We start from the raw sequence: 64,335 nt of genomic DNA, 5'->3' as shown, positions 1-64,335 counted from the left end.
GACATGGTCTGGTTGTGTTTCTGACATGGTCTGGTTGTGTTTCTGACATGGTCTGGTTGTGTTTCTGACATGGTCTGGTTGTGATACATCATTGAATGTGTTGACCTGCTGTGATGTGTTGACCACCATCACTCTCCATCATCATCCATCATGTGTCTATGAAATAGATAGTTACTGTACTACTGACTGCAGCATTCATCTCTGCTCATTGATGTAGCCATGTCACACAGACACATAGTACACATATTCATCTGCTACCTTTATTAACCTGAGTGTAGCTGTGAGGCCTGTACTAGCCTTGTTGACTAGACTTCCTCCTTGTCTGACACTGGGTATTGGACCGTACCGACGTCCATAGACCGGTCACTCTTCCACCTCAGTGTCTGTAGTTGACAGGGTAACTTCTCCATGGCCCACACGGTCATTTTAAGGGTGAAAGTTGAAATTATACAGTGGTTGTAATGCCAGTGCGTGTTTTATGCGCGTGCACGCGAAAAAATTTCGCGCCCCGCCACACTGCTGTGCCCCACCCAAAATTTGGGGCACCAGCCGCCACTGCTACTCACCGATCCGATCATTCATGTGCCCAGATTGTAGAGCACATTGCACAAGAGATGAAAAACAAATTCATTTCTAATGTCAAATCACTTGATTCCCGTATTAGCGTAACATTAGATGAAAGCACAATTCATGGACGAGCAATCATACATGATTATTTATGTCAGGTGCGATGTCACTGAAAATGGAGACGGGGACAATGTGTCGTGCTTGTGTAGTACCCTCGAAAATAATAACCAATAATATGGTTATTATAACTATAACTATTAATTATAACATTTATTTTAATGCAAAGTTGCCAAATAATAATTATTTCTACAGCCAACTGTAAGGGGTTAAATGTAGATCAGGACTGAAGAAGGGAGCCAATGGCGTTGTGTTTAGTAGGTCAGGTGGTGTCTGCCCAGGGAGCCAATGGCGTTGTGTTTAGTAGGTCAGGTGGTGTCTGCCCAGGGAGCCAATGGCGTTGTGTTTAGTAGGTCAGGTGGTACTCTGCCCAGGTTCATATTCTAGACAGGAGCTCCCGCGCTGCCTTCTGAGCAAACTTGGGAAGAGAGAAGCTAGTCCGGTGTTTGCCAGGTTTGTTACAACTTGAAAAGCACACAAATTAACTTTTAACTGTTATTATATTAATGTAGAATACATCAGAGATATGTTTTGAGTAGACTTGAGTGTTTAGAATCCGACTTTTGAGTAACGTGAGAATTGTGCCCGTTGCCTTTCTGTGTTTCCATTGCTAGCTAGCTGGCACGTTAGAACGCGGTCAACACCGTGAGATGAAGTGATTTTCCTGAAGACACTTGACAGTCATTTTGATTAGTATTTCGAAAGTTTGTTGTTTATATTTGATGCCAATAGGCTAATATTACGTTTTGTGAATGTTTTAGTCTTAAAGTAAGACTGCAGTTTAAATGGTATTATATTGCTATATCCCAGTGTGTCGTGATGATAATTTGGAATAGCCAATTGAGAATGTTTTTGAGTGAGACACTCTTGCCACAGAATAGTAGGCTACTGTATGACTTGGTACCAGAATAAGTAGGTCTATTATATGTTTATTGAAAAGTGTGTGTTTATAGATTGGAGGAGAATGTGGATTTATTATTTTATTACAATTTCATTCAATTATACTATGAGTGTATTATGCAAGGTAATAGCATACACACCAGCATAAATGCTGCAACAAATGGACATTTTATTGAGTCTTGAAAGACATGGATATATTTCACACTGGCATTAGGGACATATTTGGAAAATGATTGTTTTATTAGTTGTTGTTCTAAGTCCCAACGCTGTGTGGGCATGATTCGCGCGGGTGCATGAGAACATTTCGCACTGTTATTTTGGAGACCCCCACAAAGCTCAGCTTATAACTCGAACCCTGGTTAAGTCTAAACGTGTGGTGGTTTATCTCCCCTGTGTGTTGTCGACTTGCTTTATGTGCTAGCACGTTAACACTGGCCGGCTTAACGGCGGCCTGTTGTTACCAGACACATTGTCCTACATTTGCCAAATTTGCCTTATGTTGTGATTTAGATTTTTCGTACTTCAGTCAATTGACGTATAAACTCATGGACCAATCCGACATGGAGAGCGAGAACAGTGAGTATTTTTCGTCGTCTCTACGTGAAGTTCTAAACATGTCAGATTAATGTTAAAGAGCATAATCTGTGTTCTTTCTTTTTTCATTTCATTTTAGTGGAGCTTGTTAGCGTTACCCACGTTGTGGATGCCATCACGTTCTGGGCTCAGGTACACGTGGCAGAGGTGTTAGTTTGCAACCTTTTTGAATATGCAGACACATGAACTCAATATACCACGTTGTGTCTCGTTTGTTATCGTAGAATGTCAGCGAAGACCAAGCAAATGAAAACATGAGCATAGCATTGGCAGACAAATGCCCCAAATCCCCAAAGGTATTTGGAATCCCCAGACCTCAGCAGGTAATGAAAAAGACAGATCGGGAGAGATGGAGAATATCTTCTTCCCTATATACTACTATATGGTTATGCATGTGTAATATGCTGATATGCTGATCTCTTAACCTCCTCCTCTTCGTATAGATGTATGGGGCAGTGTTCTCTGAGGATGGGTGTTGGTACAGGTGTAAAGTACAACACCAGACTGATGATAAGGTGAGTTATTGCCGGTTTTGAGTATGAGTGGTATCAAATCATGTTGATGCTTTTTTACACATCAAAAATGATAAGGAATCCACCTTAGGCTGTGCACTTAATAATCACTTTTCCTGGCTAGGAGATTAAATGTGCATTTTGACTGGAATTGATACACTCAGGCTCTTAGCAGGTAGCCCAGTTAATGAGAGATCAATGTTGTGCTGATTGCATTTTTTTTTAATGAAGGCTTTTTTTTTTTTATGAATGCCTTAAAATGAACAAGGCTCCATTCAATCTCTACCTTGTGTCCAGTTCCATGTGTGCTACGTCGACTATGGGAACACAGAGGATGTCAGTCGATCAGAGCTGGTTGAGCTTCCAGAAGATCTACAGTCACCTTGTTTGGCCAAGAGGTTCCAGTTCTGGGGCTCCCATGTGTCCACCAGTGATGAAGATTCCCATCAGGTAAGACCTAGTCTGAATCTCTGGCAGGGCTGTTGATCACGCCAATGAATTGTGAATATTTCTCATTCAGTTGTGAATGTGGATTAGGTTGAAACGTTGAAGAGACATTCCACACATCTTCCCAGCTTATTAAAACGTACGTTGTCGTCCCAGGGAAAGGCCTTCCTACAGAATCTGATTGTTGGGAAAAGAGTCTGTGTTCAGAGGATGTCAGTCTGCTTTGACGGCACCATCCTGGTCCAGGCCTTCCAGGGGGACTGGGACATCGGTGACGAGGTGATAAAGATGAAGTTTGCCACCACACTCAACCCCAGCCTCCCAGGGGGGAACCGCGAGAGCCCCGTGTTCGCACAGCCCTTCCACAACCTCTCCAGCCTGGCAGCCGAGTGGGTCCAGGAGAGGGGTCCCCAGGAGAAGGAGAGGGGTCCCCAGGAGAAGGAGAGGGGTCCCCAGGGGGATGGTCCCATGGTGGCCTTACCAGTGTGCATGCCTAAACTCTACCCAGCTTTACCTGACCAGAGGCCACAGTCAGTGAAGTATGACACCAGTCTATAGAAAAACACCAAACACTTTTGTCCCATTTTCTAACTCATTTTTCTCTCCACTCTTAATTCTGAAATACATTTTTTGCTGCTGTGTTTGTGTCGTCACTCATACAGATATGAATTCACATCTGTGAATGTCGTTGTGACACTCAGTGGTTTCAAACAGACAGAGAATATAGTCTGCTTAGCTCGGTACGGGATTTGGGAACTTTGCCTTATTGCCATCTCTGTCAGTGGTCCGGATTAGGTGCTAGGAGGGGCTGTGCTCCTACCAGTGAGCTGTCTCTGGTCTGTAGCTGATACGGCTCTCGGCTGTGTCGTGCAGAGAGAAATCCTCAGCTATCAGTGCTCTGCAGGTCATGTTTATGGAACGACTACCCCCATGTTTTGATCCTTTTTACTTTGACATTGGCTCTACTGTGGTGTGGTTGTACTGCTCTACTGTGGTGTGGTTGTATTGGTGCCAAGGAAGTCATTTGGTGATTTTAAAATGAAAAGCTGGTGGAGTGGGGATTTGGGTTTTTGTGTCTTCAGTATAATAGTTTTAATTGAGAATGATGGATCATCCAGCCATACTCGGTGTGGTTCAAATGTGTGTATTGTGAGGAGAGATATGAACCTTGGTCTGCATAGATGCTAAAGGTTAGCCAGAGATTTAGCGATGAAAACTAATGAACATTGCTGATTGGGGTCATGGCCTTCAGTAATGACTAACAGATGCCTCTCATCCTTTTGAGAGGTAAGATCAGTTCCACTGTCGTTGCCTCCAGCAGGGAGAGAAGCACCGCCACACCTGTGGACCAGGACCTTGTGGAGGAGAACGAGAGGCTGAAGGCAGCACTAGACACCCAGCAGCAGAGCACTCAAAGCGCAGAGAAAGAGCTGAGAGACACCTCCTTTAAGCTACAGGTTAAACATGCAGTCCCCCCCCCCCCGACACACACACACACACATACACTCAGCCGTATAGAGTACGAGCGTAGAAACCTGGCGTGACACATGTCGTGTGGTATCGTGTTCTCACAGGAGTTGAAAGAGGAGATGGTGGTCGTCACTAAAGAGGCAGAAGCTTGCAAGGCGGAGAGGAACGCACTTCAGAGCCAATCAGAGAAGCTGGAAAAGCACCTGCAAGGAGCTATGGTGGAGCTGCAGGTGAAGGCGCATGACCTGCTATGAGGGGACTTGCTAGGGACTCTTAATGACCTGCTATGAGGGGACATGCTAGGGACTCTTAATGACCTGCTATGAGGGGACATGCTAGGGACTCTCTTAATGCTTCATGGCTTGTTAAGATTAGGACTGGTCAGAGGAAAAAAAAAGACAAACAAACTTCTTCTAGCACGACGACTGCCAATGGCTCCAGGCTTGAGCATATATGACTTTTTTCCTGCTATGACTGACAGATGATTCACTTACTTAGTGAAATGTATTTGTTGCAAGTCACTTTGGATAGAGGTGTCTGCTAAATGCCGTAAATGTAAAGGAAACGGACACAGAAAGCTCACCCAAGTCAGAAAGAACAGGCACGTGAGAGAACCTGCGTCTCAACTTAATCACCAGTTTCAAACCTTCCTCAGAAGGTTGTTCACAGATTTATGTTTGTAAAAAGTAAGTTTGTGAATGTTTCCGCCATTGTGTTTTTGTTGTCATCAGTGTGGAAGGGGCCTGGTAGTGCAGCAGGTAGGCTATGGGCTTTTAAAAAAAAGCGGATTTTATCCCCTTTTTCACCCAATTTGGTAGCCAATTGAACCCAACCTAGCATCCAATTATGAATGAATGAATGAATGGACTTTATTGTCATTGCTACAGTACAGGTACCAAACAACGACATTTAGGAGGGGTGGCTCCCCTGGTGTTAGGAAAGGGAAAAAAAAACACTTAAAAAAAAAAAAAAATATCACAAGAAGGGAAGGAGCTGGTTTACATAAATAAAGGCTATGTACACTATCCACTGTACTATACTGTACAGATAGACGACTAGGGTTGTCATATTGCACAATAGTATTGTTTCACGTTATTTAAAGTGTCACAGTTTGCAGGCTTGAAATGTATTATCCCCTGCCTATTGCGTAGGATCCGCCGCACGACCCCGTGGCCGGCAGTCCCAGAGGAGGCCGCCAGGCAGACTAGCTGACTGGCTCCTCGAGCCCAGTACCGTTATTCCGGCACCCAGGGGGCGGTGTTGCGCGACGGATCCTTGTCCGGAACTATTCCTATACCGCCCTCGGGAGCGGCCGCTCAATATGCCGCTCCCTGTGTGTGCCCCGGTCATATCCGGATCTGGCGAGCTGGGATTCGATCCCAGTCTCCGGTGGGCAGCTTGCACTAGTGGCTAGTGCTTAGACCGCTACACCACCGCGGGGCACAGGCTATGGGCTTTTGAGGAATTAAGATTTAGATTCAACTTGACTGCAGAGTACACGTATCAGACGTACACGTATCAGACAACGAAATGCAGTTTAGCATCTAACCAGAAGTGCAAAATAGTGATATAAAAACTCGATAGGGATAAGCGATAGGTACAGTATTGCAAGTACAGTAGTTGGAGGTATACTTGTTTCTTCTTCTGTCGAGGATAAGATCACCCTGGAGGGGCCCACCAAAGACATGCAGATGGTGCAGAGTCAGATGGAGGCCATCGTCACCGATCTGGTAAGGATAAAATGAGGGGTAGTGGTGGTCTAGTGGATAGTGAGTTAGTGAGTGGATACTGCCAGTGTGCCCTTGAGTAAGGCACTTAGCCCTCAGTTACTCCAGGGGGAATGTCCCTGTAATTCGCAATTGTAAATTGCTTTGGATTAAAAGCGTCTGCTAAATGGCTAAATTAAATAAAAAATGAATCCCCTCCATTCAAAAAAACAGCCCATTAATTTATGTTCATTCTCTAAAGGAGGTTGTTACCCAAACCATTCAGCTTAATGTAACATTACGGTAACATTAGGCTCAATGTAGATGTAATCTTAAACATGTTTTGTCTTTCAGGTTAACCGTATGGATTATACCGAGATCAGTGTGGATCCCAAATTCCACAGACACCTTATTGGGAAAGGTGGTGCCAACAGTAAGTAGCTTTTGTTACTTTTTTGTTTACCAGTGTTTGATGTGTATGTACTGAATTGTGCACAAAACAAATCTGAATATAATTTCCCACCTATTCAGTAAACCGCATCGAAGATCTGCATAAGGTGTCTGTCTGCATACCCCCCGACAACGAGAAGAGCAACCTGATCCGCATCGAGGGGGATCCCCAGGGGGTGCAGGAGGCCAAGAAGGAGCTGCTTGAGCTGGCGTCGCGCATGGTCAGTACCAGCTCTCCTCAGCTCTCATCAGCTCTCACCAGGTTACATGTCGAGGTGGCTCAGTGGTGACTTGTCTGTAGGTAATGCTAATGCTACGGGTTTCATTCATCTATCTTGTAATCGCTTTTCAGGAGAATGAGCGTACAAAGGACCTGATCATTGAACAGCGTTTTCACAGAGCCATCATTGGCCAAAAAGGGGAGAACATCAAGGAAGTCCGTGACAAGTTCCCAGAGGTGAGTTGAGCAGCCAGGAAACAAAACCACACGATGTAACGATGTATCCCACGTACTGTTCAATAGGACCAGTTCAATATCCCCCTCAGCCCTTCAGCCCTGTATAGATCTGAGAGGGTTGGATCATCTGTGGCCACTTCAACTGGAGAGGCACAGTTGCACGTTGAAGGATTAGGTTCTGTTGAGTCTTTCAAGGCTGTTATACAGAGTATCCGCGGTGTCTTGAAAAGTATTAAAAGTTGATAAATAATTTTGGGGGAAATCAAGACCCTTAATAAGTATTAAAATGTCTTATCACGATTTTATGAGGTCTTGAATTTTGTAGGTATCTTTCTGAATTAGACTCTGTCCAAAGAGTTTGAGTCCTAAAAACTTTTAGTAAAAGTTCGTTAATTTATTAGTTTTATTAAAAAACTAAGATGAACCGGAAATTGTGTTGTATGATAGTGGTCTAGTCTATTGCAAACTAAACCTGTTAAGTTAAAGGTGTCACTGATGTAAACGGTTACAGCTTGAAGTGGCGGTGAGGTCTGGAAAAATATTGACAAGGTCTTTAAAAAGTCTTAGAAAGGTATTGAAATTAACCTCAAGATTCCTGTGTATACCCTAAGTAGGTAACATAGACACGGCTGTTCTAGTGTCAACTGTCACTTAGATCCAACTGTCACTTAGATCCAACTGTCACTTAGATCCAACTGTCACTTTCAAATTAACCTCAACATTCCTGTATATACCCTGAGGCTGTTCTAACACAATTATTATTATCTGGGTTAAAGGTCATCATCAACTTCCGTGACCCGGCCATGAAGAGCGACATCGTGCAGCTGCGTGGGCCGCGGACTGAGGTGGAGAAATGCGCCAAATTCATGCAGAAGATGGTGGCTGAGATGGTACATATCATATCTGTTTTATATTTAGACATTCTTATGCACACATCCAACAAAAACTCAGCGTAGCTGCTGGATCAAAGTGACAGTAGCAGAGAAAGGAGAGCGATCTGCAAGCAGTGCGTGAGATTAGAATGATAAGGTTCTATCTCCGTTTAGAATGATAAGGTTCTATCTCCGTTTAGAATGATAAGGTTCTATCTCCGTTTAGAATGATAAGGTTCTATCTCCGTTTAGAATGATAAGGTTCTATCTCCGTTTAGAATGATACGGTTCTATCTCCGTTTAGAATGATAAGGTTCTATCTCCGTTTAGAATTATAAGGTTCTATCTCCGTTTAGGGCAGTTCAGAGATATTGAGCGTCAACGTTTTTACATTCCATTATGTTTTGTGAGATGGAATCCTTTGGATTTTATTCAGGGTTCGAGTTATGTGGGAGCCAATGGGAGCTGAGCTCCCATAGAGATGGTCTGAGCTCCCATGAAGGCAGTAAAATCAAAAATCTGTGGGGGTCGCTAATAATACATTACCACAACTATTATTTGATCAAAATGTCAATGTAATGAATATTATTTAATTTATATTATAAATATTGTAAAATAAACACGTTTTCCAAAAGAACTACGCGCACCATTAATCTCCTGTGAATGACAGTATGCCTTTGACTGCCTGCACTTCACCACCAAGACACCATGGGGCGCAGTAGAATATTGAGCAACAGCAAAAGGTTGATTAATCAGCTGTGCGGTAAACCGTTGGAACACACAGTGCACAGCTGATTAATCAATTAAACCAATAGAGTGATACAGGATATGTTCATGCACTTTGTGTTGTGCCTCCTAATCTGACACGCCCCCGTGAGCCTCGTTCTGGCGCCCCCTCCCGGCCGGATTGAGTGGGCCGGATCTCTGGCTCTGTTTGCAGCAGGTGTGGGCTATTACCTTTCAGCCCAGCTGTCCCAATCACCACCTGGACAGCCGCCTACTTAACCCTGCTACAGACGGAGATCCAACGCTTGAACATAACTATCTGTATGGCTCGACCCCTGGACCCCCTCTGACTACTCTCTTCTGGATTTCCCTCCCTGGCTCGACCCCTGGACTCCCCTCTGGACTACTCTCTCCTGGATCACTCTCCCTGGCCCGACCCCTGGACATTCCCCTTGACTACCCCCTCTGGATCTCGGACTTTGCTCACTAGGGTAGTATCGCAGCACATAATACAACACCCCTGACCTCATACACGCACACACACATAGTATAATTACACACCCCATAACTATCGCCTGCATCACACCTTATGTTTGTTTTTCCACTAGTTAGTGTAGGGCCTATTTCTTTGTGTATATCATCCTTAATAAATCATTGTATATTCTCCTGGCCTCTGTCTCTGTTTCTCTGGGGTTCCACCACATTTGGCTTTTCCAGTTTTAAGGTGTGCATAACACTTTGGTCTATCTTGTCTCCGTAAAGGTAAGGTGGCTTTTACTTTTTACTAACCTAGTGTACATGTCTTTTTCGCTCCTTCTGTATAGCAAAAATAACACAATTATTGGCCGAGATACATGTGTGACTATCGCTTTTATAGCTGTTGTTTCATGTGGGGCTGTTGATGTGGTGAAATGAGTAGCCTGCAGCTGTGGCGTCAGGATATGTTGGTATTTGAGGAGGAGGATGAGGATGAGGATGTTTCGGTACCGGTACCGTTTTTAAAGTATCGATTTGTCACCGGTATCGAATAAAACCCAAACTGTACCCAACCCTAACTATATGTTTACATGCCAACTAATTAGCTAATTCATTTCTGTCATTTAGAGCTGAGGGGAGCAACAGAGAGACGGACAACAGGACAGCATGTTATTAGAACACAACAATGTGTTGAATAGCCAGGTTGTTATGCAGTACAATGACCTATAAGACCCTAAAGTAATACTTTCCCTTGCTTCTATCTCTTTCCTTTCTGCATCTACCTTTCTCTTTCTCTTTCTTTTCTTTATTAAAATTTTCATTATTTTATTTTATTTTATTTTTATTTTTATTTTATTTTTCTCATCAATGTATTAATCTGTTTATAGTTGTTTTATTTCTGTCTGTCTTGTCTGTATGTTGCAACAATGCACCTATATAGGAGCAATGATAATATTGTTGCTCACTGTCATATATTTTTGTTGTCATTGTCACGACATACATGACATGCACTATTGCTGGGTCGGTGACTGGGAGACCAAGGGGTTGGGTGGGTGGGGGGAGGGACCGTTGTTGGCTGTGTTTCTGTGGTGATTTGTGTGGACTGCCAAAATGCCAATAAAATGTTTACAAAAAAAAAAAAGAACACAACAATGGCTAGTTGTCCTGTTATCTCATTTGGGGGAATAGATTGATGCCGTTCTGCCAATATCATCATGATATTGACCCAGTTAAAATAACACGATTTGCAGGTAGAAGCACAAAATAAGAGAAAATATATGAATAAGCGAGGTGATATTGCCCACCACCACCAGCACCACCACTTGGCAGTATCAACTAGACAGTCTCTAACAAGAAACAAACAAAATATCAAACGTTGTTGTACAATACCATAAAAGGTCAAATTAAGGAAGTGGGTATACAATCTTTTTTAATACTGTATTTTATACTGTACTTACATGGTCTTTTGATTCACTTTCAAAACCTCAATGACTGTGATTCTCTCAGGATCATACACACAGTCTTCCTCCTGGTTACTTGTTACCATGCCAACACCAGGTGGAACCCAGGCAGTGTCGTACCCATGCTCTGTGTGCCAGGTCTTCTGCATGGGGTGGTCCTGCCTGTCTATGATCTTCACTCTCCCAAACTTCACTCTGACTACCAGTACTCTTCTCTGACATTCAGGAACAGAAGAGTCAAGAGGGTATTTGATCGCTTTCTCGATGTCTCGACTAACGTAAACCCCAGCGCCAAGCATACTGCCTTCTTCTCTTGATGGCTTGAATCCATCTCTCTTGATCAGTTCTGCACTCTTTTTGTCTGTACCATGGAACATCACATATTCCTTCTCACCCTCTGGGTGTGTACCGCTGTCAAGATAGTTCCCTAGGAAGTATGGTGACCGCGGACCTCTCTTCTTTCCCATTCTGACTCTTCTTAAAAGACAAACTGTTGCTAACAACCTGTAATAAAGTTAATCAACAGTTAATGATGCTATCCATCTTTTAAAAAAAGAAAAGAAAATAGCACTGTTCAAATCATCATTCAAAATATGCTGAATAACATAATGTTGTAACATAATAATGCTCATTCTTACCTACTGTTGTACCTAGAGACCTGAGATTCAACCTCTGGTCAGACGAACACAATAAAGCTGGATTATGTGCAGTAGGAGTGCTTAGGTTTCATGTCACCTAAGTTTCACTTCGAGCACAGTCCATCCCCTACAATTCTACATTTATGACCATGATATCTAATTTATGACACTGTATGTAGACGGTAAAACCATAAACGTTGTGAATAAATAGGGAGGCTAAATCCTTGGTACATAATTAGGAATATAACATAAGATAACATAACATAACATCATATTGCAAGACCTCAGAACCAAGCTGATAACGTCAAAGAAGGTCAAAACAGAGCACAATTCAACAACTGGCCTCTACGGACCAGTGATGATTATGCTGTCAGAATAATGTGAGACATAATTGTTGGTACCAGTTTGGAACCATTTATTACCAGTTAAACAACTCAAATATGACAATAGCAGTCCTTCCCATCCCCACTCCCAATACAAATCTATAGGCTGGTATATGGCCGGGTGTTCATCCTCAGATGGTTAGAAAACAGTTTGGTTTTGTGGGAATTTGGAAAGCCTTTTGATCATCATCAGAACACTTAAGTACCCAAGTATGTATACACATGAGTATATTCCACATATTCATACATATCCCATAAATCATTTACTCTTATAGTCTGAAACATTCATATTTCATATTCATATTTACCCCCCTTTTTCATATATCAGTGTACATCTCCAATTATGCATATCTATCCCCTTTTTCATGGATCAGTTTGCCTATCTAACTCATATTACTATCTGTGTGACTCATTGGGGTGTGGAAAGTACCTAGGGTATTGCTGGGACAGGTGATAGAAAGAAGTGACGGTATGAGTTAAGGAGCGCAGCAGCTGGTCCTTACAGTTAAGGGAGTGAGCTCCTCAGCGCATGCCATGTCTAGGGGAAAATGATGACTCTTATCTGATCTACCGAATAAGATGATGACTGTATGTTTCTAAAAATATCTACAATATTTCCCTATATAAAGTTTGTCATTTTGTACTCTGATTCAGCTGTGCTCCTAAACTGCTATCTTGACTGAAGCTTGGTGTATCCCGTGGTTATTGAAGCTGAATAACCTGTCTATACTTAATCGGAATTGATGTTAAATATCTAATACTTATTCTAAGATACTCTTTCCCACACATTGTACTTTCATGGTCTTTTGATTCACTTCCAAAACCTCAATGATTTAGATTCTGTAATGGCAAAATGTCTATGTGTAATACTAACTGTTTATCATTGTGTAATACTCTCACTAGAACGAGCCATTTAAGTGAATCCAAATGAAGGACTAACACATTCCGTGCCAGCAGATCACTCTCTCCCTGGCTGCCAGAACGGCATCAATCTGTTGCCAAAGAGATAACAGGACAACTAGCCATTGTACTCTAACAACGTCACCTCACCTAGTCAAGGCTAGTAACAGAACACTGTGTCTTGACCCCCCCACTGTGTCTTGTCCCCCTCCCCTCCACACTTTGCTCGGCTGCCCTCGGACAGGCGGTTCAGGACCATGTTCGCAAGGACAAACAGACTGAAGCTCAGCTTCTACCCCAGGGCCATTCAGGCCCTGAACACAGCAAAGACCTAGGTTCTAGGCCCTGGACAATCTAGACATTTGATGGCAGCTACTAGATTGAAATCAAGTGCAATACTGAAACACAACTGTGAACATTTCAAACCTGCAAACTGCAACACTTTAAATGAATGTGCAATAACACTATGTGCAATATGACAACCCTCGGGTACATAAGGTTCAGAGATAGGAAATGTTAGAATAGGTATAGCATAGCATAGAGTACAGCACAGTGTTTATTTGTATAGTATAGTATAGTGGACAGTGTACATAGCCTTTATTTATGTAAACCAGCTCTTTTCCCTTCTTGTTTTTAGTTTTCTTTCCTAGCACCAGGGGAGCCCCCCCTCCCAAATTTCGTTGTTTGGTACCTGTACTATATCAATGACAATAAAGACCATTCATTCATTCATTGAGCCTGTTTTACAGCTCTCTCTCCTGGAGAAACTGTCTGTCTGAACAATGATCAGGGCTTCTCTTCCTGATCCCCCTGACCCTATGCTATGCTAATGGAGAAGCCAGTACCAAAACTACTTTATTACATTCTGAAAAGGAACTAAGTATTGTGTTTGTGCTTTTTGTACCATGGCTGATGGCGAGAAGATTTTGTCTAGCTTCAGACCACCTTCCCCCCTGCTGCCTTGACTGCCCCCCACTGAGCCCTGGTAGCAGGATACGGTCCCCAAGGCCACACCAGTTAATGGTGGCTCTTCTCTAAGCGAGATGTCTGTTGGTGAGGTTGCTAGAACTACACTTCACCACCCATTCACCCACCCACTCCTCTAGTCATTTCTATAATGTTCTATAATGTGTAACTAATCCAAATACTTAGATAGTGACGTACACATACTTTTCTTTCTCTGTTTGATGACCACCTTTGACATAGCTTCATCCCTTGTAGGCAGTATGGGGGTCTGGTAGTCATGGGGGTCACTTCATTGCAGGGGGTCTCCTCTGTGTTAAGGGTCTCCTCTGTGTTAGGGGACTGTTGTCCCCACAACGGGTGTCCAACCTATGTATGGAGTTTCTAAAACAATAGACAATAAATAAACATTTGTTTTTTGTTTAATTCGAACATTTCATTTAAGTTTCTATTCTAATCTAAACCCCTCAAAAAAAGTTTGGAAACGTTATTTCAGTCGATTCTTCCTCCCCTTTAATAATACTAATTGGTATTGTATTTTATAGCGTTGGAAAGCCTGATTAGTCACCTTTACAACGAGGTACAACTTGTAAGGATCATGCATTCGTGGAATGAGTAACACAGCTAAACGTGTGGGTAGCGGCCCAATTTCTTTTGCCAAAATCCCCTGCAATATGCTTCTGTTGGTATTCACTCTCGTTTTGTCAATTTGTGCAACTTACCACCCCCTAGCGGCGCCCCAGTCTGTGTGCATGGGCAGAGCTGGTCTTAGGGCAGGGGTAGGTGAAAAGGCACATTTCCATTTTCCTGTGCAATGGACACTAAAGTGATCTCCTCCTTCTTCTTCTCATGAATTCTAATAGTTTGACACGACCAAAATAGTCTTCTAGGTGTTAGATAGTTGTGTTGTGTTTCTTCCTCAGCAAGGTTAGCAATGACATGAAATAAGGAGATCTGAAGGGCGATGTCTTTTGGAGAGGATAATTTATTCGATGTCACAAAGAAATTATGTTTCAGGCTAGCATCAGGCTAGTTATCTCTCTCTCTCTCTCTCTCTCTCTCTCTCTCTCTCTCTCTCTCTCTCTCTCTCTCTCTCTCTATCTCTATCTCCCAGATAATATATACACTTGCAATGGAATTCAACGTTGGAGGGCCACATGTCCTAGGCCCCTAGGTGTTGTTGTGTGAGGTGCCTAGCAGTTCCAGGCACCAGGTGAAAGGTCGGGAGGCACATAGAATATTGTACAATTCCAACATAGGTCAGATAAAACACAACCATTAAACTTACACAACCACACTAAACAAACTACTTACTAAGATATATATGACTTTATACACCTATGCCTACCAATGTAGCCTCCCCTAAAGCAGAACTTGGGTTATTATTTATTAAAATGTACTTCTTTTTTTAAGCATGGGTTTAGCTCAAATCATTCTTAAAAGTGTACAATGTGTTCGAGTGCATGTCATTTTTACCAAGCAATGGAAAGTATGACATAATCCTGAAAGGCCCGATTTCCAGACCGATTTGCTGGGAAAAAATGACATTCAAGATTCAAATGTGTGCATAAAAATAAAAATAAAGACGTATGCACAGAGAGTGTGCCAACCACGGAACCGGATGTTGGAGAAGTGTGCCAACCACGGAACCGGATGTTGGAGAAGATTGGCAACTCGTGACTCGTGACTCGTGGCAACTCGTAGGGAATCATGTCGGACTGGGAAGATGACGAGAACAGTGTTCAAACCAGAACACCTGCCGTCGCCAATAGTAATGAGAAGGAGAACGTGTGCTTCGGTGTGAGACACGCCAACAGGTTTGGAGGGAGTCGCGCCGGCCCAGCGTGTGACAGTTGGAGGGGCCGAGATAGAGAGGTCTTCTCCGGGGGAGGGGGTAGAGAGGAGGGCAGGGACCGCGTGTTCTTCTCCGGGGGAGGGGGTAGAGAGGGGGGCAGGGACCAGGTGGTCTTCTCCGGGGGAGGGGGTAGAGAGGAGGGCAGGGACCAGGTGGTCTTCTCCGGGGGAGGGGGTAGAGAGGGGGGCAGGGACCGCGTGTTCTTCTCCGGGGGAGGGAGTCGCGACGCTGGTGGACGTGACGGGCCGGACTCAACCCCTCCGGTGACTCTTAACGTGGAGAACTCCTCCGTCGGAAGGGTTATAGGTATGTCTGTCTCACTCTCCCAACATACGTTTAGCTAGCCAACATTATCTAGCAACATGTGCTGTGGTTGGCAGTGGAACGTCAGCGAGTCAGCTTCCCACACTGGAGCAGACCGGACACACACACACACACACACACACACACACACACACACACACACACACACACACACACACACACACACTGTTCGCCTCCCACATCGCCAGAGTGGTATTATATTATATATGATGTATATAATAATATAACCGTTTATAAAACGGATGGGTGAAATCAAGCAATCTGATTGGTTCATAGCCGTGGTATATTGAGCGTATACCACAGCTACGATTAGTAGAGCCTCATCACAGTTCGAAATGAATACGCCTGTTTCACGGTCAACATTCCAAATATAACAGACTTTTAATTCAATCTCAAGGACATTTTATCAACTTAAAAATAAATAAAAATAAAAATCCTACCCAAAGTAACCATGTAGATTCCCAATATGTGGTCTGTTTATCAAAATAAAGCCTGTTTGAAAATGTGTCGAGACGTTTTCGGAGTGCCCTGCCTGCGTCCACTACAGCCGCGCGTTGACAGTTTTTTAGTGTGTGTACAATCAACGGAGACATCCAAATTAATGTAAATAAATAGATGCAAATAATGAAAATGTGTAAATAAATGCTAAATTCCTATGAAATCTACAATGCTAGTAGCCTAGGTTAATGAAAAAGAATGTCACTGAGTGTACTTACGTGAGGTTATTGTAAATTGTTTGATTTTTGTTTGAAAAATTGTTACGTTTTCTTTTGTATTTCACTTTTACAGTATGTTATGTAATCTGCAAAATGAAATCTCCGACATGGCCAGAGTGGTATTCTATATGATGTATATAATAATATAACCGTGTATACCACTCTGATCATGGCCAGAGTGGTATTATATATGATGTATATAATAATATAACCGTGTATACCACTCTGATCACGGCATGTCGCCGCTTTACTCGACAGGTCGCGGAGGAGCCAAGATACGCGAACTTGAAGAAAGCACCGGTGCTCGAATTAAGGCAAGTAGTTTGACAATAAGTCAGTATGTTGAGTGTACTGCAGTGGGGAGTTTGCTATAATATAACGACTGCGTCTACATGCACACCATTCCTGTATTAATCGCAGGGGTGCAAACTTGTCACCTTTCTGCTAAATTAGCTGTTTTATCTCAAAATATGTCATCCATTTGAATTGTGTAGATCTGCAAAAAAAAAATATTGCCAAAAAATATTGTTGGGGGGGGGTCCAAGTCACATGATGAGTGAGCTAACTAATCTTCCTGTCTGCTAAACTCTGCTGCTGTTGAAATAACTTTTAGCTTCAGGCAGCTAGGTACAATTCCAGACAGCTTGGAGAAACACAGTCACAGTAAACAGTTTTCGAAGTAATTCTGCAGGTGTTAAGGTCAGGGCTGCCGCTACTTACACATGCATCATTGTTAGACCACCATTAGTGCTAGCGATATCTATTTAACACCATTAGTGCTAGCGGTATCCCCCCCTAAGGTTAGCCACCCAAAAAAATGTGTCACCTTTTTGGGCCATCACCAGTTTGCACCCCTGGAGAGAGACAGACAACAGGACAGTAACAGAGAGACAACGGGAGAGGAGAGCAATAGAGACAGAACTGAATGCACTGAACCTTTTTTTATTCTTTGCATTATTAACACTGTTGTGTTATTGTGTTATTAAAGTGTTTAAGTGTTTTATGGTAAAGCATTATGAGTGGTGTGTGTGTGCAGGGTGCTCGTGAGTTGTATATTTTGGGGAGGGGGGAGGCTTGTGTATGGGGGCGGGGGGTCCTCACACAAAGGAGTAGCCTAGGGCCACTGACCACCTTAATCCGCTACTGCCTATAGCTAATTAAAACTTGTAAGTCCCATCGCTGTGTGGGCATGATTCGCGCGTGCATGAGAACATTTCGCACTGTTATTTTGGAGACCCCCACAGAGTTCAGCTTATAACTCGAACCCTGATTTTATTAATTACTAACTAAAACATTTTAACATTTTAAAAATAAGGTAGTTTTGATGAAGACCAAGTTTCTGTCAACATTGTCCTAATAAACGACACATTTCTCTCTAAACTACACTGCTCTCTCTTTATGGCAGTTATGTAGCTATTACAACATTGTATGAGATAAAATTATCTAAGAGATATATATACGAAAAAATTGGGTCTTGACATTTCCTCTATTTTAAGTGTTGTTTTTTTATGTGATTCTTATTTTCAGACGGAGAATAGCTTTTCTGTCTCAGTCCCCATCTTCAAGCAATTCCACAAGAACATTATTGGGAAAGGAGGAGCAAATATTAAGAAGGTTCGATATGAATGGAAAATTGTTGGGACACAATTCTATTCTCACAGCCTGTAGAACATCACCAGACCTTTTTAATCTCTTTTTAATATTTTTCAGATTCGTGAAGAAACTAACACAAAGATTGATCTGCCTGCCAAGAACAGTAACTCTGAGATGATCGTCATAACCGGCAAGAAGGCGAACTGCGAGTTAGCAAGGGTCAGAATCCTGGCTATCCAGAAAGAGAAAGAGCTGGTACGTTACTGGCTTAACCCTAACCCTAACCTAAAGGCTTACCTTACCTTACCTTACCTTAACCCTAACCCTAACCTAAAGGGTTACCTTACCTTACCTTAACCCTAACCTAAAGGGTTACCTTACCTTACCTTAACCCTAACCCTAACCTAAAGGGTTACCTTAACCCTAACCCTAACCTAAAGGGTTACCTTAATTTACTTTAACCCTTACCCTAACCTAAAGGGTTACCTTACCTTACCTTAACCCTAACCTCAAGGGTTACCTTATGGCGCTTTTCCATTACAGGGCCAAAGCAGGCCAGCCCGCTTTGGCCTGCTTCTTTTTCCTTTTCCATTTGTCCTTTTTCCTTTTCCTTTTTCACGTCAGCTCGGTTCGGCTCGCTTCTTTAGCTCCCCTTCGATACCAGGGTCTACATTTTTAGATCCAGATCTTTTTGCCAGGCTGCGTGTGACGTGTGACGCTGCACACCGTTGATTGGTCAATGGAAATCGTCATCCCATGTTCATAGATTTCTTAACTAACCGCCATCTTGAAATACCACATTCGCTCTTGGAAAATGTCACTACAGTTTCTGTAATAGCTTATTAATAAAGATTCGAAAAATTATGCTGACCATCGTATTATCTTAGTTTAATGTCATTTCAATGAATCATAGAACTTTTATTTACAACAAGCACAACACAAAAATCGCAATTATGCACCGTCTTTGCCCGTGAATAACACCGGCTGTGGAGGTGGTACAAACACAATACTCCTTTGCTAACTTCACCATCGGTCTACGGTCATTTTGAGCCCTTAACCACCGCGCTGACACCCCGAGAAGATATGCTTTTAACCGTAAACTCGATGAACCGGGAGTTCACCCGCTGCTGCTGTTTCAAAGTCCTGTTGACAGCGGGGGCAGAGAATATTTCTACCCGGGAATTCCATTCAAATGCCCGCGTCAGTCAGCCTTTTCCGTAGAAATACATCGCTCCGTTATATATATAACGTTACATGTTTTAAGGCTGATCTGTGCATGATAGTGCTGCATTATGTTGATCTATTTATATCGATCTATTCTTGCCAATTCCTTATTACCAGTGGAAAGGGGGAAGGCTAAAACACTTTGAATGGAATAGATAGGACTTTCCATTCAATGAAGCATTGATACTCACTAGAGTTTCTGTAATAGCTTATTAATAAAGATTCGAAAAATTATGCTGACCATCGTATTATCTTAGTTTAATGTCATTTCAATGCATCATAGAACTTTTATTTACAACAACCATAACACAAAAATCGCTATTATGCACCGTCTTTGTCCGTGAATAACACCGGCTGTGGAGGTGGTACAAACACAATACTCCTTTGCTAACTTCACCATCGGTATACGGTCATTTTGAGCCCTTAACCACCGCGCTGACACCCCGAGAAGTTATGCTTTTAACCGTAAACTCGATGAACCGGGAGTTCACCCGCTGCTGCTGTTTCAAAGTCCCGTTGGCAGCGGGGGCAGAGAATATTTCTACCCGGGAATTCCATTCAAATGCCCGCGTCAGTCAGCCTTTTCCGTAGAAATACATCGCTCCGTTATGTATATAACGTTACATGTTTTAAGGCTGATCTGTGCATGATAGTGCTGCATTATGTTGATCTATTTATATCGATCTATTCTTGCCAATTCCTTATTACCAGTGGAAAGGGGGAAGACTAAAACACTTTGAATGGAATAGATAGGACTTTCCATTCAATGAAGCATTGAACTCGTCAGGTAACAGGCACGTAACATCCATATGCTGTATATATACATACATATATTTGACTACCAGCAAGACACCGGAGCACTCTATAAACGCGGAGATTGGAGCCCCGCGTCAGTCAGCCTTTTCGTAGAAATACATCGCTTCCCAATCCCTGGTTGCGAGATCTAAACTACAAATCTACTAGAACTGAAAGCGGCAAGTAGGCTAACAGGCACGTAACATCCATATGCTGTATAAATAAATATATTTGACTACCAGCAAGACAGTGCTTTTGATTGATTGATTGAAAACTTTATTAGAAGATTTGCAGAAGTAGGTACATGAAAGTACATATTACATACAAGGTCAACTAAAAGGATAAAAACCCAAGAAAGCCACTGGCTTATTTCAATTGGGGTCCTTGATTCTCAATTCATCGTTACATGTAAGACAGACAAAAAAAACTAGTACTATCTACAAGATAATACAGACAAATAACTATTACTATCTACAAGATAAACATACATCCATCATGGGAAGAACAATACAACAAAACATAAGGTATGTACAGCGGGTAGGACAGGTGGGGACATACACCACAGGTGGGGGCGGGGGACAAAACACAAAGTATGTACAGTGGGTAGTTCGGGTCTTTTAATCAGATTTTTTATTTAGAGGGTCCAGTTACGGATTGCAGCCTCCTGTAAATGTTTTTTGAGAGTGGTTTTGAAGGTGGGCAGTGTTTTGCACTCCTTTAAGATTATAGGAAGGGCGTTCCACATTTTTACTGCATAGTTTGCAAACGAGTTTAACCCCTTGTTTGTGGTGCAACGCGGTTGAACGTGGTTCGTGGAGCTTCCTCTGGTGTTGTATGTGTGGACGTAGTTCACTTTTTGGAAGTATGTTGACAGGTACTTGGGTGTCTTTGTGGTGTAGCGTATCTTGAAGACCAGGCCCAGTGCAAGCTGCTGCACTCTGTCAACTACTCGTAGCCAATCAAGGCTCAAAAAATGAGCAGCGGTTAGATGTGTCCTAGGGTTGAGGCCTAGCAGAAGCCTAACCAGTTTATTTTGGGCTGTCTGGAGTCTTGTTTTATGGGCCTTTGTGGTTCTATAGTACCATGATGTTACGGCATAGTCGAAGTGACATTGAATGAGAGCTCCTGATAGGGTCCTCAGTGTGTTTTTACTGACAAGTGAGGATATCCTGTACAAGAATCTAGTTCTATGGTTCACTTTTTTGATTACTTTTGCTGCCATTTTATCTCCGGAAAGATTTGCCTCTAAGATGGAGCCCAGGTATGTAATATCCTCTTTTCTTGTGATATTAATGTTACCCACTTTTATTTTAAAATGTTCAGCCTTTCTGAGTTTAGATGGGGATCCGTATAGGATGGTTTCAGTTTTACCTAGGTGTATTGATAGTTTATTGTCAGCTAGCCAGATGCAGATTCTACTCAGTTCAGTGCTTAGCGCTTTTTCCACCTGCAATATGTCCCTGTCAGAGACCAGCAGAGCCGAGTCATCCGCGAACAGGAACAAATTGCAATCACATGCTGATGACATGTCATTCACATATATTAGGAACAGTAAAGGTCCCAATATGCTTCCTTGTGGAACGCCGCAGGTCACTGGGAGGGGGGGGGACAGTGTTCCGTTCACACTAACCACCTGTTCCCTCCCCTCTAAGTAGGATTGCATCCAGCTCACCGATGTTCTATCGAACCCAATTGCTTTCAGTTTATCTAACAATATGTGGTGATCTACTGTGTCGAAGGCCTTCTGGAGGTCCAGCATGACCATGCCGCAGTACTTGCCCGAGTCCACCTCATGGTTGATGTGGTCGTTCAAATAGAGAAGGCATGTGTCAGTGGAATGGGATGTTCTGAATCCTGATTGAAATTCATACATCAGATTTTTTTCGGTAAGGTACCTATCAACCTGTTCATAAACTATTTTTCCATAAGTTTCGAGATGGAATTAAGAATAGAAACAGGTCGGTAGTTGCCTGGGTCTAATTTGCTTCCTTTTTTATACAGTGGGGTTACCCTTGCTATTTTAAAGTCAAGGGGGACGTGTCCCTGTTTGATGGAGAGGTTTATTATGTGGGTGATGATTGGGGTAATGGAGGCAGCTGAGTCTTTTAGAAATCTGGCTGGAATATTGTCATGGCCCGTGGCCTTTTCTGAGTGTAGAGCGCCCAGCTTTTTAAACACCTCATCGTTTGACACCATGGAGAGTTTAAAATCATCTTTGCGTACACCCAGTTTATTGTAGAACGCACGGATGTGCTCTACACCATAACGCCCTGAGTGGGGTGGTAGATTGTTAACTAATTTAGTGGCTATGGTTGTAAAGAAAGTGTTTAAGCACTTAGCCACATCCAGCTTGTCTGTAAGGAGAGAATCTCCAGATTTTATGCTGATGTTTGTAGACCTGGTTTTGAGTTTTTGACTGCAACCTAGTTGGCTATTAAGTAGCTTCCAAAGGTCACGTGGTTTGTTTAAGTTTTCTTCGATTTTGTTATCGAGGTATTCTTTCTTAGCAGATTTGGTCATGGTAATTACCTGATTGCATAGTTTGTTGCATTGTTTTTTAATTTTCTCAAAGTGGGTTTTGTGATCTTCGTTTAAGTGTTTCACTAATTTTGATTTGCATTTTTGAACTTCAGAGCATTTTAGGTCTCTGACTTTCATAGCATTTAGAATGTCCGAATTCATCCATGGTTCCGATCGGGCTTTAACCCTGGTGGTTCTCATGGGGGCTATACTGTCAATAATATTTAGGAATTTGGTTTTGAAACCTAGCCATGCCTCTTCAACCTGTGTGCATTTTAGTTCATCTAACCAGTCTTGATTCTCCAGTTTATGGTTTAAGGCCTCACTCGTTAAGGCTGCACTCGTATCTGTCAGCCTGTCTGTATAACAATGATGCTACAGTTCATAAAGCAGACAAGTGAAGGCAGTGGTTTTAAGGGTTCAAAAAACATGACTTTATTATGTGTAGAACAACATATGTGCAGAACAAAATCCAATAGAAATGATTCAAACATGCAGACAATCAGGCAGTAGCCATCTCGCGCTGTTATGACGCGTAACTCCGCCTACTATCGTCTACTCCTCCTACTAGCTCCGGGTCTGTGTGTATAATGGAAAACCAGAACTGATCAAAAGCGGGCTAAAGCGACCCGACCCGACCTGACGCGAACCGGGCTGGGCTGCTGATGGAAAAGCGCCATAACTGTACCTTAACCCTAACCTAAAGGGTTACCTTACCTTACCCTAACCCTATCCTAAAGGCTTACCTTAACCCTAACCCTAACCCTATCCTAAAGGGTTACCTTAACCCTAACCCTATCCTAGGCTGGTAAGTTACTGGCATCTGGTGTCAAGATGCATTCTGGGAGAAATTATTATTCAAGTTAGCCAGTGAAATGAACTGGAAACGCAACCGTCCCCACTAACTAAACTAATGCTGTCCCCGTTCTGTGTCCAGGCGAACATCACAGAGGTGTCCATCCCCTCTAAGGTGCACTACTCCCTGCTTGGCCCAAAGGGTCACTTCGTGCGCTCCATGGAGGAGTGTGGTGGCGTGGACATCCAATTCCCCACCAAGGGCTCCGGCATCGACACTGTCACCATCCGAGGCCCAGCGGAGGAGGTGGAGAAGGCCAAGCGCCAGCTGCTGTCTCTGGCCGAGGAGAAGGTGCGTTCTTTTTTTTTTTGTGATCAAGATTTTTTTATTGCTTTTAACAACACATAACAATGACAATACAGAACAAGAAAGGAAAGGAGGGAAAAAAGAAAGAAAACAATAAAGAAAAGGGGTAGCGTAACAGACAAGTCATAGCCAAATAGTAGAAGTATAACACAATCCGGATTGGGGTAAATGGAAAATCAAATTAGGTTGGTCAAGTTCAATGAATAAGCCTTCCACAACACATCAACTGTACTGGGCCTCGCTTTGTTCAATCTGGCAAGGTTTGTTCTTAAAATAATAATAATAATAATAACTTTCATTTCTATAGCGCCTTTCAAAAGACCCAAGGACGCTTTACAACTCTAAAGGGGAATGATCAGACAGACAAAACAGAAAACAAACAAAGCAAAACTGAAACATTGACTAGGGGCCAAATGTCTTGGTGAACAGATGAGTTTTGAGGGCTAGTTTGAAGGAGTCCAGGGTGGGGGCGTTGTGGATCACTGTGGGGAGGGAGTTTCAGAGAGTAGGTGCGGCCACGCTGAAGGTTCTGTCCCCAAAGGTTCGTAGGTTGGTGCGGGGGGTGGATAGCAGGCCCATGTCTGCGGACCGCAGGTTCTGGGAAGGGGTATGCTGGGGGAGGAGGTCAGTTAGGTACTGGGGGGCGAAGGCGTGGAGGGATTAGTAGGAGGTATTAGTAGTAGGGACTTAAAAAGAAGTCTAACTGAATGTTAACCTTGCCCAGTGGTTGTCAGTAGAATCTGTGACATCAGTGGTCATATTTCTTCCAATTTGGAAGTAATCATTTGCTTTGGCACTGACATACATTTAGGATTGCAAAGTTGTATGCTCTGCTAAGTTCAGTGTTAAAAATAGATATATCTTTTTCCCAATCATCTCCAGCAAATCAAGAGTCTGCGTGCCAAACCAGAATACCACAAGTTCCTGATTGGGAAAGGTGGTGGAAACATCCGGAAGGTGCGTGAAGCTACTGGCGCCAGGATCATCTTCCCCACCGTGGATGATAAGGACCAGGAGCTGATCATTGTGGTCGGCACGGAGGAGGCGGTGCGCGAGGCTCAGAAGGAGCTGGAGGAACTCATCAAGAGCTTGGTAAGGGTTAGGGTTGGGTTAGGTTAGGCTTGGTAAGGGTTAGGGTTGGGGTTAGGTAAGGGTTAGGGTTGGGTTAGGGTTGGGTTAGGGTTGGGTTGGGTTAGGTTTGGTAAAGGTTAGGGTTAGGTTAGGGTTGGGTTAGGTTTGGTAAGGGTTAGGGTTGGGTTTGGTAAGGGTTAGGGTTGGGTTAGGTTAGGTTTGGTAAGGGTTAGGGTTGGGTTAGGTTAGGTTTGGTAAGGGTTGGGTAGGTTTGGTAAGGGTTAGGGTTAGGTTTGGTAAGGGTTAGGTTTGGTAAGGGTTAGGGTTAGGTTTGGTAAGGGTTAGGTTTGGTAAGGGTTAGGTTTGGTAAGGGTTCGGTTAGGGTTAGGTTTGGTTAGGGTTAGGTTTGGTAAGGGTTAGGTTAGGGTTGGTAAGGGTTGGGTTAGGTTTGGTAAGGGTTAGGGTTGGGTTAGGTTTGGTAAGGGTTAGGGTTGGGTTAGGTTAGGTTAGGCTTGGTAAGGGTTTGGTAAGGGTTAGGGTTGGGTTAGGTTTGGGTTAGGTTTGGTAAGGGTTGGGTTAGGTTTGGTAAGGGTTGGGTTAGGTTTGGTAAGGGTTAGGTTTGGTAAGGGTTAGGTTAGGTTTGGTAAGGTAAGGCTTAGGTTAGGTTAGGTAAGGGTTAGGGTTGGGTTAGGTTAGGTTAGGTTTGGTAAGGGTTAGGGTTGGGTTAGGTTAGGGTTAAGTTAGGGTTAGGTTAGGCTTGGTAAGGGTTAGGTTAGGGTTAGGTTTGGTAAGGGTTAGGGTTAGGGTTGGTAAGGGTTGGGGTTAGGTAAGGGTTAGGTTTGGTAAGGGTTAGGGTTGGGTAAGGGTTAGGGTTTGGTTAGGGTTAGGGTTGGGTTAGGTTAGGTTGGGTAAGGGTTAAGGTTAGGTTTGGTTAGGGTTAGGTTAGGCTTGGTAAGGGTTAGGTAAGGGTTGGGTTGGGTTAGGTTTGGTAAGGGTTAGGGTTGGGTTAGGTTAGGGTTGGGTTAGGTTTGGTAAGGGTTGGTAAGGGTTAGGGTTGGTAAGGGTTGGGTTAGGTTTGGTAAGGGTTGGTAAGGGTTAGGGTTGGTAAGGGTTGGGTTGGGTTTGGTAAGGGTTAGGGTTGGGTTAGGTTAGGGTTAAGTTAGGCTTGGTAAGGGTTAGGTTTGGTAAGGGTTAGGTAAGGGTTAGGGTTGGGTTAGGTTTGGTAAGGGTTAGGGTTGGGTTAGGTAAGGGTTAGGTAAGGGTTAGGGTTAGGTTTGGTAAGGGTTGGGTTAGGTTAGGTTAGGTTTGGTAAGGGTGAGGTTAGGTTTGGTAAGGGTTAGGTAAGGGTTGGGTTAGGTTAGGTAAGGGTTAGGTTAGGTAAGGGTTAGGTTAGGTTTGGTAAGGGTTAGGTTAGGTTTGGTAAGGGTTAGGGTTAGGTTTGGTAAGGCTCAGGTCATTTAGGGACGGGCCTTTGAAATTAAGATGTTTTCAACATTGTATCCAAACTGTTGTCTTCCATGTTACAATATACATCTATATGTGTGGTGGCCTGGGAAAACCCGTCGGATGTCGCTGGCGTTCGTTCGTGGCAAAGAGCAAATATAGATGGAAATCGCGATTTTGGCGATTTTGATATTATGTGGTGTTCTAGTACTTTGAACTCCATACTACATTATGGTGAATAAACATTTTAAGAAAACAAAAGAGAAAGTACTTATTTTGATGTTTTTGTGGCGGGTAGTTTGCAAGCGAAACAACATCACGTTGAACGTGTCTCATTCTCAGTTAAGCAACGCACGCACACATGAGCGAAAGGAGAGACGATACTTCCACCTGTGTTATTGCCAGTTTACTGATGCTCACAATAAGCATAAAGTAATAACATCTTAACTAGAAGACACACAAATGGATCTGTCCCTCGCATACCGACGAGGCGAGCAGACTACCACCGCATCATAAGCAGACAAACGAGACCGGCCGATCTGCATAGGCTCCTCCCCCGACCCGGAGGAGAAAGGGGAGGATTTCTCCCCTTTCACTTTTTTTGACATGCTACATTAAAATGCTCATAACTTTTTAAAATAAAGGGCTATCTCAGTCATTCAACCAGTTATGAATAGCCGAGAACTTCTAATTTATGGAAATATAAAAAAATGAAAATGTCAAAATGCCACCATGTGAAGGGTTTTCCCAGGCCACCACACATATATATATGTACATCTATTATTAGGGATGTGACCAGCCGTTATTGCAAATTAAACTCACAAATGTAACTCACACATGATTGTATATTCACTGGATTAGTTGGTGAATTTCATAACAGTTGGTCATTAAAAACCATCTCGTCCTATGGCGGTCCGGTGGTCTAGCACCGTGGTCTACAGTGCACACATATGCAGTGCACACATATGCATGTCGGCATGGGTTCGAATCCGGCCCATGCCCTGCTGACATGACCTCTCTCCCTTCTTCTCCTTACTTTCCTGTCTGTCTTCACTATATCTGTCCGGGTTAGTGGTGGTCTAGTGGATAGTGAGTTGGACTTGTGATCGGAAGGTTGTGAGTTCAAATCCCGCCTGTTCAACCATATCACTACTAGTGTGCCCTTGAGGCACTTAGCCCTCAGTTACTCCAGGGGGAATGTCCCTGTAATTCGTAACTGTAAGTCGCTTTTGATTAAAAGCGTCTGCTAAATGGTTTAATGATAAATTATCTGTCCAATAAAATGAAAAATATGAGTGTGAACTCAGAAAAATAGATAAATAATTTTAAAAATCCTTGTCGTCCCTCAGGATAACGTAGTGGAAGACGTTATGAACGTGGACCCTAAGCACCACCGCTACTTCCTGGCGCGCCGCGGGCAGGTGCTGAGGGACATCGCGGAGGAGTACGGCGGCGTGATGGTGAGCTTCCCGCGCACCGGCGCCCAGAGCGACAAGGTCACCCTGAAGGGCGCCACGGACTGTGTGGAGGCCGCCAAGAAGCGCATGCTGGAGATCATCGATGACCTGGTAAGTGAACATTGGTTTCCATGTTTAAAATGGCAGCAACCTGATCCGCATCGAGGGGGATCCCCAGGGGGTGCAGGAGGCCAAGAAGGAGCTGCTTGAGCTGGCGTCGCGCATGGTCAGTACCAGCTCTCCTCAGCTCTCATCAGCTCTCACCAGGTTACATGTCGAGGTGGCTCAGTGGTGACTTGTCTGTAGGTAATGCTAATGCTACGGGTTTCATTCATCTATCTTGTAATCGCTTTTCAGGAGAATGAGCGTACAAAGGAAAATCAAATTACAGAGTAGTCAGGTTGGTCAAGTTCAATGAATAAGCCTTCCACAACACATCAACTGTACTGGGCCTCGCTTTGTTCAATCTGGCAAGGTTTGTTCTTAAAATAATAATAATAATAATAACTTTCATTTCTATAGCGCCTTTCAAAAGACCCAAGGACGCTTTACAACTCTAAAGGGGAATGATCAGACAGACAAAACAGAAAACAAACAAAGCAAAACTGAAACATTGACTAGGGGCCAAATGTCTTGGTGGACAGATGAGTTTTGAGGGCTAGTTTGAAGGAGTCCAGGGTGGGGGCGTTGTGGATCACTGTGGGGAGGGAGTTTCAGAGAGTAGGTGCGGCCACGCTGAAGGTTCTGTCCCCAAAGGTTCGTAGGTTGGTGCGGGGGGTGGATAGCAGGCCCATGTCTGCGGACCGCAGGTTCTGGGAAGGGGTATGCTGGGGGAGGAGGTCAGTTAGGTACTGGGGGGCGAAGGCGTGGAGGGATTAGTAGGAGGTATTAGTAGTAGGGACTTAAAAAGAAGTCTAACTGAATGTTAACCTTGCCCAGTGGTTGTCAGTAGAATCTGTGACATCAGTGGTCATATTTCTTCCAATTTGGAAGTAATCATTTGCTTTGGCACTGACATACATTTAGGATTGCAAAGTTGTATGCTCTGCTAAGTTCAGTGTTAAAAATAGATATATCTTTTTCCCAATCATCTCCAGCAAATCAAGAGTCTGCGTGCCAAACCAGAATACCACAAGTTCCTGATTGGGAAAGGTGGTGGAAACATCCGGAAGGTGCATGAAGCTACTGGCGCCACGATCATCTTCCCCACCGCGGATGATAAGGACCAGGAGCTGATCATTGTGGTCGGCACGGAGGAGGCGGTGCGCGAGGCTCAGAAGGAGCTGGAGGAACTCATCAAGAGCTTGGTAAGGGTTAGGGTTGGGTTAGGTTAGGCTTGGTAAGGGTTAGGGTTGGGGTTAGGTAAGGGTTAGGGTTGGGTTAGGGTTGGGTTAGGGTTGGGTTGGGTTAGGTTTGGTAAGGGTTAGGGTTAGGTTAGGGTTGGGTTAGGTTTGGTAAGGGTTAGGGTTGGGTTAGGTTTGGTAAGGGTTAGGGTTGGGTTAGGTTAGGTTAGGTTTGGTAAGGGTTAGGGTTGGGTTAGGTTAGGTTTGGTAAGGGTTGGGTAGGTTTGGTAAGGGTTAGGGTTAGGTTTGGTAAGGGTTAGGTTTGGTAAGGGTTAGGGTTAGGTTTGGTAAGGGTTAGGTTTGGTAAGGGTTCGGTTAGGGTTAGGTTTGGTAAGGGTTAGGTTAGGGTTGGTAAGGGTTGGGTTAGGTTTGGTAAGGGTTAGGGTTGGGTTAGGTTTGGTAAGGGTTAGGGTTGGGTTAGGTTAGGTTAGGCTTGGTAAGGGTTTGGTAAGGGTTAGGGTTGGGTTAGGTTTGGGTTAGGTTTGGTAAGGGTTAGGTTTGGGTTAGGTTTGGTAAGGGTTGGGTTAGGTTTGGTAAGGGTTAGGGTTAGGTTTGGTAAGGGTTAGGTTACGTTTGGTAAGGTAAGGCTTAGGTTAGGTTAGGTAAGGGTTAGGGTTGGGTTAGGTTAGGTTAGGTTAGGTTTGGTAAGGGTTAGGGTTGGGTTAGGTTAGGGTTAGGTTAGGCTTGGTAAGGGTTAGGTTAGGGTTAGGTTTGGTAAGGGTTAGGGTTAGGGTTGGTAAGGGTTGGGGTTAGGTAAGGGTTAGGTTAGGTTTGGTAAGGGTTAGGGTTTGGTTAGGGTTAGGGTTGGGCTAGGTTAGGTTGGGTAAGGGTTAAGGTTAGGTTTGGTAAGGGTTAGGGTTAGGTTAGGCTTGGTAAGGGTTAGGTAAGGGTTGGGTTGGGTTAGGTTTGGTAAGGGTTAGGGTTGGGTTAGGGTTGGGTTAGGTTTGGTAAGGGTTGGTAAGGGTTAGGGTTGGTAAGGGTTGGGTTAGGTTTGGTAAGGGTTGGTAAGGGTTAGGGTTGGTAAGGGTTGGGTTGGGTTTGGTAAGGGTTGGGTTAGGTTAGGGTTAAGTTAGGCTTGGTAAGGGTTAGGTTTGGTAAGGGTTAGGTTTGGTAAGGGTTGGGGTTAGGTAAGGGTTAGGGTTGGGTTAGGTTTGGTAAGGGTTAGGGTTGGGTTAGGTAAGGGTTAGGTAAGGGTTAGGGTTAGGTTTGGTAAGGGTTGGGTTAGGTTAGGTTAGGTTTGGTAAGGGTGAGGTTAGGTTTGGTAAGGGTTAGGTAAGGGTTGGGTTAGGTTAGGTAAGGGTTAGGTTAGGTAAGGGTTAGGTTAGGTTTGGTAAGGGTTAGGGTTAGGTTTGGTAAGGCTCAGGTCATTTAGGGACGGGCCTTTGAAATTAAGATGTTTTCAACATTGTATCCAAACTGTTGTCTTCCATGTTACAATATACATCTATATGTGTGGTGGCCTGGGAAAACCCGTCGGATGTCGCTGGCGTTCGTTCGTGGCAAAGAGCAAATATAGATGGAAATCGCGATTTTGGCGATTTTGACATTATGTGGTATTCTAGTACTTTGAACTCCATACTACATTATGGTGAATAAACATTTTAAGAAAACAAAAGAGAAAGTACTTATTTTGATGTTTTTGTGGCGGGTAGTTTGCAAGCGAAACAACATCACGTTGAACGTGTCTCATTCTCAGTTAAGCAACGCACGCACACATGAGCGAAAGGAGAGACGATACTTCCACCTGTGTTATTGCCAGTTTACTGATGCTCACAATAAGCATAAAGTAATAAAATCTTAACTAGAAGACACACAAATGGATCTGTCCCTCGCATACCGACGAGGCGAGCAGACTACCACCGCATCACAAGCAGACAAACGAGACCGGCCGATCTGCATAGGCTCCTCCCCCGACCCGGAGGAGAAAGGGGAGGATTTCTCCCCTTTCACTTTTTTTGACATGCTACATTAAAATGCTCATAACTTTTTAAAATAAAGGGCTATCTCAGTCATTCAACCAGTTATGAATAGCCGAGAACTTCTAATTTATGGAAATATTAAAAAATGAAAATGTCAAAATGCCACCATGTGAAGGGTTTTCCCAGGCCACCACACATATATATATGTACATCTATTATTAGGGATGTGACCAGCCGTTATTGCAAATTAAACTCACAAATGTAACTCACACATGATTGTATATTCACTGGATTAGTTGGTGAATTTCATAACAGTTGGTCATTAAAAACCATCTCGTCCTATGGCGGTCCGGTGGTCTAGCACCGTGGTCTACAGTGCACACATATGCAGTGCACACATATGCATGTCGGCATGGGTTCGAATCCGGCCCATGCCCTGCTGACATGACCTCTCTCCCTTCTTCTCCTTACTTTCCTGTCTGTCTTCACTATATCTGTCCGGGTTAGTGGTGGTCTAGTGGATAGTGAGTTGGACTTGTGATCGGAAGGTTGTGAGTTCAAATCCCGCCTGTTCAACCATATCACTACTAGTCTGCCCTTGAGGCACTTAGCCCTCAGTTACTCCAGGGGGAATGTCCCTGTAATTCGTAACTGTAAGTCGCTTTTGATTAAAAGCGTCTGCTAAATGGCTAAATGATAAATTATCTGTCCAATAAAATGAAAAATATGAGTGTGAACTCAGAAAAATAGATAAATAATTTTTAAAATCCTTGTCGTCCCTCAGGATAACGTAGTGGAAGACTTTATGAACGTGGACCCTAAGCACCGCCGCTACTTCCTGGCGCGCCGCGGGCAGGTGCTGAGGGACATCGCGGAGGAGTACGGCGGCGTGATGGTGAGCTTCCCGCGCACCGGCGCCCAGAGCGACAAGGTCACCCTGAAGGGCGCCACGGACTGTGTGGAGGCCGCCAAGAAGCGCATGCTGGAGATCATCGATGACCTGGTAAGTGAACATTGGTTTCCATGTTTAAAATGGCAGCAACCTGATCCGCATCGAGGGGGATCCCCAGGGGGTGCAGGAGGCCAAGAAGGAGCTGCTTGAGCTGGCGTCGCGCATGGTCAGTACCAGCTCTCCTCAGCTCTCATCAGCTCTCACCAGGTTACATGTCGAGGTGGCTCAGTGGTGACTTGTCTGTAGGTAATGCTAATGCTACGGGTTTCATTCATCTATCTTGTAATCGCTTTTCAGGAGAATGAGCATACAAAGGAAAATCAAATTACAGAGTAGTCAGGTTGGTCAAGTTCAATGAATAAGCCTTCCACAACACATCAACTGTACTGGGCCTCGCTTTGTTCAATCTGGCAAGGTTTGTTCTTAAAATAATAATAATAATAATAACTTTCATTTCTATAGCGCCTTTCAAAAGACCCAAGGACGCTTTACAACTCTAAAGGGGAATGATCAGACAGACAAAACAGAAAACAAACAAAGCAAAACTGAAACATTGACTAGGGGCCAAATGTCTTGGTGGACAGATGAGTTTTGAGGGCTAGTTTGAAGGAGTCCAGGGTGGGGGCGTTGTGGATCACTGTGGGGAGGGAGTTTCAGAGAGTAGGTGCGGCCACGCTGAAGGTTCTGTCCCCAAAGGTTCGTAGGTTGGTGCGGGGGGTGGATAGCAGGCCCATGTCTGCGGACCGCAGGTTCTGGGAAGGGGTATGCTGGGGGAGGAGGTCAGTTAGGTACTGGGGGGCGAAGGCGTGGAGGGATTAGTAGGAGGTATTAGTAGTAGGGACTTAAAAAGAAGTCTAACTGAATGTTAACCTTGCCCAGTGGTTGTCAGTAGAATCTGTGACATCAGTGGTCATATTTCTTCCAATTTGGAAGTAATCATTTGCTTTGGCACTGACATACATTTAGGATTGCAAAGTTGTATGCTCTGCTAAGTTCAGTGTTAAAAATAGATATATCTTTTTCCCAATCATCTCCAGCAAATCAAGAGTCTGCGTGCCAAACCAGAATACCACAAGTTCCTGATTGGGAAAGGTGGTGGAAACATCCGGAAGGTGCATGAAGCTACTGGGGCCACGATCATCTTCCCCACCGCGGATGATAAGGACCAGGAGCTGATCATTGTGGTCGGCACGGAGGAGGCGGTGCGCGAGGCTCAGAAGGAGTTGGAGGAACTCAACAAGAGCTTGGTAAGGGTTAGGGTTGGGTTAGGTTAGGCTTGGTAAGGGTTAGGGTTGGGGTTAGGGTTGGGGTTAGGTAAGGGTTAGGGTTGGGTTAGGGTTGGGTTGGGTTAGGTTGGGTAAGGGTTAGGGTTAGGTTAGGTTAGGGTTGGGTTAGGTTTGGTAAGGGTTAGGGTTGGGTTGGGTTAGGTTTGGTAAGGGTTAGGGTTGGGTTAGGTTAGGTTTGGTAAGGGTTAGGGTTGGGTTAGGTTAGGTTTGGTAAGGGTTGGGTAGGTTTGGTAAGGGTTAGGGTTAGGTTAGGTTTGGTAAGGCTCAGGTCATTTAGGGACGGGCTTTTGAAATTAAGATGTTTTCAACATTGTATCCAAACTGTTGTCTTCCATGTTACAATATACATCTATATATATATACATCTATTATTAGGGATGTGACCAGCCGTTATTGCAAATTAAACTCACAAATGTAACTCACACATGATTGTATATTCACTGGATTAATTGGTGAATTTCATAACAGTTGGTCATTAAAAACTATCTCGTCCTATGGCGGTCCGGTGGTCTAGCACCTTGGTCTACAGTGCACACATATGCAGTGCACACATATGCATGTCGGCATGGGTTCGAATCCGGCCCATGCCCTGCTGACATGACCTCTCTCCCTTCTTCTCCTTACTTTCCTGTCTGTCTTCACTATATCTGTCCGGGGTAGTGGTGGTCTAGTGGATAGTGAGTTGGACTTGTGATCGGAAGGTTGTGAGTTCAAATCCCGCCTGTTCAACCATACCACTACTAGTGTGCCCTTGAGGCACTTAGCCCTCAGTTACTCCAGGGGGAATGTCCCTGTAATTCGTAACTGTAAGTCGCTTTGGATTAAAAGCGTCTGCTAAATGGCTAAATTATAAATTATCTGTTCAATAAAATGAAAAATATGAGTGTGAACCAGTTTGCATCCCTGTATATAGAATAGTGTTAGACTGAATACAGTGTGTGTCAGCATAAAGGTGGCTAATGTTCTCATCAGCTGCACAAACTGAGTCAGCCACTGTTGTGGATGGAAGTGCTGCTGCAGTGTTTCTGTTCTGTACCCCCCTCCTCCGTGTTCAGGCCATGAGGGGAGAGTCTCAGCAGAAGGAGAAAGAAGTGGCCGAGCTTTTGGACACGGCCGTGGCCAAGCAGGTCAGCCGCCTGGCAGAGCAGGTCGATGTTCTGAGAGAACTAAGGTACCGTAAGATCTGAGAGGCTTGTCTGGAAAGAACACTTGCTTCATATTACGCCTTCCTCCTCCACTACTGTGTCTGGAATAGTGACTCATGGAATGAGAAGAATGAAGTGACAGCACACACACACACCTCTTTCTTTTGTATGCATTATTATCATCTTGGCTTCCTTTTATCCATCAGAGAGGGGAACCCATGGAACGCTAGAAGTGACAGCCTTACGCGGTCAATCAGCGTTGTCATAAATAATAGCACCTCTGCCCCTGTTGCCATGGAGAAGGTGGATGTGGCATGGGAGAACTACAGGATCGCTCAGGAGAAGCTGAAGGCCTGTCAGACGGTGAGTTGTCATTTGAGGGGGTGTGCTGTTGCTTGTACACGTCCCTAAAAGAGTACAGTTATTCCTTAACCATACAATTGTGACACAGTCCAATCCCAGCCACTGGTGCCAATGTCTTTTGTCTTGACTTTTGCAGAAGGAGCAACTCGTGGATCTGATAAACGACAGAAATCTGTCGCGGAATGCGCTGACAGCCACAGTAGATGCCTTCCTGCAGGAGGCAAAGTGTTTGGCTGTAGGACAGCGTGTGGACAAACTTGAGGTTATTGGAGAATAAAAACTTTAATGCCAACCTTTTTTTCTTTCTTCATTAATTCGAAATATTTGAGCGATTTGTCTTGTGGAAGATCCTCTTGTTGATTGAGGGATCAGGGGGGTTAGTGTGTAACTGAATGTCGAGTAAGTATGCATTAACATTTATGTCTACAAGCTGCTGCTATCAATAAGTGTTTTTCCTGTATCGCAGGAGGTGAGAGCTTCTCTGACTGCGGTGTTTGGTCCGGTGTTTGGCCCGGCCTCTGTGGAGGGGGTGGTGGATGATGCATTTGAGCAGTTCTACCAGTGGAAGGCTCTGAGGGATCAGCACACCAGCGCTGTCAGAGACGGGATAGACAAGGCCCTCCACGCCTTGTGCACCTGGTCTGAGAATTTAGGCAAGGTACGGTATGACGCCACACCCAGTTAACTAACAGAGAAATAATAATTGTGCAAGGAGCTGGAGGTTTCCCGTTCAGTGAGTATGAACTGGAGTCTTGTTTCATTGTTCCTGATCCCTGTATCAGTGACATGTTTATCTATCAGTGTTGTTCCCTCTGTTCATGTGATCAGGAACAGAACAACCAGGACAGCGAGATTATGACCGATGCTTTCCACCAAGTGACGCAGCTCATCAAGAAAGAGAAGGAGCTCATAGCTGAGATCACAGACAAACACCTGCTGAGCACCAAGGTGAGGGAACGATGAAATGCACTGAACTGTAAAACATTGTAACACAAACAGTGGTGTTAAAACGTCACGGATTCGCTAAGGAACATTGTGTCAAACAGTTGCAGAAGAGCCAAGTACATTTCACAGCTTTTTTCCCACCGTATACAGTGTTTTGAATAACAGAGCTCTCTCAGTCTTCAGTGTGTGTCTCTCTCCTTTGGTTTTGTCTCGTCAGTTTAAGGGGGAGACGCTACATTGGCAGGACGCCACCCCAACCCCAGAGACTCTCCTCTCCATCCAGAAGAGGGTCCGCGGCCTGAGGTACCAGATGAGATGCACACAGCTGGAACAATGCCGTCTCGAGGAGGTGAAAGGCTTTACCACTTCAGTGCACAATGTAGCAACACTATCCAACTTCTATTCTGTGTGTGTGTGTGTGTCTGGTGTCATTTGAATAGAAAACATAAAATATGAAAGGCAAAAGGTTAGTTCCAGAGTTTGGTGGTTGTGACCAGGAGATGTCTCCTCTGTCAGGGTGAAGAGCTGAACCTTCTTCTGAAGAAGAAGGAGGAAATGGCTGAGACCAGAAAGGCCCTTTTCCAGGAACTTGGCAAGGAGAAAGAGGAATATGTAAGGCTTTGTATGCTGTGATTTCCTCTCATCTATCAGCAAGTAGTTCTGCTTGTCTTCCAGTTCAGTATATAAACCTCAACAAAGTTTGGAAACATTATTTCAGTCGATTCTTCCTCCCCTTTAATAATACCAATTGGTATTGTATGTTATAGCCTGATAAATGGAAAGCCTGATTAGTCACCTTTACAACGAGGTACAACTTGTAAGGATCATGCATTCGTGGAATGAGTAACACAGCTAAACGTGTGGGTAGCGGCCCAATTTTTTTTTGCCAAAATCCCCTGCAATATTCTTCTGTTGGTATTCACTCTCGTTTTGAGCTTCAAGTGCTGGCAGGTGTATGCCAGTCACAGGTGTGTGAATGGCACCTGAATGGCACCTAATTGACAGGAATGATATTCTGGAGCCAGTGGCGATTCCATATCTCCAGAATCTGGGACCTAACTCCATTCTCCAGGAGGACAACGCTCGCCCCCACAGAGCCAGGATCATCACAGAGCACCTCCGGAATTTGGGAGTGGAGAGGGTGGAATGGCCTGCCGTGAGTCCAGACCTCAACCCAATTGAACACTTGTGGGATCAGCTTGGGTGCTGTACGTGCCAGAGGGACCAACGCAACCATGTTGGCTGACTTGCGGCAAATCCTAGTTGAGAAATGGGATGCCGTCCCACAGCAGTGTGTGACCAGGCTGGTGACCAGCATGAGGAGGTGCCAAGCTGTTGTGACTGCGTATGGATCTTCCACACGCTACTGAGGTCCCTGACAGTGTAAAAATGGCCAATATGTGTTGTTTTTTCCTTATTACTGTGGGAGAGTGCAATCATCCAATCCACTAAGCAACTCAAAACGAGAGTGAATACCAACAGAAGAATATAGGGGATTTTGGCAAATATTTTTGGGCCGCTACCCACACGTTTAGCTGTGTTGCTTATTCCACGAATGCATGCAAGTTGTACCTCATTGTAAAGATGACTAATCAGGCTTTCCAACGATATAAAATACAATACCAATTGGTATTATTAAAGGGGAGGAATAATCAACCAAAAGAACGTTTCTGAACTTTTTTTGAGGGGTTTATATCCTAATACCAGCCTCCTGTTGACCTTGTAGAGGAGGCTCGCTGCTCTGACGGACGGTAGCTTCCCAGAGCTTCCTCTGCTCTACCCCGAGGCAGACATCCACTGCTTCATGGTGAGTGAAGCCCCCTGCACTCCAACGTTACGCACCAACACAAGTCCCCCGTTTACAGACTTCATAACTTCCTGAATCTGCACACACACGTGTCCAGGTCATTCTGGGTGATGAGTTGGTTTGACGGTCCTCCTGTCCCGTGCAGAGCTCCGGGGGTCTCCTGGTGAAGAGTCTGGACAGGGACATGTTTGATGCCGAGCCCATGAGGGAGCTGAGCGGCCGCCGGCCCCTGGTGTGCACCGAGTACCAGGGCCAGAGGGTCGTCCTCAAGGTAACCACACCCCCTCAAACCCTCGTCCTCAAGGTAACCACACCCCCTCAAACCCTCGTCCTCAAGGTAACCACACCCCCTCAAACCCTCGTCCTCAAGGTAACCACACCCCCTCAAACCCTCGTCCAAGTGGAAACCAGGTATATGAAACCATGTTGTTCACGATGCCCAGACATGAGCATCGACTTTTCAAATGGGGAAAACAAGTAAATCAGTGATCTTGTGTTATTTGACGTGCTTAAGAATGCTGAAATTGACCAACTAAGCACCAACTAAGAGAGACCTTGGCCTTCAGTGTGTGCAGTGTAGATGAGGAGGCTGGGTTCTGTCTTTGGGTTCCTCAGGGTTACAGTGTAGATGAGGAGGCAGAGGCTGGGGTGCTGGAGCGAACCACACTCTTCCACCGGGCCAGGACTGAGAATGGGACTGACGGTGGAGTTGTCCTTCCTCTTCTGGCTCTGTTCTTTAGCAAGGTACTGCCCAGTACACCCTCACGTCCCTAAACAGGACCCCTGTTTTTATGTTTCACATCATCTGTAACATACCTGAGTTCTTGCATTTCTCCTGCCATTGATGCTGGATGAACAATGTTCTCTCTGCAGTCTGACCCTCTTGCCTATGTGATGGTGCCGTACTTCCCCCACGGGAGTCTGAAGGCGGTACAAGCAGTCCAGCCGCTCACTGCCACAGTGAGTCCTCTTCCATAAGTTCCAGCTACATCGAACATCCTCTTGTCCTCTATTGGCGTCCAGTAAACCAACCGACGGTTGTTTCTCACACTCTAGGAGGTTACCATGGTGATGAGGGGTGTGGCCCAGGGACTACAGGCCCTGCAGGCTGTGGGCGTCACCCACGCCTCTCTGAACCCCAACAACGTGTTCGTCCTCAAGCGAGAGCAAGGCATGCTGGGAGACTTTGATTTCACCAAGGCCACTGTAAGTGGTAAACAGGTCACCAGTCATGAGACTGTTATGGAAATTCCACATTGTGTGGAAAGTGGATGTTATAAAAAAAAAAAAAAATCTGATGTAACTTTTTTAGGCTGCTGTGAATGTGGTTCTGATTGGTTTGTGTTGTGTCCATCTGAAGTGGTAGCTGGGTGTGTTGTCCATCTGAAGTGGTAGCTGTGTGTGTTGTGTCTATCTGAAGTATTAGCTGTGTGTGTTGCTCCAGGGGCAGCGGGCGGTGGGCAGGGGGATGGTGGCAGGCTCCATCAGCCTGGTGGCCCCAGAGCTCCGTGACGGCTCCGCTCCGTCTCCAGCCTGCGACCTGTACTCCTTCGGGTGCCTGCTGCTCTGGGTAGGACGCCTCCTTCCTATCCGCTCTATCCAGGAGTCCACAGGGATTCACTACGGAACAGTCTGGATGGAATAGAGCAGGAATCTGATGGGGTTGGGAGATAAAAAAAACATTTTAAAAAGGGGGTCGGGTTGGTACAAGTTCCCTAATCAACTGTTGCATATTGCCCTGGAAGTGTTTTTACTGAATGTTCAGTAAATGTATGTGATGGTTTTCATGGCAATGACAATTCTCTGCTCTCAGCTGCACGTCCCAACGTTCAGCGGTGCTCTGGATGACCCTGCCAACCTGACCCTGGATGTGGTGAGGAACACAGAGAGAGCCTCTCCATTCATCAAGAGTTTAGATGTTGTTTCTAAGCCTATACAGTGGATGTGTTTCCTGTTTTCCAGGAGGCCAAACTCCAAGCCCTGCTCCCTAAGCTGTTGGCACGCCAAGGAAGACTGACTGCTGCTCAAGTCCTGGCAGATGACTACTTCCTGAGTGGCCAAGCATGAAGACAAATGAAAAAAAATGAAAGCAAATGACAAATATTTGTTTGACTGTTTCACATCTTTCTTTCTTTCTTTCTTATGTATTTCTTGTTCTTTACCTTTTGTTGACGTGACAATTTGGTTTCACAGTATTACTTATATATTAAAATATAAATGTTTGGATATGTAAACAGGTGATGTTCGATTACCCTACAGCTATGACATATGCAAAACATAATAATAAAAAACAATGTTCAGAAGATGTGGAGATGTTTCTAATGAAGAGAGCGATATGCTCTGTAATTAAAGGGATGTGGTAATGTTTCTAATGGAGAGAGCGATATGCTCTGTAATTAAAGGGATGTGGTAATGTTTCTAATGAAGAGAGCGATATGCTCTGTAATTAAAGGGATGTGGTAATGTTTCTAATGAAGAGAGCAATATGCTCTGTAATTAAAGGGATGTGGTAATGTTTCTAATGAAGAGAGTGATATGCTCTGTAATTAAAGGGATGTGGTAATGTTTCTAATGAAGAGTGATATGCTCTGTAATTAAAGGGATTTGCAGGTCTCAGGAGGAGCAGGAATGAAAAAGCTCCAGGTCTTTTGGCTGCTAAAATACAGATATTTTGAAAGATTCTTTTGTTCTGGAAAAACAAGACATTAATCACCAGCATACAGCTTCTAGTTGGCTAGTGTTTGATATGATGTACTGTGTAACACAGTTCTGAACTCCCCGGCTGCCTGACGGGGAGGTTGTCAGCACCAATCTCCTGTCAACTCTCTGAACCTTCCCCAGGACAATGCTCCTTAAAGAAAATGGCTGTCATTACACATTTTCTCTCCATTAACTGGCTGAGGGCCATGGTTGCTTTTTGTACCCTCTATTTTCAGGAATTGCGAGTTGATGATTTGGTACTCAACACACCCTCCCTGTCTAACATGGAGACGTTCGGACCACGCTTAATTTAATTGGAGATGTGGTCAACATGTTTCAGATGGGTCCAGTCTTAATTAAGTGTCAAACCACAATGATTACTCATTCAACTGAACATTTATAAAATTGTGTTTTCTAAATTAGAGCAGACCAACCTCCTGTGTGTATGAGGCTTAGAGAGCTACGGATTTGACGGGTGACATCACTGATGAGTCTGAGAATGAGCTGCTTTGAGGAAACAGTGCAATCCTTTAACTCTAGGGTAGTCAGAGTAGTAGACATTCACTGGAACTGATATGGGTCATTTGTATGTAGAAAAATGACGTGGTAATCGTGATTTTTGTTGTTGTTGCTGAAGGGTCAGCTGAAATTGGTATAGAGGGAATTCTGGTGAAATTGTTTTCCAAATCAACACTTTAATGTCTTAAGTTAATTGCTTATGTAAACAACACGTTTTACTGCTGTGTCCATTTTAACATCTATTCTACTCAGCTTCCTTTCTTCATTATTGTAAATTCCCCTTACACCAGAGGCATCAGGATATATTTATATAAGCACATTTAGAGAAGCTTTCAGAGAAGCACTGGGATTTAATTGAAGAAAATAATGAAGGGCTTTGTCAGACAGGCAGTTAACTCGGAGCTCGGAGTGGGCTCCTTTACAATTAAGCTTTTAAAACTATTAATCCACTCAAGACATTTTGCCACTCAGACAATTGCTAACTTCACCATCGGTATACGGTCATTTTGAGCCCTTAACCACCGCGCTGACACCCCGAGAAGATATGCTTTTAACCGTAAACTCAATGAACCGGGAGTTCACCCGCTGCTGCCTGCAGCACCGCGCCTGCTGGTTGAAACTCCCGTTGACAGCGCGGGGAGAGAAAGGTTTTACCAGGGAATTCGCTCCGCGCTGTGTCGACCGTGATAGGAGTGTAGGATCGACACCATTCAAATGGTTTTGGATTCCCTGTCCTCTCCCCTATCCGGACACGTTTGCATTGTTATCCTAACCCACGGTAAATCATAGTTATTAACCCGCAAAGGGTGCCTCCGGGCACCGTGTTTGTCCGTGAATAACACCGGCTATGAAGGTGGTAAAAAGAGAAGACTATGCTGGCTAACTCCACCATCGGTATACGGTCATTTTGAGCCCTGAACCACCGTGGTGCCACCCCGAGAAGTGAACCGGGAGTAAACTCAATGAACCAGGAGTTCAACATGCGTCAAGTGCTTATATTCACTACGAGCAGTGTCGACATCGATCAGGCAGTAGCCATCTCATATGCTCAACATAACAATGATACTACAGTTCATAAAGCAGACAAGTGAAGGCAGTAGTTTTAAGGGTTAAAAAAACATGACTTTATTATGTGTACATAGTTTCCTCTCTCTCTCCCTCTCTCTCTTTCTCTTTCTCTCCAAAAAACCACGGTTAATAATATACCACATGCCGAGGAAAAAGTATACGATAGCTTCAAGTTCCTCCATGTTGCTATTGTTGTGGCTGTGTTGTGTCTCGTGAAAATATACGTCACCACCATGGCGCGCTGTTATGACGCGTAACTCCGCCTACTATCTCCTACTCCTCCTACTCGTTCCTGGTCTCTTGTGTATAGTAGAAAACGTATTGTACCCAGAACTGTTCAAAAGCGTGCCGAAGCGTGCCGTGCTGACCCGAGCCGGGCCCGGTAGTGGAAAAGCGCCATATGGTATTCTGATTCCAGCCAAAGCCTGTTTCTGTAACAGTGGTGAATGATGACATGTCCTCACCATGTCCATGTACAATTCCTGATCATCCATTCAGCAGCTATTGTCTACACAAATGTGATATCTCCAGTACACCTGTTAGGTCCACAGATGGTGACAGACAGTTAGTGATGTGAAACATGATAAAAGGGAGACCTCATCACAGGCTCCCATGAGGGCACAGTGTAACAGCAGATCAGTGAAAGTGGATGCCCCACTTCAAGAGCTCAACAGAGCAGCAGACCAAGGAGGCAATAATGCATTGCACAAAGTAGCCTATTGTGAGCAACATAATAATTTACAGAATTAGTCAACGTCAGGCTTTTGCAGTACTTATTTATTTTTTATTTTTTTATAAGGAAAGAATTGTCCATAGATCAACATTAACCCTAAATGGCTGAAGTAAATGGGTCCAAAAAACAGGGTTAGGGTTAGGTGTACTCCCCCAGTAGGTGTACTCCCCCAGTAGGCTTGATCTCACACTAATTGTAACATTTGTTAAAACACATTTTTCAGTTAGAATGATTGATCCAAATAGTCCAATTCATAGGTGGCCTCTTTCTACCACCGCAAATGCAGGAAACTTTTATTATGAAATATTATATTTCTCCCTTTATTCACTGACTTTGAGTGCCAGACCAACCGAATTAATGTCATTATGTCTCTATTATTCTAAGAGAGCTTCCATGCTGGGGTAGTATTTACTGAATAAACCATCCATTTAGGGAAACCACCACAATAATATTTGGTTTTGCTGCTTGAGAATAGAGAACCACAAATCAAATATTTCTTAAATCACATGTTATTGTATTTTAAGGAATTTGTCATATTTCAGACAGTGTGTGGTCAACTAAAAATACTTTCTTCCAATTTGACATGAAAATAAAAAATGTTGGTCAGACAGCCACAGAACTGAATATGCTAGTTTAACCGGTTGAGTGGGTTGGTGTGTTCAGCTGGAGGCCTACCCTGATCGTTCCTGGATATCATAAATAGAAACACAGACTCTTTTCGGGAAAACCCAAACCCAATGCCAGGAAATGTATCCTAATCAGACTAATTCATCCTCTGAATAAACAGATCCCATTTATTTGATACATTCATACATGTTTTTGTAACACTTGGTCTCACACTGAACAGGACAATACCTCTAAACCTCTATAACCTAAGTGAAAAACAGCAGTTCAAGCAAGTCAATGTCAATCACCTGAACAGCAGTGGAAGGCTTATTAGACATTTCTCTTCACATGATCTTGTCCCTTTTATCCAAGAGAACAAATCGTGGGTTTGGCTGTTCGTGTTGTTCTTTCTACACAAGTGGAAGACATGAGGACCGTTCAAAAATGACATAAATCAACATGTACGGTACTTACCTGTCCACTTCCAAAGAGAAGGTTTGAGGTACCACTTTTAAGGGAGTGTACACTGGTGATATTGCTTTTGTCGTATTATTAATCAGCTATCACTTTCTGTTTTATTTCATCATAAAATACCTATAGATTTACTACCTCCTTATTTACACTTATATTAAACCTTGAACATAATTTCATTCTAATAAGGTTTGTTAAGATGATTGAAAGAACAATACCCAATGGTTTATTCTCTGTTCATCATCATGCCCATAGTCTGGACTCCACTGCTCCTTTCCCCTTTCTGTTCCACAGCTCAATGACTGCTTTCACAAACATGTCAGTCATTCAGTAATCAGTCATTCAGTGTCAAGCATCTGTGACTAAATAAGAGATTGGATGTATGCACAATAACTATAACTGTAATCCAATTTGTGTGGCTGTAAACAGGAGTACAGACAGACCTCTGTTAACTAAGGTTGATTTGTAATGTATAGCAAAGAACAGGGCGGTCTGTTTTGTGCATATGCTAGCCATTACATGCCCTTTTGAGAATGATATCAATGAATATACTGTACATATGTTTATAGTTTAAACTGAGGTCAGATTAGATACTCTACAGCGTAAATTAACTGCGTAATTTATAGACTAATATATGGCCAACAAAAGATGTTGGTCATACAATAAAAAATAAATATAATATAAAATATAAATCTTCATGCTCAAATTGCACACAAAGCATTATGTATATAAACATTTTGCATATACTGGGCCTCCTGGCTGATCACAAATCATGTAATCAGGATGTGCATTATTGTGACATACTGCTTATAGTGACAGACATCACTGAAACGTTACAAAATTAAAAGCATGCTATGAACTCATTTATGCCAATCCATCATACAACAGTTCAAGGAAGGAACCCAACACAATGTTTCCTCAAACAAATTAGCCTCTCTTCATAAACATCTTTTACAGGAAACAATGTTTTAAAAATACATGTAGCTTGTGAAATTAGATTTTCTCATGCAAAAACTGCCACCCACAGAGTCGTTAAAAGCATTAAGAGATTTACATTGACACAAATGGATTTATATGACTTTATACGATTTATATGAAGATTTAATCCAGATAAAACTGAATTATTCTAGGACTCTAGGACTATGATGTTGGAAATCGGTTGAATTGAGGGAAACACGGTTATTCAAGTCTAAGTCTGGTTAAGCAGGATGTGCTTATGGTTAAGCTAAGCAGCACAGGACCTTTGAGTAGTAGTTTCAAGACAAACATTTAGACTGTGAGAAGTGGGCATCAATGGAGCCAGGCCATTCAACAACATTATCTTCAAAGGAAATGACCAAACAAAATCTACTGTATCTGGCACTATTAAGGTTGATGCAGTTCAGTTAGTTCAGGAAAGAAGCTGAACTACTGTACACACACAATATATGTATGTATATATATATTGATGGTCTTTGCAGAGGGCCAGAGCAGTCCATACATGGAAACTCTGGCGATATCCTTCCTCACTTCTATGACATTGTATGTATATAATTGTTGTCCTCCTGAAAATTAAATTAAATACATACAGTATATTTTGAAATAGAGGCATACCTGGACTATTCAGCCAGACCTATGAAGATATAAAGTCAGTTAAGGAAGCAATGATCTATGAGTGTCAGAGAGTCAAAACCTTTAACATACAGTATTCAGGCAAGAGAACTCATATGTCCCAGGGACAAGCTGCTGACTAATTTGAATGCCTTCATTGAACACGCTAAAGGTAATCATCATTGCCCCTTAATCTTTACTTTCCTGCCGCCCTCCTTTCCCTCCTTTTTGCAATTACAGCGGCCCTTTGCAAGTCTAAGATCAAGACTGGAGCGAGAAAGCAGTAGCCTGTTGCTCTTGGCGGTGCATGCAGCCATCAGAGCTTAATATCGGTAATTGTGTTTATATTACGCAACCATATTTTGAGAGGTTCCTCTCTCACACAGCATCTCTGTGTTCGGAAAGAGCGGCACACTGCCATGCTGGTGGATTCGGGTACAAACAGCGTTTCCTGACCACAAAATCCAACGGAATCAAAAGGAAACGGGCCACGGGAGACTGACTTCTACATTCCCGTCAGATGATGCACACACCAACAGATACCCACAAGGGAGTCACCCCATCTCAGCTAATGCCCTGAACAATGCTCTATCCATGCCTTGAGGTTCTGGGGGGAAAAGGTCTACTGCCACTCCAAAACAATCAAAACATGAATGATTTGTTGTTACACTCTCATTTGCATGCCTGCTATTCTCAATGAGCCCTTTCCATTTAATTATCTTAGAACTGAAATGGAACCATTGTAGAACTGGTAAGATATCTCCAGATGACTGGAATGGAGAGGGTTTTTTAGTCCTAGTAACGATTTCTGACTGTCAGAAACACATCAGCTGCTGTGGGAATGTTTCTAATCTGTGTCAAGTGATCGGCGGCGGCTTTGATGGCTGTACTGTTAAGGCTGTTTAGATTAGACCCCATACAGTTAACATCGAAATGCTTGTATCACTCCATCTACTGTTGAACACATTTGTGTCTCGAAAGTCGTAGGAAAGCAATTGCTTGGGAAAAAGAGGAAAGTTGGCATTATGTCCTTAAAGTCTGTCTGCAATTACTAGCAGCATTTCATTTGTTAGTGAAATTAGTCTTGTCAATAAGACATGGATTAGCCTGTATAAACAGATTGGTTTGAATGACACATTCATTCTAGAACCTTTTCATTAACGCAGGACAGAGCTGGAGCATTATGCAACCATAGTAGACTATAAACCAAGCATGCAGCAGCTTCAAAACATCTGTGAGCAACAAAACCCTGAATATTTGTTGGTTGTTGCATATTGTCACATGTTGTATAGAAATAGCTGAGTTTGCTTCGGAGTCTGCATTATCCCCCAACAAACATTGTTTACATCTGCTGGATGGGGTGCTGATTTATGTGAGCCTAGAGTTTGCCGGGGAGTGTATTTGTATTTGGATGAACAGGTCGGCAGATCCTTTTGTCGCTCTCAATGTAGGTGGCCCTTTACAGCAAACAGATGCTGTGTCCTTCCCTACCTCCATCTGGATGACAACTACTCTCTCAATCACTAGATGGCGGTATATATCTTTGGCTCCTGTGTTTCGGGGTCTACTCATCTGCTGCACTGTGGCTGTGGGGTTCAGTGGCTTAGAGGTTTATACAGAGGTTTTACATCGGACTGCCAGGACCGACACCACCTCACCGGACACACAGCTGTAGGGACATCCTGGCCCTGAAGATATTCTCAGGCTTCATTCTTATTCTCAGATAGATTCAGATGAAATACAGACTCAGATCTGAGTCATGCCCCAGCCAAGCATCTGATATGCTGTGTGGAATGCAAATGTTTGTCTTTACCCTTCACAGTCATGGCAAAGGACAAGGAGTTGCCACTAATTCAATTATGGTGGCCATAACATCAAAACATAAAACAGGCCACTCTCAAAGTGATAACTTAAAATCTGACCTCAGTCTCACTATCACAAACACACTGACCCTGACATGACAACCCTCACCCCTAGCTGCACCCATAACCCTTGACCTTTAACCTTTACTAGCCATAAGCCTCCTCTAGTTAAAATGAGTTCCATATCATCAAGCCATGACCAAGGGTTTCTGCAGCCATACACTAATCTATAGTAATCTCATTTGAACTGCTTACCAGACCTGGGGAGGCTGTTGGAGAACCGAGGACGGGTTCGTAGTAATGTATGGAATGGAATAAGGATTGATACCATTCCTCATTCCTTGATAACATTCCTCATTCCATTCCATGCGTTACAATGAGCCTCCGATGCCTACTTCCATCAGCCTCCCTTGGAGAACACATGCCCTGTTCCGGAAAACAACATTATTGTAAGCCATTGAGAAGATCCATTAATGCTGCTCACAATTACCTTTTAAAACTGGGATTGAAATGCATGTTCAGCCAATGAAAACAGTAATGCACGTTCTCGGCACGTGCATGGCCAGATGATTAAAAAAAACGCCTCTCACCAAAAACCACACTGCTCAGCGCTGAGAACTTTTTTTCATTCATTCAAATACCCCATTCTGTATTTTTTGGCATGTGAGCCTTTGCAAATGCACTTTGGTGTTCATAAATCAGGGCATGTAATTGGCAGGAAATAGCCGCTGGGTTTGCCTCACCTCGTGTCCTGTCTGGAGGCCCGGCCATGTTTAGACTTCAGGTATAGAATCCATGGTCGGGAGGTTTTCCTTGGACAGCACCATGGTCGGGTCAGCAGCCTCTTATGAGGAGCCCCAGTGTGCTATGGTAAGTCAGTCCCCAGGGCCTGGTCCATATGGGTCCAGCACGTGCAGAATCTCCGTGATGAAAGAAATGGTACTCACCTCAAGGCCCAGTTGGAGTTTCCATAATGTGCGGTGTGTGTGTCGCTACTGTACCTCACACAGACTGCTGTGCTGAGAGACTAGGATCAGAGGTGCCCACAGTATGCATGGAGGGAAACGTGATAGTGGACCACTGCCTTTATCCTTAGGATTGATGTGTGGTATTGGGTGTGCATCTGTGAGGAACCTCTTAAGACAATCCAGCCAAAATATGCTTCAATCTATACCTAGCAATACACAATACACAAATACATCAGACCAATTATCTGGGTTGTAATAACATATCATTGAGTTCAGTAGGGACACACAACTTTGGGTCGAAACCACACATACTACATCCTTGACGCTATTAGAGTGACCTGCCTAACACAATCTTCAGCAGGGCTACAGACTCAGAGTTTCCAAACGGAGACACAACAACTGAGGGGGGTCGTTAGCTCTGGTATAAAGCACTTATTAACTAGTAATCTTTCACTTGAGAATGCGGTTGGTCTCTGGAGGGAATCTACTCAGTTAGGGCGAGTAGGTGGTTAGGTACAAAGGTCATCTACAGTACTACTCAGAGAGGCAATTTTTGTTCCCTGAGAATCCTTAAGGACTTTAGCGACTGAGTTCCAGAGTCCCCCCCCCCCCCTCCTTCCATCCACACCACTGTGGCCTGTCCTGGGGGGTATTTGACAGCCCCCCCATCCCGCCTAATGCCAGGAGAATGCAAGAATGAGCCCCATACAGAACAGAGTTGTGCCACAACTCCCAACGGATGAGGTCAATATTCCATAACCTACTGTATGGATGAATAAACATTACAAGCATTTCCTGACCGAAAGATATGCTACTGCCCTACAAAACAGTCCTTTGACTTGAAATGAGTTGAAGAGTTCTGAAAAAGCGTTGGTCTGGGGGAAACAGTTGGCTGTTGTTTCTCTGCCAGCTAGGTCTTGCCCGCAGAGTGTGGCTGAGAGTAGTGAGTGACAGTAGGTCCAGACCCAGGGCCTGGCAGGCCTGGCAGGAGGGTTACTGGGTGGTAAGGTGATATGGTAGGGGAAGGGACACAGCATAGACCACAGTCCCACCATTTCTGCCAGCACAGAGCGGTGGGGATGATCAGACCATTACTGTGCCCAGAAGTGGATGCATGCAATAGCGTGTGTGTGTGTGTGTGTGTGTCTGTGTGTGTGTGTGTGTGTGTGTGCGTGTGTATCTATTTCCTTTCTCTCTCATGTGTTTCTCTCTCTCTCCCTCTGAACCCCACGACACTTCTGCTGATTTGAGATTAAACCTCAAGGTTTCTCCTATTCTTTTTCCATATTCTTGTATTGTGGCATTGGATTGGATTGGATTGTGTGTGTGTGTGTGTGTGTGTGTGTGTGTATGTGCGTGTGTGTGTATATGTGTGTGTGTGTGTATATGTGCGAATCCCCTCAGGATAACCTGTAGACCAGTGTGGATTTGTCTTCTCTCTCTGTCTTGTCTTGTAGGCAGAACAGTGTGGTATGTCGAAGCGATAAATAAAGTTTACTTTTGATGAATTGAGACGTTTTGTCGAGCAGAGCCAACACTTCTAGGAGGTCTCTGGGTCTTGAAAGACAGCGCAAGCTCGTCTTTCCCATATGGTCTGATTTTGAGGCAATTCGTTTTTTTACCCCCACAATCCCTGTGGTAAATTCCTGTTCTGACATCTTCTCTGGGCCTGAGGAGTGTGATACCAGATGGTGCTTAGGGGTACGAATCACTCTGTATGCCACGACTCCGCCTCCATGACCTCTACCTGTGAGGATTGGCACACCTGCCCACGATTGGACAATCGACTCTGCTCTACTAAAACCCTGCACCTGCTGCCAATCAACGCCGGATCGTATGCCACTCATGGTTTGTCTTTGTACCATGTCCAGCTCTGTAACTGTTTGTCTACCTAGCTTATTTACCCGTTTGCCCTGTGACTAATCCTTGTTCTCCCTACTCCTCTGATGATACCCTGTCTGCCGACTCTTGCCTGTCTGACTACTCAGCTGCCTGGCGACCCCTGCCCTCCTGACTACCCACCTGCCTGCTGACCCCCTGCTTTCCTGACTACCTGTCTGCCTGTTGACATCTGCCGGCCTGATTACACGCCTGCCTGCCCTGCCTGTACCTCTTATTAAACTACTTGTTTAACCGTTACCTGCCTGTCCTATGTCTGCATTTGGGTTCAGCCTTGATTGGTGAGACTGTATGCATTTAGCATTACACTGGATCCCTCTGGGGTGTAGCAACACCAATCCTCCTAGCAAGAGGTTGGCAAAGTTGACACAGTACTACTGTACCTTCATGGTCAGCAACCTGTTGGAACAAATTATATACTACATTCATATACTACGTTCCTGGTCACCAACCAGTCCATCATATTCACTAAGTACCTGGTGGAGAATCCATTCATTCCCTACACAGCAGACAAAGCCCATGGACGTACAGTATTCTCCAAATGTTCTCTTTACAGTGAATACTGAGGAACAACAGCTTTTTGGATGTCTTTCCGTCCTCTTCTTGGTTTCATACCAAAAATGCTGAATAACCCAACAGTCCCCATACAGTATATCAAGAGTCTGTCAATGAGAGCCATATAAACCCACATGTCCTATGGCCCCTCGTCACAACAGAGCTGCAGTCTCTCCCTCCCAGGCAGCGGCGGTCTCTCACAGCCCACAACACATCCGCTGCTTGTTAAAGTCTGTCTGACTGGCCGTTTTCAGAGCTTGGCTTTAGATTCTGCTTTGTTTTCTTCTCATCGTCATCATACATTCAAAACAAGTCGTAAATAACCTCAGAGCGTACTTTATACCGTTTGGAAAACCTCAGGGATATTTTCCCTCTCTTGTCGTCTTTGACTGTTTTGGCAAGCGAACTTGCCAAACATTCTGAGGGCCACGAATGATGGACAACAAGGAGGTTTTGGCTTGCACCCCTGATGTCATAGGCTTCAGTCATCTCCTGTTGAGACTGCTCTTGGAGAAGCTATCATGGCCCCAAATCAGCCACCACCACAGTGTCTGCGGAAACCCAAAGTGAATGAGTTCCAACTGTGTCAGAGAAGGGTAATGCCCCCGACAGGACTGCTTCTTTCACTCCAACCATCCACCTGTCTACATATCCATCCATGCATCCATCCATCCATCCATCCATGCATTCATCCATCCATCTATCCACCCTTCCATCCATCTATCTAGGAATCCAGGCATTCAATTGGGACCAGGCAGTAGAGAGTAAACATCCCTCATCATCAGTAAAAGCCACAGCTGCTTGGTCCTGAGAACAAGGATCCTTTCCAAATCGTCTACTCTGGTCTGCTCCTCCAGATCATCTGCTCTGGCCTGGATTAGTCCAGAGATTACTCACAGCTTGGCCTGCTGCAGGAGACTGATGGAAGAATGGAGTGACATCACTTTCATATTCATAAGCAGTGGCACAGCGACAGTGGAAGGAGCCTTGATAGATGGGATTGATGGAGGTTCTGTCCTTTGGTCTGAACACTTTAATCAGCGAAATATAAATGTTCCATATAAGTGATCCAGGGCTCTCAAGTCTCACGCATTGGGCGTGAGACACGCATTTCAACCCGTTCACACGCCGCATTTCAACCTGTGTGTCTCACGCCCAATGTGTGAGACTTGAGAGCCCTGATGATCACTGTGCTTTTGTGATGGAGAAATGTCTCTTTCTCTTCATATTTCAACAGTTGAATAACACCTATGACTACACAGTAACAGATTATAGCCAATCAAAAAATACAGGAAACATCTATAATGCAATTGTACAGTGGAACTAAAGGTTTCAATCACCTCTCTCATTGCTGAACTATTCCAACAATTATATACAAAGAATTTGTCACCACTTAAAGATAAAATCAAGCTCCTGGTTATTGTCAGTGTCCTACAACCTCTAATTTAGTTCTCCAGTTTAGTTCACAACAAAGGGATAATATTCCTCTCATGCATTCCACAGTCTGTCTTGGCCTCTGTGTTGCCTGCTTTGCTGTGTATGCGTGCGTTGGTGTGTCCTGCTCAACACCATACCAAGCCCAGTCCAGGCAGGTCAATAACTACATTTCTACTGCTCTCTCACTCATCCGTCATTTCTCAATAGGGGATAATTGGACACACCTGGCATTAGCATGAACCAAAAATATCGACGCTGATGCAGCCAAAGGCAGAGCAGGGAAAAATCTGTTTTTGGGGACACAGTCAGTGAATACATTTGTTTGCAAACAATGTGTGCACGCTACGACTTCCCATCGGGAAACCAAACATTTCCTTTAGCGAGGCACAAAAATATTAAGAGCAGATTGTAGTTTTTCTGTGGAGAAAAACACATCAACCCTGTGTGTTATGAGCTACAGTATAGCTGTGTCACCTCTGGGTAAGGAGTGATTAGGAGCCCCTGTGGAATTGTGTGTGTGTGTGTGTGTGTGTGTGTGTGTGTGCGCGCACATGTGTGTGACATGTCTATACCCACACAGCAGGGCACACATCAGTGTTGTTGTATCAGCACACACAGATGTGTGTCATTCTCTCTCAGGCTGTTCTTCTTAGTCTTCAGCCCCTCTCACACATCCTGTCCTCGTTGAGGTTCAGTGAAGACACAGCAGTACCCCTCCAGCTGTCGGTGAGAGGCCGAGAACATTCACCCCAACATGACTTTGTCCAGAACAAGATTCTCCTCTAATTAAGTCACTGTGCTTCTAAAGGAGTCTCAGCAACGAGGAGGGACACTCCTAACCAGTGGAGGCTCCTCCATAGAGGTGGAGGAGGCCTGGCCTCCCCAATAATTTGAGAGAAGAGAGAGAGATTTAAAAAAGCAATAATTATATTTTTTATCAGACACACAACATACAATTCAGAACAATACTTCATCCATTTCTAATATTTATCCTGCAGAACAGCACTCATACACGCGTGTGGCGGAAAAAGGTACTACACGGAGGCCAGGCCTCCTCACTGAAAATGGGTGGGCACAGGAGGCCTGGCCTCCGTGTAGTACCTTTTTCCGCCACACGCGTATGAGTGCTGTTCTGCAGGATACATATTAGAAATGGATGAAGTATTGTTCTGAATTGTATGTTGTGTGTCTGATTGACATAGTGTTTGAGTGCTTTTGACATGTCATTGATTGTATGTAGTATGTTGTGGTGAATGTTGTGAGCCTGAGCAGAAGGGACAATAGCTGCTGTAGGCGGACCAGAGATTCATGCCAATTGTTTTGTTTATTTGATGACCCATTGTGCAGGCAATAAAAGCTGCTTCATCCACCATCCTGAGAGTGTCCCAATCCCTTCAGTACCGCCAAACACAAATTAATAATTTTTTAACAAAGACAGATAAGAAGAACAGGGAACATTCCATCGCGAGTGAAGCGAGCAAGCGGAAAAAAAATTGGCCTCCTCAATTCTGGAAGTCACCAGCCTCCACTGCTCCTAACCCTCTACCTGCTGGGACAACAACATGATCACTCAATCTCACTGCATTATTTTAGAGCTGGACAAACCACACACACACACACACACACACACACACACCTTGTATTACTGTCTACGAATCTAGAGTTAGACACGTGGTAGAAGTGGTACAGGGTGAACAGGAGTAAACAAAGGTGTGAGCTGAAAGAAAAGAAGACCCCCAATAGGGAAAAACAGTCCTACTGTGTAGCATCAACAGCTACAAATGTTGATTACAGTTCCTCGAAATCTCAGTTTCCTATCCAAACAAATACCTCCTGAAATATGTACTCAGTCCTCTGTTGGACTCTCTTCCTTTCCTTCCATGTAAATACTGTCACAGCTTCCCTCTGACCACGTCAAAGCACTTTCTTTGCAGTGGAAGCAACAGTACGACTGTAAAACCAAGTGGAAAACAACTTCTCTGTGTTTACAAGGCAGGGGAAAGAGATGACTGTAGACCAAACATGCACAAAGGAAAACAAAACGCCCAAAGGAGGGAAGTCGGATATCACAGCAGTAGCAATGTAAACATGGTGATTAAGTGCCCCACATACACACACACACAGTCACGCTTGACTGGTTGGTTCCCTTATGTTGAGAGGCTGGACTGTCAGCTCCCAGTGACCAGAGGCGGTGAAGGTGCATGGAGGAAGACCAGACCAGAGTCTGTCTACCTGTCTGCCGTGTGCAGTTCAATGTGCCTGGAGCCTGGACAAAAGGGAATGCCAATGGACACACACACACACACACACACACACACACACACACACACACACACCAGGGCTGAGTCAAAGCACTGGGAGGGAGAATGCTCACGTTCTCATCTGCATGCCAGTGTTCCGTTCCAAACCTCTGCAGAAGCAGACAGGACACGCCTGAAGGAGATCTGGAGAGATGGACCAGAGTGATGAAAAGCACCCTGTTCTCCTGACAATGTGTACACATTTAATAACCATCCCAAAAATAAGAATCCAACCAGATCCTACCCTAATTCTAAACCTTTGAATATTGTCAGAATAGATAAATGACTTTGAAATGATCAACATGTGTAAGGTATGGTGCATATAAAGAGGCAAATGAAGAGGCAGCGATACAAACTAAACGTTTCATTACATTAAGATTACAATCTTGACACAGTATACAAACTTTGCACGGAAATAAAATGAGAGAAAACAAAGTCTTCAAAACAGAAATAGCAGATAACTAAAGGCAACAGACTTAACCAAAAAAATAAAGTAAAGAGAACTACATCTCATAACTCGAACTCATAAATGTATTACACTACAGGCTTACCTTTCTCAGGTAATCGAACAAATGCTACAGATACTGTGAAGACAGAGCGGGGAGTGAAGGGGAGTGAGGGTATATAAGGCATAGGTGACAATCAAACACAGGTGCAGGTAATAAGTCCATAATGAGTGAATGAGTGAGATGGCAGAGTGGGCTAGAGGTCTGCGTGGGCCTGAAATCTCGGCCCTGGCATTCAGGCCCGACCCTACCCTACCCGGCGAGCTAAGCATTTACCCCTGCCCCAGCACTACCTGGGCCCGAAGCCTATTTTCACTCTTGCTGACACTCTCACTTTTTTTACGACGGGAACACTAACCCTAACCCTACATCTGCGTCAAAGATCCTGGCCCAGCCCGAACCCTATCTATGGCAAATAAAATTGGCCCATTGGGGCCCGTCAGGCTTGCAGACATCTGCAGTGGGCGGCCGGAGGGAGACACCCAGGGAACGCACTGGGAAGTGGGACTACATTTGTAATAAACATGTGTGTGCTTGGTGTATTGTTTTTCATATTTATGGTTTGGATATTATTTCAGTCAGTATGGCATGTCGAAGTAATTGGAGCTCAATAGTTTATGTCTCTGCATCAAAGTGAGGGCCGTAAATTGTGTAGAACATCCGCCAAGCGTACTTCAAAACAAACACCATTGAGAACAAACACTCCGCCACTGAACTTATGGTGGGAACCATCTACATGGATACTTCTAATGGCTACAGACTCAGTCATCTCTCTGTTCCTGGAACATGTTGTTCAGCCAGTCTCTGACCCCATATAGAGAAGCAAACAACAGGTGAGTTGTGGGAGCAGTCCAGCACTCAACACCAGAAACCGGAGGAGGTGAGAGAGGACCACCTGTGAGAGGTAGCCAGACAGACAGCTCCAGATAACCAAAACATGGCCCCCTCTTCCTCTTCTCACCAAAAACCAGCATTCCGCGGCCACTGCAATCAGCTAATCACACAAATCATACCTAGATGTATTTTTGTCTCAACCAGCTAAACTGAGAATCCAGATGTCTCATGAGGGATATCTCCTCATTCAAGTGAGCCAATTGCAAAAAAAACAGGTTGGAACAATCTCTCAACCAATCAGAGTGTATGCTGTCCTCTAAACCCGCCAGGCAACGTGTCTGTCCTCCTCTCTCTCGCTGAACATCAGCTGCCCCACATACCTCATGTCTCCGATTAGGCTAGTAAAGCCCTAGCCTGTTATTATTGAAAGACTATCTCAGGTCATAAGACTTAAACACCAGCAAATCTCTGCCCTCTGGACCCTTCACTCTGGTTGTGTCCATTAACGGTGTAAATACCATGAGGGGAATCAGAGATGAGGGGAATGAATGGACATCCAGAGAGCTGCACGTTGTGGAAATACAAGGGGTCCCGCTTGGGTTAAGCTATTAATTAGCATAAAACATTAGATGTGTTAGATATGATTGGCAACCACTTTTACAAGTTTGGTGAAATGCTCTGTGGTCTGTTCAAACAATCTGGCAATTATTGTAGTTGCACCTCTGTGAGAGATTCAGTTATTCAGCCATGGTTGACAGATTGTTTTTTTTGCAGGGAGACGTTTACACCACAGTTATATTAGCTGGACGTCCGTGCCTCTAATCATTATTGGCAATATTATTGAATGTAAGCTCTGGCTCGCTTTCTGTTATGTTATGATTAAATCAAAGGAAGTATAAGCTAAACCCATTTTGCAGTGCGTCCCATTTTCTTTCATGAAAATATAACTGAATGTGCAATGTTAATAAAAAGCAATATTCAATCTTTGTGATATGATTCATTCTCTTTAGTAAGTTATTTTTGCTAGATACAGCAGAGATTTGACAGGAAGGAGAGAGAAGGGGTGACATATGTCCACGGCCAGAATCGAACCAGGACCCTGCGGTTACATGGTCGACGCTTAATGCGTTATGCCACCAAGCGCCCCGTGATATGATTAATTCTCAAACACTATTCTTGCTCTAATCAATACAAACTCAACCATTTTTGCTCATTGTGTTAATTAAATTACTTGGAATCAGATTATAAATAGCTGCTTTGCTATTAACAATAGTAGCCACATTTCCTTGGCAACCCTTTGTATTTTAACTGCCAACCTATGAACTCCCTACAAATAACTGTATACTTACACTGTTTGCCCACATTGAATGTTATTGAATGTCACATTAAGGCAAATGGACATCTGCATTCAAAGCTGCAGTGAGATAGAGGTGGAGGCCAGACCAGAGCCGGTCTTAGAGATGCATTGGAATGCAGAACTCACCTTTCTCAAGGTCAGGCTCCACATTCCTCTCAGAATACTCACACACAAACACACGCACGCACGCACGCACGCACGCACGCACGCGCACACACACACACACACACACACACACACACACACACACACACAACCGTCACTGAAACATACTCTACCTGCCAAACTGACTAAGTGCATAATAGCACCACAACTACACAGGGATTACCTGACTGGTCATGGAGCGTACCAAGGATTTCTGACTGATAACAACTTTTTAAATAGGAGAAGAAATGGACTGGCTGTGAATTATCACTGCAGTGATCAGCATGGCCGGTATCATGTTACCCTTGCATGGGTCTGAATGTGAAAACACACACATGATATAATCTGTGACATTCATGAAACGAGCACCTTTGGAGTCAGGGATCTGGTTACCCAGGTGAGGCCTACCTAGAGGAATGCACTTCATACATATTATCATCTTGGAACCAGGAGCCGATGAAAGGTCGACCTTTTTGATGATTAAACATGATGTAACTGAAAATGATAGTTTTGGAGGCTGACGAAAGTGATTAAGGTTGACTGTAACAAAGATCCCTACAAAAAAGGCCCTATAGAGATTGAATCTGGAAACTGCGTAACCATACTATATCATACTTTTTGTGAACTTTTGTGCTAAAATAGTCTACCAAATACATATCCAGAAAACGTGCATCAGTTTGGCCAATCAATTTGGCAAACCTCCTCAAAAATTCCTTTTAACAACATTATTGAAAAGTGTTTTTATGCAATCATATTTTTGCGTTGCTCTGTTCATGTGAGTAGAGTTTATTCTAATTACTCTTCACAATCCACACTGTAAAAAAACCGACTATGCTTTATTCAGTAGAGTTAGTATTCTGAATTGTTCAGACAGGAACATTTAAATTACTATGAGTGAACGTAAAAATGTACATCAGAGGAATGGAAAGGACCCCAATAAGTTCTCAACATACAATTGTGAATAAACTGAAATTGCAATTCGTTGTTGGCACATCTGGTTCGTTGGTATAACAGCAGCGCATGCGCACAAGGCAGCTCAGACCTCAACGCATTTTTTTTATTGCTTGGCCACAACTGATTTGCATATTAGCGGCCCCAAAGGATTCTGGGCCCAATTTATGTGAGTTTTGTGGGTCACACCGTGACTGTGTTGTACAAGGGAAAGTATCGGTTAGTTCCAAGTTCAGAAGGATAAGTCAAGCTAATAGGCTAGGTGCACGATCTCACTACTTCCTGAAAGGCAACTGGTATGAACATATCCTGTCTCACTCTATTGGTTTAATTGATTAATCAGCTGTGCACTGTGTGTTCCAACGGTTTACCGAACAGCTGATTAATCAATTAAACCAATAGAGTGAGACAGGATATGTTCATACCAGTTGCCTTTTAGGAAGTAGTGAGATCGTGCACCTAGCCTATTCCATACCATCAAAAGTTTGGCTGTGTCAATGATCCAATGGCGGTTGAAGTCCAATAAAAGGTCGCGTAATGACATTGTGTGCGAGTCCAATAAATAACCACACTACAATACAAATCAGGAGCATTGTTCTCACTGAATAAAAGTTTATTAATATTAATGAAATTCAGTATTGTGGCGAATGTCATCGCCTGGTTACGCGTTACAGCTAGCTAGCTAGTCACGGCTACTGTTATGTTCACTACTGTTATGTTCACTACTGTTGTTCACTGCGTTATTGTTGTTCATTGATTGGCCGCTTGGCCACAACTGATTTGCATATTAGCGGCCCCAAAGGATTATGGGCACAGGGGAAAGTATGGGGTAGTTCGAGTTCAAGGGGATATCCCAAACTTTAACCGGGCCATGAATTGTGACTGTGTCAGTGTTCGATGGCGTGCAACGGTCAATAAAAGCTCGCGTGATTACACTTAGTGTGCGGAGTGCAATTCATATCCACGCTACAGTATTATTGATTCATTTCAGAATTTTGGTTTGTTATTATTTAATTGTTATATATTATTTAATTGTTTTGGCTAATGAAAAAAAGTGAATAGGGTGGAAAGAAAGACGAGTATATTCTCGATTAGCTTTTTGTAGTTCTGTGAATAACACTATTTATTGAACAAACAAATCTGCATTGGCAGAATGAAGAATTAAACGTGATGACCATTGACAGGACACACTAATATTAGTTGGACGACCAACATTCTAATGTCAGTTGGACCAACAATCTAATATGAGTTGGACCAACATTCTAATATTAGTTGGACCAACAATCTAATATGAGTTGGACCAACATTCTAATATTAGTTGGACCAATGATCTAATATTAGTTGGACCAACGATCTAATATGAGTTGGATCAACGATCTAATATGAGTTGGACCAACAATCTAATATTAGTTGAACCAACATTCTAATATTAGTTGGAACAACAAACTAAAATGAGTTGGACCAACATTCTAATATTAGTTGGACCAATGATCTAATATTAGTTGGACCAACGATCTAATATGAGTTGGATCAACGATCTAATATGAGTTGGACCAACAATCTAATATTAGTTGAACCAACATTCTAATATTAGTTGGAACAACAAACTAAAAATTCTTAGTTGGAACAACAAACTCAAAATTCTTAGTGCATATGGTTGCCTTGAATGTTTTAATATTCTCAACTATTCTTTTTTTAGAGTGCAAGAAAAGAGAGTGGAGAGAAAATAGAGTTCAGCTTCAGATCACATGCCCAGTCTTTTCAATAATGATTTTTGCGGTTTTCATCAGTGTTCCAGGGATACGTTAGATCCAGAAGCTCAGCAGCACAGGTGCTTTCCTGTAATCTTACATTCAAATAGCTGTATTAAATTGTATAAAAACAGAACCCCACGATAGCCGCAATCATGGCAAAAATATTTGCATTCAATAAATTTCCGTCTGGATTGAAAACAAATAGTCTGGCACAGGGTCAACGGTCAGCAGCAGGGGATACTTTAACAATAAATACAGTATCTCTTTTTTTTTTTTACCTGAGCAAACATCTGGACATTTACCTGAGGTTCCTTCAGTCAAACCTCTCTTCTTGCAGGACATTTCTCAGTCAGATATCTGTATGGTACATCTGTGTTTGGGCCCTGGTTAAAAGAGGCAAACTGCCCCTCTCAGTCCTCATCCCAGCAAAGGCCGACTGACTCTCATAGAGTTTCCATTAAGAAAGCCCTAGGCCCCAAAGCCACTGAAGAGGGCTTTTGAGAGGACTCCCCTCAGCCCGCTTTTAACGTCTGCAGCCCTAATCTCTTCTGTCTGTGACTTACTCACCTCAAAGCCCCTGTTTATTTGGATTTCTGCTCAGTTTGCTGATCTGCTCTGTTTGCTAGGACCAGGGATAGGCCTAGCTAAAGACCAGCTCATTAAAGAGCCAATTTTACTCATGAGACGCTCTCTGCTTCAAATAGATGGATGGAGACATTATGTAAGCCCAACCCCTGTCGCCACTTAGGGATTTCTGAAAGAACAGAATGGAGAGTGAAAGGTGTCTATTCTCCTTCTTACTGTACACCCGAGGAGAAAAGCAGACACCTCCCCTCTGTGTTTTGGCTCTCTGACTGTGATGGCATTGAGTGTACGCGTCATTGCGTTTTAATGTCTCTGAACTAGATAAACACATGGGTAAGGTGTGGGCCCCTCCTGATCTCTGGAAGGATGATTTAGAAGCAGGAGGTCCTCTTTAGACAGAGATGCTGTCTGTGAAAAGTCATTGAAGTGTGATCTTTGTGAGAGAGAGAACATAGTACATTAACTTGCTTATTATTACTTATGCATGCATGCATGCTCGCACACACACACACACACACACACACACACACACACACACACACACACACACACACACACACACACTTCTACGTATATACTTGGTATGAATTCCTACAAATTATCCATGAGACTCTGTTGACAGAACACTTGACATTGCATCAATGAACTTGATGAGGCCATATTTCCACTGCCTTTTTAAACTGAAACAATCTGATTCAATGGAATGTCAAAACAAAATGTCATCCAACAGGTCCTTCACCCCGGAGAGATGTCAAAGGTTGTGTTTGAAAGAGACACGTAGCAGACAGCAGATCAGATGAGGATGGGAAATATTATGGAAAATTATAAATATGTCAATCTAAAATATGTGTCACATCCTCCATTTCTTCTCTCCTGTCGGTCTGACCTGTTGGTCATCTACTCATGTATAACTCTGGCTTCCCCTCCATTCGTTGCCAGATCGTTGTTTGTCGTATCCAAGTTAGTCTCAGCCGATTAGTTACTCGTATTGATTCTAAAGTTCTAGTGTCTTAGTACTCTGCCCGGTCATTATCTCTTTATACTACAGGACCTCGACCCGATTATCCCTCTGGATTATACACCTGGATTATCCACCTGCCTGCCTGGTCGCCTGCTAGCCTGCCTGCTCACACTACCCTGCCTGTCCTACCTGCCCTACATGTCCCGCATGTCCTGTTTGCCTGCCTGCCTGCCTGCCCTGTCTGCCTGCCCTGTCTGCCTGCCCTGTCTGCCTGCCTGCCTGCCTGCCCTTTCTGCCTGCCTGCCTGCCTGACCTGTCTGACCTGTCTGCCCTGCCTGCCTGCCTGCCCTGTCTGCCTGCCTGCCCTTTCTGCCCTGCCTGCCTGCCCTGCCTGCCTGCCTGCCCTGTCTGCCTGCCTGCCTGCCCTGTCTGCCTGCCTGCCTGCCTGCCTGCCTGACCTGTCTGACCTGTCTGCCCTGCCTGCCTGCCTGCCTACCAGCCTGCCCTGTCTGCCCTGTCTTCCCTGCCTGCCTGCCTGCCTGCCTGACCTGTCTGACCTGTCTGCCCTGCCTGCCTGCCCTGTCTGCCTGCCTGCCTGCCCTGTCTGCCTGTCTGCCTGCCCTGGCTGACCTGTCTTCCCTGCCTGCCTGCCTGCCTGCCTGCCCTGTCTGCCTTACATGCCTGCCCTGTCTGTCTGCCTGCCTGCCCTACCCCGTTTGCCATTCCACCCTGCCTTTCCCAGTTCCCTGCTATTCCCTCATTAAATACCCTGTTATTTTATATAGGCTACAGTATGTGTCCTGACTCTATGTTCTGCGCCTGGGTTCATTAGCTCTGACCGTAACAATATGCTCCAAAACAGAAACCATTTCAAAGCATCATAACAGATATTCAAAGCTTTTATGAGACAAATGTGTATTCACTGCCTTCCCATTCTGAACCATACTATGTTTACTCTCAGCCAGAGAGCCACGAGAATGTCTCACCAAAACCAAAACTAGGAATAGCCGGCATGTGTTGCTTCTTTTTGGGACAAAAAAGAACAGTTAATCTAAAAGAAAACAGGCTTCGAAAAATGAATGCATCTCCTGGGGGATTAGACAGTTTATGAGAGATGAAAAAATGTCTTACAACAATGTTACTCATGCCCACCATGAAGTAGAGCTCTCCACCATGCTGTACTGAAAAGAAATTCCACCAACCTCAGCTGTGTGGTAATAAAAGGATCTTGTATCTTGCTGGCAAATCTGTGTGTTGTTATGGTGAGATTGGCTGACATATTCCTCATTCCAGTTCTGAAACTTCACTGGTTGTTGTGTCCACTGTGATCCTCACTGACCTCCTCTGTGGGTCTTCATGGTTTTTTTCAACAACAAACAACCCCAAAGGCTTTGAAGAGAGACGAATGTGGCATCAACGAGAGGACCATGGTCACGGCATACTGTATGTACTTTAAATTAATTTAGTGAATTAAACCACCATTGTGAATCTAACACTCACATAGAGGTGTGTTTGCCCACAGAAATATAAAAACACCAAAATATACGCTCATATGATCTCTGTGTATCAGTTTTTTCGTCTTCAAAACACTCGTTGCTGTGACTTATGTCTGTCAAAGTGCAGTGTGCAGATACTGTTAGACAGTGAAAATGGGCAACGCATTGATCTCATAGGACTATGAGGATTATGATGAAGGCTGTAATTTGTACCCCATCATATGGAATAGAAGCTGTTCAGGTCATTCATCAAGATATATCACCCAAAGGCAGCAGCAGCAATCACCTTCTGACCCGTTCTGAGACGAACAGAGCAGAAACACACGATCTCCCAGTGGATCTGGTTCTTATAGCCTCTGCCCTCCAGGAGCTGCTCTTCCTGACTGGTCACTAGCAGAAGATACACAGTAAGGGGAGAACGGGGGATGAGAAGAGGGGTAAGGATGAAAGAGAGAGAGAGAGAAAGAGAGAGAAAGAGACCAAGAGACAGACAGACAGACAGACAGACAGACACAGAGAGGTGGGCTGGAAGACTGAAGGTAATCCATAGTTCCCAATGGCATTTAAAACCAGCCCAGACTATTTTATTCATACGGTTAGTATCTCCACTAATGTACTTTGATATTGTAGGAGGTGATATCATCGAGACGGTCAATCATGCAAGCCAGAAGCTCAGTACAATTGAGTTCAGTCCTACCTACAATGTGCAGTAGGACTACATTATTTGCATTGGAAAGAACCATTATAGGGGTTGATATGCTGTGCAGATGGAGTGATTGTATGGTCTTAGTAACAGCTGATCAGAGGAAAACACAAAGTACAGGCCAAGCCGGATCGTAATTGTGATATTGGTTGAATTACGCTACATATTTTCCAGGGCACACCAAACTGAAGCTTCACACGGTCTTGCTTTGCCATCAGGTTGTAAATAGTTGATATTGGAGATCCTGGACATGGACACAGTGAGCTGGGTCAGACAAGGTCAGGTAGAGTGATGTCATGATAGAAGGTTCTGCCAGAGGATTGGTTATTCACTCGTGTCATGGTCATTTCAATATTGCATCATCTGGCAGAGAAGCTTCTGAATGTGCTTACAAACAGCAGGCTGCCTCATCTTCTCAGTCCAGGAAAACGTTTCATAGAGTGTCAAAGATATGTTCTGGGAATTCAGAATTCTATGAATTCTAGAACTATGAATTCTCAGGGCCAGGGGCACACTTGAACTCATATAACAGGTAAACGCTGAGATTTCTGTGAGGAATTCTGAATCCATGGGAATCTAACTAAACCTAGACACTAATTAAGTCATTTCAAAATCAATGAAGGTGTCACCCAGTTAGACTAACCGTGTCAGGGCAGTCACTGTTTATTTAATTTCCAGACTGGGGAGAGAAAGGTGATTTAAATGAAACAGACTTACAGTGGGAGAAGGAGAGAGGGAAAGTGAAATTGAAAGCAAGAAACATGCAGGGGTATTAAA

The 64,335-nt window shown here is 44.0% G+C and overlaps 1 protein-coding gene across 1 annotated transcript; it reads left to right on the top strand.

Moving 5' to 3' along the window:
* Positions 1-6,292: 6,292 nt before the first annotated feature.
* On the top strand, positions 6,293-34,486 carry LOC308151647 (vigilin-like; the record flags this gene model as incomplete). Its single annotated transcript, XM_080524555.1, has 14 exons — positions 6,293-6,337; positions 6,668-6,746; positions 6,845-6,984; positions 7,116-7,220; positions 7,997-8,110; positions 18,062-18,148; positions 18,245-18,382; positions 23,604-23,813; positions 24,711-24,920; positions 27,692-27,910; positions 28,897-29,106; positions 31,846-32,064; positions 33,051-33,260; positions 34,355-34,486. 14 exons carry the CDS (start codon positions 6,293-6,295, stop codon positions 34,484-34,486), a joined length of 2,118 nt encoding a protein of 705 aa, XP_080380681.1.
* Between the last annotated feature and the right edge of the window lie 29,849 nt (positions 34,487-64,335).

This window comes from Nansenia antarctica, assembly GCF_963989245.1.
Source record: "Nansenia antarctica genome assembly, chromosome: 1".
NCBI classification, from domain to species: domain Eukaryota; kingdom Metazoa; phylum Chordata; class Actinopteri; order Argentiniformes; family Microstomatidae; genus Nansenia; species Nansenia antarctica.
Note: the sequence above shows the minus strand (reverse complement) of the source record. Positions and strands in the feature narration are given on the sequence as shown.